We start from the raw sequence: 72,089 nt of genomic DNA, 5'->3' as shown, positions 1-72,089 counted from the left end.
CACCCAACCAAGCTTTATCCCACCAAGTGAGCTCATCCACTACCACTTCCCGGCCTCCCGAAGGGCTGCCCAAGTTTGACCAAAGTGCCAAAATCCGGCCGAACCTCCGGCGAATTTTTCCGGAGAACTTTTTCGACCGTTTTTCAAAAGTGGTTAATTTTAGATTCTTATTTGAGTTCTTTGTATTTAAGCTTTGTACTTAACTTCTCTACTTCATCTTAAGCTCTAATACAAGCTCTCTTATAAAGGAAGTTTTCCCCGAGAACTTAGATTTGAACTCGGAATTCGAATAAGTACTTGATCTTCACATAAATCATTCCAACGAGAAGATCTAAAAAGAAAAGTACTTTATCTCCAAGGGGAGATTATATTTGACAAAAGTACGAGTTAGCCAATTATTTCTTGCACTTAAATTGGATCTTAGCTAACATTCATCCGTGCTCATAAAATAATTATGAAGTTTAAGTGTAATCCTTTCTAGCATCTTTAGTGCTCTCCGGGGGATTATTACTTGTCTCATATAAACACTTCGTATTAGACAATTACTTAACGCTCTTTAATTGGATCTTTTCTAACTAATAACGTACATATAAAATATTACGAAGTAAAAGTGTAATCCCTTCTAACATCTTTAGTGTTCTGGGGGATTATAGCTTGTTCCATATAAACTACTTCGTAATCATCCGTTAAAATTAAGGATGAATCAAATCCACGAGTTAGCCAATTAATTTACGCTATTTAATTGGATCTTGGCTAACACATATCGTGTATATAAACAATTACGAGTCATATCGTATAAGCCCTTCTAACATCTCTCAGTGTTCCGTGGGGTTATACTACGATATCTATAAAATACTCGTAATTATTCGTCCAAACTTCGAAAGTACAATTTTAAGCCAATTACTTGCACTTATTTAATTGGATCTTGGCTAAGACTTGTGATGGCCTCAACCCCGGGGTCAGGAGTTGACATCACTATACACCATTACCAAAAATATAAACAACAAAATTATTATTAAAATATACTAACTTGACCCCAAACCAAGTTCTGATCCAGGTTCAAGTATAATTCAGGTTCTCACTGATACAAATTCTTTAATCAACATCTAACACACACTAACTTTTATTCAGCAACTCATCAGACCTCATGGCCTGATACAAACTACCTCAGAGGATCCGGGTCCATTAAGGGCGGGAACATGGGTCGGTCTGACTGATCTTCTAGGCATCTGCGCAATATACATAACAGTTTGCAATGGTGAGCATAATCGCTCAGCAGTACCAAAATATGAATAACAGAATAAAACAGTAATGTAACAATAGTAGGAATAGAGCCGTAATCATGATATCAACATTTCATAATGAAATTCATAGATAACTGGATATCACTAACTAGCATGCTTTATTAAAACAACATAGTAGTGTGCTGTATAAATTCCAGAGTCCAATTTTAGCATGCTAATCATTTTTATAAAACCGCTGTATCAACTATTTATGCTCTTATATAAATCACAAATCCCAATCAGATACATAGCGGATATGTGAAGACAGCTGATCAGGCTATCAACACCAGACGGCTCTAACTACCATCCCATTTACCTGTTCCGGAACTCAGAGACTAGCTAGGTCTCTGACCTGCTGGATTAATCGGTTATACAGTGCGGGCAACCGAATTAGCCTCTTACGCCACCTCAATAGGCCTACTCTGGCCCCAACGTATCCCATATCTGATCGTTTTAATCCAGCTTTCAAAATCATCACTTTTACCTATCTCTTTTCAAAATCAATTCCTTCACAGCACACTATTCAAATCCTCTTTTCATTTAAATTACATTTAGAGATAGTTGTTTTCAGAAGTTACTTTTCCCCAAACATAATTTTAAACAACATTTTCAAATACGGGGGACACGTAACTTAAAACGTTTCTGTTCCATTACGAAAGTAAAACATTTAGTTATTCACATATACTGAACCATAAAAAAATGGTCAGGGTACTTGCCTTGCAACGCTTTACAAAACCCTAAGTAGCTTTCACGCTGACTTTAATCTGGGAAAAACTCGCTCAGAATCTACAAATACAGAATACCCTAATCAGTTACACCGACATGCTTGATATCCTCAAATTCTAACAACTCAATCCGATAATCTGACTCGTATTATTATTATACACATAATAACATAGTCACGTAGTCGGAATATTGTTAGGGGTAACAAGTATAATATAAATACGTACATTTTTGAATATATTTTTAGAAAAATTTTGGCAGCATCTTATTTATTTATAAGACTACCCGTCGATTACAATCGACGTCATCAATCACACAATCCACAATATTATTTCATCATTGTATATAACTTACATCCCAACACCAATCACAATTAATTATCTAAGTCTGAAAATATTTTACGTAATCCTTTTATTTATTTATAAAATTTAGGACTCAGAACATCGTCATCACCGTCCACCGTCCGCTCGTAACGAGTCATCGCGGTACGGCGACAAAATTTATTGGTGCTCGAAAATATTCGGGTATCAAAATAAATTCTACCGATTATTCGAAAATATTTCCTGCACGAATTATTAATAATATCACGGATATTAATCAAACAATTCCTGCATAAAAAGGGATTAAAATTAATTAGTAAAATAAACAGAATTTCACACAGACTGCGCACAAACACACCCAACCGCGCGTGTAAATCACGCGCCACCAGAACCACCAGAACAGAACAGAGCAACACAACAGGAAACAAAGTAACCACTACACACAACTCAAACATACACATACAACTTTGCATGTCTATATATAAGCATCCACAGAGTTGAAACTAGAAAACTCGCCGGAATAACCGGCTAAAAGCTTACCAGAAAGCGGTGGAAAATGGAATAACAGGGGCGGCGAAAGAACAGGAGGGAGGAGAGAAGAGAGACTGTGAGTGGAAAAGAGAGGAAGAGAGACGAAGATGAGAGATAGAGAGAGTGACAATTGAGATATGGTGGAGTGAAGCCGGGGAGAAACAGGGGGGTGGGGGTGGGTGTTTTTTTTTTTTTCCTCCTTTACTATAATTGCAACACGTAGTACTAATTTACTGAAATGCTGACACATAGAGTTTGGGATAAATATGAAGGTTTGATAGTCTGTTTTTCCCCGAAACTCAAAATTAAACGAATCAAGTCGCGTTTAAAACAAATTTAGAAAATCACCGAAATAGTCTTAAAATGTTATAAATATCCCGAAGTTAATTAAAACGTAAATTTCATAATTTTTAAACAATTTTTAAGGTCCGCTTTAAACCCGCTTTTTAACGAATAACGAAACAATGCGCGGGTAAAACGATTTCCGAAAATTTCCAAAATAATTTTAAAATTCTCAGAATAATACGAACTTAATAAAATATAAGTTTCATAATTTTTGAAGATTTCAATAATTAAATATGGATTTTATCATTAAACACACTCAGAAAATCATTTATAAATGAATAATTAACGAAATATTGATTTCTCAATTTTATAAAGTCCTAAAAATAACTATTGAAATTTTAAAATTAGAAAACAAATTTTAAAGACAATTCAAATATTTTTGGAATTAAAACTACAATAAAATCACTTTTACAAGCGACATAAAATCATATAACTCACCAATAAATCACACAATTCCAATCCCACATATCAACAAATCATAAATAATTAAATAAAAATCCATAACTGCTGCCAAAACCAATACACACATTTTATTTATTTACTTAAACCTTTATTACACTTCCAAATATTAGAAATAAACTAAAAATACACGAGTCGTTATAAGACTCATAAATCTTATAAACGTGCTTGAAGTTAAAAGAGTATACGTTGACCTTATAATCGTCAATATACAAGTATACCTTAAAACCTTAAGTTGATATACTTAAAAGTAAAATTACAACTCCGAGGTTGTAATTAAAGTATTCTTCGATCTATAAATATATAATCAAAAGAAGAAGAATACTAAAGAAATCACAAGCCATAAGTGCTTAATATAAAAAGACTTCTCATATTACTCCACCTATCTATTTAATCTATAAAGGAGTAATCATAAAAATACTTGGACTACTATTTATTATCTTAAGTCAAGTATTCTTATTTTGTTTAATATTCTTATTTGAATATTATACTATTTGTGGGCTAGTACAGTAACATACTTGTTCAAAACAAATCTTTTCTTACTTGTTTTGTTTCGTGGATTGTCTTATTAGTTTTGTAGTGAGGTGAAGTGACGTGAGGTGATTCTCGTTCTAAGACCCAAGTCCTAGACGTACTAACGGGGACTTAGTAGTCTTCGCACCATGAAGAAGAGGAAAGACCCAAGACCGGATCATTAAGATCCAAGACCGGCAAAAGCTAAGGAAGCCAAGTCCACACAAAGGCTCTACAACAACTTTGAAGAAATAGCGGGGAGTTATTGTCTAAGATAAGTTGTGTAGGTATTACATTTATTTTGAGGTGGTGACCCTTGTGTTACGCACCAAGACAAATACTTGTAAAGGGTGTAAAGGCTTCTCCGCCTACTAAAGGAGCTCGGGGACTGGAGTAGGGGTGAGCGAATCTATTAGAGGCTGCGCCATCGCGAACCAGGATAAAATCACCGTGTGGTATTTTCTTTCCTTGCACTTTATTTTCCGCACATATGAACTGCATAACCACTCGGTAAAGTTTTAAAAAGGGATAAAATAGTTTTAAAATGCCACAACAATTTTTAAATTGGTAATTAAGCTATTCAACCCCCCTTCTAGCTTAAAATAGCCCTCTTACGGGACCTTACAGATACGTCTATCGACTTGCCTTTTATTTGGAACAGTTTGGGGAATCGCCTATTGTTGATAGATAATTCGTGTACATGTACTTACCACTCTAGCATACAAAAAATAGTCGCTGATAGTTCTTACGAAGGATAACGTGGAGGAATGACGGACGTCATTATTAGAGCTGATAGAAGACAAAGAAGATCGTACAATAAAAGCCACTAGTGGCAGGTACCAATAAACGCGAATACGTCTAAGGCGCTAGCGAGAATAACAAGTACGACCCAGAAGGTATCGTAGTACTATAGATATTATACGGGGAATGACTAAAGAAGTCCGACCGATAACGGAAGCTGAGCGTTCCACGACTCTAAAAGCGTATCAATCAATTGCATATGAAATGGTGCTTCCTTCAAGATGGCAACAGGACCCGACGTGCCTTACGTTACTACGGGAAGAAATGTTAAATATAGTGTTAAGCGTGTAGCAGGAGACGAGCGTGTAGAAATGCAACGAGAACTTCTTACATGACTTAATCGACAGAGAGGATGCGCTAAAATGGGTAAACGTTAAGGAATGAGACTCTAGCACTAGTAGGAATGATGTAGGGGAAACGATTAAGTTGAAGGATGATTCCAAATACGAGAAGATGCGCTAATCATCCATATTATCGATTTTTAAGGGAAATAAAGTGACCAGTTGACGTTAATCCAATTATCGACAATAACGAGTTATCATACGGGCATTGGAACGGCTACCAAGTTTTGCACGGAAGAATGAAGTGTTCTCCCTTAGATTGGGAAGAAGTTGGTAAGCGGAGGATACTCGGACCATAGTTAAGTCAATAGACCAAAGGAATTCCTTGAACTTATCAGAACCCGGCTAATGGCAGCCCATGATGAACATTAGAGATATGCGGACCCGAACTATAAGGACAGAGAGTATGACGTAACAGACCAAGTATTGTTGAGAGTGCCTCCCGGGGAGGGAGTGATGAAATTCAAAAGGTAAAGAAATATTGAACCCAAGGTTTATTGGACCAGTTGAAATCTTCAAAGGACTAAGAAGGCTGGCTTATAAATTAGCACCATCGTCGAACACTCACCAAGTTTATAATGAGTACCACGAATCGAAGTTAGGAAATTTAACCGTCAACGCCAAACATGTAATAACCCCAATTTTTGGAAATTTTTGAAACCCTTATGAATAGTGATTTTGCAGATTATGCTGAATGAGAAAACTTTTCATGCCACACTATGTAGGGGTTCTGTTATTGATCTTCTGGGATATTATTAGTACTCTATGTGGTATATAAGTGTATGTAAAGATCGTCAGAATCCAATTCCGAACACTTTGATTTTTCCCGGAAATCCACTAGATACGGAAAGAATTGAGTATAAGGTAACAGGATAAAAAGGATTTAAATAAAAGGATTATAAGAGAGGATCATAAAAGGATTAGAATGTATTGAGAAAGGTTAAGGAAACCCAAGTAATAAGATCCCGGGTATGATCCCTCAAACGATAAACAAAAACGAAAGTTAAGCGAACCGTATAACAGATCAGCGGTCATTAGGCAAACAATTAGGAAGTTAATCAAGGAGGTTAGGGATGATGAGGTCATTCAACCAATAAGGAGAGGACAAGTAAGGGATGATGACACAATAAGGTGATGTAAGCATGACATAGGAGGGAAGGAGGTGTGGATGAATGATAACCACACAAAGTTCAAGGTTATTAAGGTAATTAACCAAAATCTAAACAAAAACAACCAACCAAAAAACAAATCAAAGCAAAAAAAAACACAAAAATCTCTCTTTCTTCCAAGCTTGCTCTCGGCTTTTCTTCTTTTTCAAAGAAGAAATTTCTAAAATTCAAGATCCAAGGCTTGTTAATTAGTGAGGTAATTATCTAAGGTTCCTTGTACATAGATATGGATGTCCTATAAGTTTAAGCTTCTAATTCCTTCACAATCTCTTCCAATAAATCATGGAAGAAGATGGTGAATAGTGTTTTTCAAGAACTAAAATTTTTGTTCTTGAAGTTTTGTTTAGTTTAAGCTTGGATAAGGACTTTAAGGGTGATTCCAAGTCATTCTCTTGATTCTCCACTCTCCAAGGAAGGTATAAACTCCAAACCCTAGCTTTAGTTTTGAGTAATTAGGAATGAATATGATTGATATAGTATATGTGAAGCATGATGCTTGTTTGTTTAAAGTTTGGTTGAGTTTGTAGAGATTAGTTGGTTTTGTGGTGTTTTTGGAGTTGTAAATCTTGATAATTAGTTAAAGAACTTAAGTAAAGCTTTTAGTTCATGTGGGGAATAAGTATAAATTGTTAATGTGGAGTTGTTGGGGCTGTTATGATGTAGTATGGATGGAGTTTTGATTTGGTTGTGATTATGGATTGATTGGTGGATGAATTGGTTTGGTGAAATTTTGGGAAATCGCGTAAACATAGCCGTCATAATGCCCGATTTATCGTAGACTGTTTTTGTTCTTAACATCAGAACCTTTGAACTCACTGTTAGGTTTTTAACATTGCCATGTTTAGATAGTTCATGTTACGAGCTTCGTTTTGATATGTAGTTCGTTTGATTCCGATGTACGGTTTAGGAGAAACGACCGTTTTAAGTAACGGCGTTTCGCGAACGAATCATTACCCCTCGCCTTACTTTGAAACATTGGTTAAGGACTTTAATTGACTAATTGGGGTATGAAACATTTATTTAAAGTGGACTAGGCAGTTGGTAAGGCACTCGCGAAAGAATCGCCTTAAAACCCTTAATGGTTAATTTATTAAAAATGGTGGAGCCGAGGGTACTCGAGCGACTTAAGTGAATCGTTAAGCGCGAAAGCGAACATTAGGACTCTAAATGGTTAAAGTCTAGTTTCTTAAGCGACCGGGGTCTAATTCCGACTTATGTTGTTATTCATAGGTTATCGGACCCACTCTAAGCTTAAGTCTATCCGGGAGCACTCAGGCAAGTTTTCTACCCGTTATATTGTTGTTGTGATGTATATGTGTATATGCATGATCTTGCGATAAATGCATATTTGTTATTAGCAAATTCTTGCGATATATTGTAGCATGTGATATGGTATATATGCATGCCTATTTCATATTCTTGATTTATATATCTGTTGGTTCAATGCTTATAGTTGCATAATACCTATGCTAGAGATAAGCGGTATTTGAGTTTACCCTTAGTATAGGGGATCAAAAGGTGAACATATTTCTAAACCGGGAGTCGATGTTCCCGAGTATATATATATATATATATATATATATATATATATATATATGGATATAGTTTTCAAAACTATTGATCGAATAAGGTTTATTCGATAACTTTATATTAATTAATAAATATTATTTGAATATTCATTCGAGGACTTATGACTCTGTTTATTATATTTATTGATTATTACTTGAATATTCATTCGAGGACTTATGACTCACTTTATATTATTTATTGAATATTATTTGAATATTCATTTGAGGACCTATGACTCCGATTATTTACTGAAATATATTCTTTATTTTATTAAAGAATAAGGTGTCGATAATCAAACGTATTTTTGATTATTCAAATAAAGATAGTACTTTCGTATAAGTATATCTTTGGTTATTTAATACTCATTTCAAGTATAAGTTTTACAACTTCTACTTCGAATATTTTTATAAGGATTATCTTTATGAGAATATTATTTAAATAATAATATTCAGATATTTTCTAATATATCGGGACTGATTTACTTTATTAAATCAGCATTACTCCAAACACTCTTTAAAGTGTTTTCGAGTCTTCAAAATGATTTTTAAAGGTTAGAGCGGATCCCAAAACTTGTTTTCAAATTTAAGATCTTCCTTTTTGAAGGGGACTTGAATACTCGCTCAAAAATCTAAGGGATCCGGCTCTGTGGTGTATTTTATATTCGCAACAAGGTTGCTGTTTTGATAAATGAATTGATTACTTACCCAACACTCGGGAAGTAAAATTCTTGGAACAAGTTAATCCATTAACAGGCATCGCCTGGGAAATATCGGTGAGTTCTCCTTTCCAACTAGATACGACTTCTTGGTGGAGCCGTATCAACAAGTTTCTACTTGGGGAAAGGGGGAACGAGCTTTACGTTTCAGAGTCATGGATTTCATCTGAACTAGGAGTGGCGTAAGTGGTCGAGTGGCGCCGGCCCAGCCTTGTTATATTGGCCCAAAATGGTCTGGAAGTTCCTCTAAGACGGTCCGTTCCTTAGGAGTCCAGTGTTCGGTTGACAAGTAAATCCGACAGGTTCTCCTCTATATGTAGAAAATGGTGGGGTTGCACTACTACGACTGATCATCGTAAGTGGTCTTCCTGGCGCGGCAAACTCCCGTAATGAGTTCATCATCCAATTGGATATTTCTACAACACTACCCAGAGCACTTCGATAGAAAGGCTACGGTTGGGCGATTGTTGAGTGTTGGCAGGGTCGAGTTTTCAAAATGATGTTTGCATCAAATGAAGTATCTCGTAACTTCATTTTATTTTGATGATATTTTAACGATTGATTCCATACAAGTTTTGTCTTGTAGCTTAATCTATGGGATGAACTAATTATAACTTGAACGGTGGTAGTTCAAGTAGTATTCGGAAAAGATATAAGTATATTGGAGTATCTTGTAACTTCATCTTTTAAACTTATATCTAGTAAATGATTATCTTATGCATGATAAAGATTTTCAGAAAAATGTTGAGACAAGGTTAGATATATAAGATCACCTTACAACGATATTTTTTTTATACAGTTATAAACTGGAACTCTGTGTATATTATGCATGGAAGAGGACTTCCAAGATTTTGAAAAGTATATATGTATATATACTGAATATTTTGCGACTTCATCGCATTAAGATATCAAACTTGGTTCATTTCTTTTGACCAAGACTTTCATGAGTACTATGAGAAGGCTCATATACTGTAAATCATTATACATATTATTTTGGTGGGCTTGCTGCTCACCCTTCCATTCTTCTTTCATCACACAACAACAGATAGAAAAGATGAACAGGACCAAGCTCCCAATTCGCGAGCGGATAGGAAACGTTCCGCAGTTTCCTATAGGCATTGAGGTCGCTGTAGCTGAGGTAGGAACTACCAATAGGCTAGGCTTCAACTTTTGATGTACCAGATTTATGTATATTTATGAATTGTAATAATGGCAAAGAAATGTAAATTTATTCAGAAACCCTTTTAAGGTGTATTGGCATATAATTGTGGAATAAAATGACTTGTGATTATTTTTGGATATTCATCTCTGAGACTATAACTTGTGGTGTGTGTGTTTATTGTGGGGTCACAGTACAGAGTAGTTGATTGTTTATTAAGATTGGGTGTTATTAAGGGAAATGGAACTCGTGACAACCTGGATCCCCGACCCCGGATTTGGGGGTGTTACAGAAATGGTATCAGAGCTAAGCGTTATAAACCTCAGAGATGATGTGACGTTAAGATAATAAGTTCACTAAGATAATAAGAACTCTTGCCAAGTTCATAGTCGGACTACCTAACGTAGTACTGACAGTTAAAACCCTTATGGGAACCCTTTTAAATGTAGCGATGGAAGCGTAGTTTGTTATCGTATATGGTAGCGGGACTCCGAACCCTGGGGCAGGGGAGTAACAGCGCGATGATGTTTTATTACTAATTGGAGATCGGATTGTGGATCCGATAGAGCGTCCTAACGCAGTACCGGATGATGTTGATATTGAGGATGTAGCGGTTGAGGATGTTGTCCTAGAAGGGATTGTTGCTGAGGAGGATCCCGGGAAGGATCCTGACAAGAATGAATAAAGGACCACTGAGGATTTGATGACCATGGTTAGGGGAATTATCAGAGGTAGGATTGGCCGGTCACTACCAGAGGTTCGTTCAAGTTTGTAAAGATAGTAGCCCCTTTAACGCGGCTTACTCGTAAGACTGAGAAGTTCGAATGGACAGAGAAATGCGAGAACAACTTTTAAGAACCAAAGCAAAGGTTGGTGACGTTCCCTATGTTGGCGTTGCTGGATGGAAAATGAGATTTTGTGAAGTGTAGTGACGCTTCGCATAAGGAATTAGGGTGCTTCTCATACAGCATAGCAAGGTAATCGCGTATGCGTCAAGATAATTAAGGGAATATAAAATTCGATATCCCCACCCATGAGCTTGGGCTCGTGGTAATAGTTTTACCCTAAATATTGGAGGCACTACTTGTATGGAGAGAAGTGCGAGATTTACACAAGCCATAAGTGCTCTAGTGCATTTTCACGCAGAAAGAGCTCAACATACGCCAGAAAAGGCGGTTAGAGCTAATCAAGAATTATGATTGGGAGATTCTTTATCATTCGGGGAAAGCCAATGTGGTGGCTGATGCCCTTAGTAAAAAGGAGAGACTCAAGATAATAATGTCTTTGGGAGAGTTTATAAGAGATTTTGAGAAAATGGAAATAGAGGTAAAGGTAACCGGAGCCGGTACCGAAAAGCTGTTTGAGATTGCAATACAGTCTGAATTATCGGAAAAGAACATATTGTGCCAGAAAAAGTGATGAATGAAGGCAGAGAGCCAACAATTAGATAAAAGATTAATATCGAGAAAGATGATAAGGGAATAATGAGGTATTTCTACAGAATTTGGGTTCCAAATGTTCAAGAGCTTAAAGATGAGATCTTAGATGAAAGCTAGTTTGAGGAATAAGATTTAGAGCAAACCCTGAACGTGATAGTCAGGGAGGTCGCCATCAAGATAGAAAGAACCCATAACATAATGAAGTGGAAAATGAGGATTTAAAACATGAAGGATGACCCCGATTACGGGGAGTAGGAGGAAACATTCAGACTAAGGAAACAGAAGTCGAGTAAGGAAAGGAGAACCGAGACGGTACTCCTATACAACAATTTATGGACCTTTCTAGACAGAACTTAGACTATTATCCCCAACCACCACCCTGAGGAAACAATGTGGTGAGAAATTCTTTCAGGGCCTTTAAGTCGCTATGCTCTCAGAGTTCCAAGGAACAAGCTGACCAGTCGAGGCAAGAGCCTGGCTAGAGGAAATATAGAAATCATTTGAGATTCTAAATGATTGACGAATCACAAATGACTGTTTTTGTCACTTACCCTCCTAAAAGAGAGGCCACCCGCTGGTGAAAGACCAAGAAAGGCACGGAGCCAGAGGTTAAAATAAACTGATTTAAGTTCAGTCAATTATTTTCGGGAAAGTAATTCCCAAGGTTATGGAGATAGTGTAAAAGCTTTAGAGTCAGAACAAAGGCAGATGAGTATGATAAATTATGAATCTAAGTTGTAAAAGTTATCAAGATTTGTTCTGAGGACACGAATCCAGAATGACGGGAAGTTTGAAATCAATGCTATGTTGTGTTGGTTCATGAAATAATGATAAGAGAAAGGAAAATAAAAAGAAACTGAAGTGGAAAGGAATATAAAGGCAATAGAGTTTGAGGAATGATAAGGAAGTTGGGTATGAGGAAACCCTAAAGACTCGTAGCAATAGAAATAGAAAAGTATGTAATCGTCAGGATGAGGGTGATTCACCATAAGTTAAATTGATGGTTGAAGGCATAAGAGATACATATATTTTATCCCCTGTAAGTTGGGAGGATTCGAGGAAACCCTGAGTTAGTTCGAAGGATAAATAAGGAGACACGGATAGACTGAGGAGACAAGGAAGTAAGAAATTAGGAAAATTGGATGAAGGAAGTGACCTTCAAGAATGTGAAGTGTAAGACCGGTGGCTTGATACCGAGAAAGGAAGATGCCAGGTATGAAAGATATCCCAATATTGAGATGACTGTTGAGATAAACAACATAGGTAAATAAGGAATGTTAAGAAGAAGTTCACGTTGAACACGGCCAATATCTTCCAGAACATCCTTGTTATCGTTACCAAATTAGGCAAGAAAAGCGGATAACCGTTGTTATCTTTTGGAGGCCATATTGATTGACCTCATTTTGAATATAGATGTTATTGTGAAATTAGGCATATACTATCGAGGTGGGAATGATTGAATAAGACCCCCTTATCAGGGATATTATCAGGGATATATGACTTGATTTATCCGACGTATAAGTTATCTTTGATAGAAAAACTAGGTCGATTATTTACCTATTGAATATCCATTCCTTCTTATCAATAGAGAGTCGTATTACTATACGAGGAAGGTTGCGATGCAAGCATAGAATTCTAGTAACGATGATGTTTAGAATGAGATCCCAGATTCGATTTTCGATATCGAGGGAGTTTCAAAGGTGATTGTGTATAAGCTCGAGGAAGAGCATGGGTCCATAGAATGATGGACGGAATAGCGAAAATATTTAGGCATGTGAAATACGATGCTATAATACTTGATGTTGATATAAATACATATATGTTTTGTTCTCCTATGACAAACCTCTATAGTTCAGAGGTAGGTTCCAAGCCAGATATTTTGTGGCAGTATATTTTTTCTTATATATACAATTCTCTTCAATTCGTTCTTTTCTCTCATTTTCATTTCATGTAAGTTGAGAAGAACAACCCTTCCAGAAGGGGAGGTATTGCCGAATGACTATCTATCTGTGTGATAGAAGCCTAGTAGGATACCACCTGTTGTTTAATTGCTTGTCAAGTACTAAAGGCTGACCACCTCCTGTACTAACTATGCGATATAACAAGTGTTCATGATCATAGTGATCTCTCAATAAATTCTTTTACTTCTATATGAAGGATTAAGCTTTCGAAGATAAAAGCAGCTGAAAAAGGAGTAGTAAAGTTGTGGTGGTATTCGGAATGGAAACACATTCGTGATACTAAGGTTGACGAGGTTGTTAAAAAGTTATAGAACGCTAACGAGCAAAAGTATAACCAATATAATATTAGGAACGGAAGGTAGTAGCGATTACGAACTGGAAAAGAATGGGTATTGAGGCCAAAGCTATAGTGCTAGAAGCTATGATGAAATTCCATGCAATAGACTTGAAAGAATTTGGAATGATCACTTAACGCGGATTAAGTTTTCTCACGATAATCGATCGTATGTCAGTATCGAGGTATCGCCTTATGAGATCCTTGAGGGAAGACAATGTCGATCTCCCTTATATTAGGATGAAGATTGCAGAGCGCAAGATGCTCGAACCAGCAGTGGTCCAAAGGACCAAGGATATAATAGATCTAATCAAAGGACGACTGGTAGTGGCCCAAGATGGACATAAAAAGTATGTTGATTTGACACGAAAGGACAAAGAATAGGAAATAGGGGACCTAGTAATGTTAAAGGTATCCCTTGGAAAGGATTGATGAGGTTCAAAAAGAAAGGAAAGCTAAGCCTACGAATTATTGGACCCTTTGAGGTATTAAGACGTATTGGGAAGTTAGCATATGAGCTAGCCCTACCCCCGAACATGTAGTAAGTTCATAACGTGTTCCACGTATCAATGTTAAGGAAGTGTAATTCGGATGCCAGACAAATAGGGGCATATGAGCGCATAGACATGCAACCAGACGTAACCTACATGGAGCAACCAGGAAGGGTTATAGATCAAAAATGGACAAATGCTTAGGAGAAGAGTTATCAAACTAGTCAGAGTTTGTTGGTAAAACCACAATGTGGGAAAATTACGTAAGAGCTAGAAAGTGCAATGCTAAGAAAGTATCCCTCCTCATTTTCTATCTGATTCCGGGACGGAATCCTTTTAAGGAGGGGAGACTGTAATAACCCCAATTTTTGGAAATTTTTGAAACCCTTATGAATAGTGATTTTGCAGATTATGATGAATGAGAAAACTTTTCATGCCACACTATGTAGGGGTTCTGTTATTGATATTCTGGGATATTATTAGTACTCTATGTGGTATATAAGTGTATGTAAAGATCGTCAGAATCCAATTCCGAACACTTTAATTTTTCCCGGAAATCCACTAGATACGGAAAGAATTGAGTATAAGGTAACAGGATAAAAAGGATTTAAATAAAAGGATTATAAGAGAGGATCATAAAAGGATTAGAATGTATTGAGAAAGGTTAAGGAAACCCAAGTAATAAGATCCCGGGTATGATCCCTCAAACGATAAACAAAAATGAAAGTTAAGCGAACCGTATAACAGATCAGCGGTCATTAGGCAAACAATTAGGAAGTTAATCAAGGAGGTTAGGGATGATGAGGTCATCCAACCAATAAGGAGAGGACAAGTAAGGGATGATGACACAATAAGGTGATGTAAGCATGACATAGGAGGGAAAGAGGTGTGGATGAATGATAACCACACAAAGTTCAAGGTTATTAAGGTAATTAACCAAAATCTAAACAAAAACAACCAACCAAAAAACAAATCAAAGCAAAAAAAACACAAAAATCTCTCTTTCTTCCAAGCTTGCTCTCGGCTTTTCTTCTTTTTCAAAGAAGAAATTTCCAAAATTCAAGATCCAAGGCTTGTTAATTAGTGAGGTAATTATCTAAGGTTCCTTGTACATAGATATGGATGTCCTATAAGTTTAAGCATCTAATTCCTTCACAATCTCTTCCAATAAATCATGGAAGAAGATGGTGAATAGTGTTTTTCAAGAACTAAAATTTTTGTTCTTGAAGTTTTGTTTAGTTTAAGCTTGGATAAGGACTTTAAGGGTGATTCCAAGCCATTCTCTTGATTCTCCACTCTCCAAGGAAGGTATAAACTCCAAACCCTAGCTTTAGTTTTGAGTAATTCGGAATGAATATGATTGATATAGTATATGTGAAGCATGATGCTTGTTTGTTTAAAGTTTGGTTGAGTTTGTAGAGATTAGTTGGTTTTGTGGTGTTTTTGGAGTTGTAAATCTTGATAATTAGTTAAAGAACTTAAGTAAAGCTTTTAGTTCATGTGGGGAATAAGTATAAATTGTTAATGTGGAGTTTTTGGGGCTGTTATGATGTAGTATGGATGGAGTTTTGATTTGGTTGTGATTATGGATTGATTGGTGGATGAATTGGTTTGGTAAAATTTTGGGAAATCGCGTAAACATAGCCGTCGTAATGCCCGATTTACCGTAGACTGTTTTTGTTCTTAACATCAGAACCTTTGAACTCACTGTTAGGTTTTTTCCATTGCCATGTTTAGATAGTTCATGTTACGAGCTTCGTTTTGATATGTAGTTCGTTTGATTCCGATGTACGGTTTAGGAGAAACGACCGTTTTAAGTAACGGCGTTTCGCGAACGAATCATTACCCCTCGCCTTACTTTGAAACATTGGTTAAGGACCTTAAATGACTAATTGGGGTATGAAACATTTATTTAAAGTGGACTAGGCAGTTGGTAAGGTACTCGCGAAAGAATCTCCTTAAAACCCTTAATGGTTAATTTATTAAAAATGGTGGAGCCGAGGGTACTCGAGCGACTTAAGTGAATCGTTAAGCGCGAAAGCGAACATTAGGACTCTAAATGGTTAAAGTCTAGTTTCTTAAGCGACCGGGGTCTAATTCCAACTTATGTTGTTATTCATAGGTTATCGGACCCACTCTAAGCTTAAGTCTATCCGGGAGCTCTCAGGCAAGTTTTCTACCCGTTATACTGTTGTTGTGATGTATATGTGTATATGCATGATCTTGCGATAAATGCATATTTGTTATTAGCAAATTCTTGCGATATATTGTAGCATGTGATATGGTATATTTGCATGCCTGTTTCATATTCTTGATTTATATATCTGTTGGTTCAATGCTTATAGTTGCATAATACCTATGCTAGAGATAAGCGGTATTTGAGTTTACCCTTAGTATAGGGGATCAAAAGGTGAACATATTTCTAAACCGGGAGTCGATGTTCCCGAGTATATATATATATTTATATATATATGGATATAGTTTTCAAAACTATTGATCGAATAAGGTTTATTCGATAACTTTATATTAATTAATAAATATTATTTGAATATTCATTCGAGGACTTATGACTCTGTTTATTATATTTATTGATTATTACTTGAATATTCATTCGAGGACTTATGACTCACTTTATATTATTTATTAAATATTATTTGAATATTCATTTGAGGACCTATGACTCCGATTATTTACTGAAATATATTCTTTATTTTATTAAAGAATAAGGTGTCGATAATCAAACGTATTTTTGATTATTCAAATAAAGATAGTACTTTCGTATAAGTATATCTTTGGTTATTTAATACTCATTTCAAGTATAAGTTTTACAACTTCTACTTCGAATATTTTTATAAGGATTATCTTTATGAGAATATTATTTAAATAATAATATTCAGATATTTTCTAATATATCGGGACTGATTTACTTTATTAAATCAGCATTACTCCAAACACTCTTTAAAGTGTTTTCGAGTCTTCAAAATGATTTTTAAAGGTTAGAGCGGATTCCAAAACTTGTTTTCAAATTTAAGATCTTCCTTTTTGAAGGGGACTTGAATACTCGCTCAAAAATCTAAGGGATCCAGCTCTGTGGTGTATTTTATATTCGCAACAAGGTTGCTGTTTTGATAAATGAATTGATTACTTACCCAACACTCGGGAAGTAAAATTCTTGGAACAAGTTAATCCATTAACAGGCATCGCCTGGAAAATATCGGTGAGTTCTCCTTTCCAACTAGATACGACTTCTTGGTGGAGCCGTATTAACAAGTTTCTACTTGGGGAAAGGGGGAACGAGCTTTACGTTTCAGAGTCATGGATTTCATCTGAACTAGGAGTGGCGTAAGTGGTCGAGTGGCGCCGGCCCAGCCTTGTTATATTGGCCCAAAATGGTCTGGAAGTTCCGCTAAGACGGTCCATTCCTTAGGAGTCCAGTGTTCGGTTGACAAGTAAATCTGACAGGTTCTCCTCTACATGTAGAAAATGGTGGGGTTGCACTACTACGACTGATCATCGTAAGTGGTCTTCCTGGTGCGGCAAACTCCCGTAATGAGTTCATCATCCAATTGGATATTTCTGCAAGACTACCCAGAGCACTTCGATAGAAAGGCTACGGTTGGGCGATTGTTGAGTGTTGGCAGGGTCGAGTTTTCAAAATGATGTTTGCATCAAATGAAGTATCTCGTAACTTCATTTTATTTTGATGATATTTTAACGATTGATTCCATACAAGTTTTGTCTTGTAGCTTAATCTATGGGATGAACTAATTATAACTTAAACGGTGGTAGTTCAAGTAGTATTCGGAAAAGATATAAGTATATTGGAGTATCTTGTAACTTCATCTTTTAAACTTATATCTAGTAAATAATTATCTTATGCATTACAAAGATTTTCAGAAAAACGTTGAGACAAGGTTAGATATATGAGATCACCTTACAACGATATTTTTTTTATACAGTTATAAACTGGAACTCTGTGTATATTATGCATGGAAGAGGACTTCCAAGATTTTGAAAAGTATATATGTATATATACTGAATATTTTGCGACTTCATCGCATTAAGATATCAAACTTGGTTCATTTCTTTTGACCAAGACTTTCATGAGTACTATGAGAAGGCTCATATACTGTAAATCATTATACATATTATTTTGGTGGGCTTGCTGCTCTCCCTTCCATTCTTCTTTCATCACACAACAACAGATAGAAAAGATGAACAGGACCAAGCTCCCAATTCGCGAGCGGATAGGAAACGTTCCGCAGTTTCCTATAGGCATTGAGGTCGCTGTAGCTGAGGTAGGAACTACAATAGGCTAGGCTTCAACTTTTGATGTACCAGATTTATGTATATTTATGAATTGTAATAATGGAAAAGAAATGTAAATTTATTCAGAAACCCTTTTAAGGTGTATTGGCATATAATTGTGGAATAAAACGACTTGTGATTATTTTTGGATATTCATCTCTGAGACTATAACTTGTGGTGTGTGTGTTTATTGTGGGGTCACAGTACAGAGTAGTTGATTGTTTATTAAGATTGGGTGTTATTAAGGGAAATGGAACTCGTGACAACCCGGATCCCCGACCCCGGATTTGGGGGTGTTACACAACATATGATTGAAAACGAGCTAATAAACTTGTAGCCAGATTTAGCGTATGTGGAGTAACGTGTAGAGGTCATAGGTCTACAAGAACGAATACCTGAAAATATATTTGACGGATGACTGGAAATTTTATGAAGAGATCCAATACTGCAAAGTCAACGTGAGAACTCGAGGTGGTCATGTGAGAAGCGTATCCCCGCCTATTTCTAAACTGATTCCGGGACGGAATCCTTTTAAGGGGGGAAGAAATAAGAACCCATATTTTTGACATCGATAAAAGACCTTTATGAATAGTAACCTTGCGGTCTAATAAAAAACTTATGCGACCACACCATATACGAGTTTTTAATTTAAGATTCCGAGTTGATATTGTGAATATACGTACCAAATGAGTGTATGTAAACGCTATTAGTTTTCGAAGAAAACGAACTTTGAAAAAAATGACCATATTTACGAATCATCGAGGATTACGGGAATCACAATATAATTACGAATTTAAAACCCTACGGATTTATGTTCAAGCATGATAATTCAAAACATAAGGAATAAATACAAAAGGAATTACGTCGCGAACCATTTACGAGGAAGTATTACGAGAACGTTTAAGCGACCGATCGAACGCGTAAACGATTAAATAAACGTAACACACTAACTAACCATGGTAAGAAAGTAACCATGGTTACTTTATCAAATAGTGAGCTAGAGATTGGATGATCAACCAAGGCTAAGCAAATAGTGAGCTAAAGGGGCTAAGCAAGTGGCTTATCTTGTAATCTACCACAAGCTAGCTAGATTTGTGTGACGGCCTCAACCCCGGGGTCAGGAGTTGACGTCACCAACAACAATACTAACAATCATAATTCAATCCAAAACATTAATAATACATAATTACGACCCCTTTACCAAGACCTTTTCCAGGTTTCAGTATGACTTAGGTTACAACTATTACAACCCAACTAATTACAAATAATCCGGACATAACTAACCTAATACAGCAACTCAACAGACCATCTTTGGTCCTGCACAACTACCTTAGAAGAGCCTGACATAGAAGGCACTAAAATTATGCCCTGACTATCGTGGAAGAATCTCCTAAGCATCTGCAATATATATATAAAACATTCTGCAAGGGTGAGCAATCAATTGCTCAGCAATACCACTATATGAATAACAAGTCAAACAGTTTATGATAAAGCAGTGATAGGAACATAATTGATAACTCGTTAGAAAATAAGTAAACATTCATAAACTGGATATTCAAAACTAGCATGCTCCGAGAAATAACAATATCCCGAAGTTAATTAAAACATAAATTTCGTAATTTTTAAACAATTTTTAAGGTACGCTTTATACCCGCTTTTTAACGAATAACAAAACCATGCGCGGGTAAAACGATTTCCGAAAATTTCCAAAATAATTTTAAAATTCTCAGAATAATACGAACTTAATAAAATATAAGTTTCATAATTTTTGAAGATTTCAATAATTAAATATGGATTTTACCATTAAACACACTCAGAAAATCATTTATAAATGAATAATTAACGAAATATTGATTTCTCAATTTTATAAAGTCCTAAAAATAACTATTAAAATTAGAAAATTAGAAAACAAATTTTAAAGACAATTTAAATATTTTTGAAATTAAAACTACAATAAAATCACTTTTACAAGTGACATAAAATCATATAACTCACCAATAAATCACACAATTCCAATCCCACATATCAACAAATCATAAATAATTAAATAAAAATCCATAATTGCTGCCAAAACCAATACACACATTTTATTTATTTACTTAAACCTTTATTACACTTCCAAATATTAGAAATAAACTAAAAATACACGAGTCGTTATAAGACTCATAAATCTTATAAACGTGCTTGAAGTTAAAAGAGTTTGCGTTGACCTTATAATCGTCAATATACAAGTATACCTTAAAACCTTAAGTTGATATACTTAAAAGTAAAATTACAACTCCGAGGTTGTAATTAAAGTATTCTTCGATCTATAAATATATAATCGAAAGAAGAAGAATACTAAAGAAATCACAAGCCATATGTGCTTAATATAAAAAGACTTCTCATATTACTCCACCTATCTATTTAATCTATAAAGGAGTAATCATAAAAAATACTTGGACTACTATTTATTATCTTAAGTCAAGTATTTTAATTTTGTTTAATATTCTTATTTGAATATTATACTATTTGTGGGCTAGTACAGTAACATACTTGTTCAAAACAAATCTTTTCCTACTTGTTTTGTTTCGTAGATTGTCTTATTAGTTTTGTAGTGAGGTGAAGTGACGTGAGGCGATTCTCGTTCTAAGACCCAAGTCCTAGACGTACTAACAGGGACTTAGTAGTCTTCGCACCATGAAGAAGAGGAAAGACCCAAGACCGGATCACTAAGATCCAAGACCGGCAAAAGCTAAGGAAGCCAAGTCCACACAAAGGCTCTACAACAACTTTGAAGAAATAGCGGGGAGTTATTGTCTAAGATAAGTTGTATAGGTATTACATTTATTTTGAGGTGGTGACCCTTGTGTTACGCACCAAGACAAATACTTGTAAAGGGTGTAAAGGCTTCTCCGCCTACAAAATGAGTGAGTTTATTATAAGGGACAATCCTGAGTTTGGGAGAGGAGCTCGGGGACTGGAGTAGGGGTGAGCGAATCTATTAGAGGTTGCGCCATCGCGAACCAGGATAAAATCACCGTGTGGTATTTTCTTTCCTTGCACTTTATTTTCCGCACATATGATCTGCATAACCACTCGGTAAAGTTTTAAAAAGGGATAAAATAGTTTTAAAATGCCACAACAATTTTTAAATTGGTAATTAAGCTATTCAACCCCCCTTCTAGCTTAAAATAGCCCTCTTACGGGACCTTACAGATACGTCTATTGGCTTGCCTTTTATTTGGAACAGTTTGGGGAATCGCCTATTGTTGATAGATAATTCGTGTAGATGTACTTACCACTCTCGCATACAAAAAATCGCTGATAGTTTTACGAAGGACAACGTGGAGGAATGACGGACGTCATTATCGGAGCTGATAGAAGACAAAGAAGATCGTACAATAAAAGCAACTAGTGGCAGGTACCAATAAACGCGAATACGTCTAAGGCGCTAGCGAGAATAACAAGTACGACCCATAAGGTATCGTAGTACTATAGATATTATACGGGGAATGACTAAAGAAGTCCGACCGATAACGGAAGCTGAGCGTTCCACGACTCTAAAAGCGTATCAATCAATTGCATATGAAATGGTGCTTCCTTCAAGATGGCAACAGGACCCGACGTGCCTTACGTTACTACGGGAAGAAATGTTAAATATAGTGCTAAGCGTGTAGCAAGAGACGAGCGTGTATAAATTCAACGAAAACTTCTTACATGACTTAATCGACAGAGAGGATGCGCTAAAATGGGAAAACGTTAAGGAATGAGACTCTAGCACTAGTAGGAACGATGTAGGGGAAACGATTAAGTTGAAGGATGATTCCAAATATGAGAAGATGCGCTAATCGTCCATATTATCGATTTTTAAGGGAAATAAAGTGACAAGATGACGTTAATCCAATTATCGACAATAACGAGTTATCATACGGGCATTGGAACGGCTACCAAGTTTTGTACGGAAGAATGAAGTGTTCTCCCTTAGATTGGGAAGAAGTTGGTAAGCGGAGGATACTCGGACCATAGTTAAGTCAACAGACCAAAGGAATTCCTTGAACTTATCAGAACCCGGCTAATGGCAGCCCATGATGAACATTAGAGATATGCGGACCCGAACTATAAGGACAGAGAGTATGACGTAACAGACCAAGTATTGTTGAGAGTGCCTCCCGGGGAGGGAGTGATGAAATTCAAAATGTAAAGAAATATTGAACCCAAGGTTTATTGGACCAGTTGAAATCTTCAAAGGACTAAGAAGGCTGGCTTATAAATTAGCACCATCGTCGAACACTCACCAAGTTTATAATGAGTACCACGAATTGAAGTTAGGAAATTTAACCGTCAACGCCAAACATATGATTGAAAACGAACTAATAAACTTGTAGCCAGACTTAGCGTATGTGGAGTAACGTGTAGAGGTCGTAGGTCTACAAGAACGAATACCCGGAAATATATTTGACGGATGACTGGAAATTTTATGAAGAGATCCAATACTGCAAAGTCAACGTGAGAACTCGAGGTGGTCATGTGAGAAGCGTATCCCCGCTTATTTCTAAACTGATTCCGGGACGGAATCCTTTTAAGGGGGGAAGAAATAAGAACCCAAATTTTTGACATCGATAAAAGACCTTTATGAATAGTAACCTTGCGGTCTAATAAAAAAAACTTATGCGACCACACCATATATGAGTTTTTAATTTAAGATTCCGAGTTGATATTGTGAATATACATATCAAATGAGTGTATGTAAACGCTATTAGTTTTCGAAAAAAACGAACTTTGAAAAAAACGACCATATTTACGAATCATCGAGGATTACGGGAATCATAATATAATTACAAATTTAAAACCCTACGGATTTATGTTCAAGCATGATAATTCAAAACATAAGGAATAAATACAAAAAGAATTACGTCGCGAACCATTTACGAGGAAGTATTACGAGAACGTTTAAGCGGCCGATCGAACGCGTAAACGATTAAATAAACCTAACACACTAACTAACCATGGTAAGAAAGTAACCATGGTTACTTTATCAAATAGTGAGCTAGAGATAGGATGATCAACCAAGGCTAAGCAAATAGTGAGCTAAAGAGGCTAAGTAAGTGGCTTATCTTGTAATCTACCACAAGCTAGCTAGATTTGTGTGACGGCCTCAACCCCGGGGTCAGGAGTTGACGTCACCAACACCAATACTAACAATCATAATTCAATCCAAAACATTAATAATACATAATTACGACCCCTTTACCAAGACCTTTTCCAGGTTTCAGTATGACTTAGGTTACAACTATTACAACCCAACTAATTACAAACAATCCGGACATAACTAACCTAATGCAGCAACTCAACAGACCATCTTTGGTCCTGCACAACTACCTCAGAGGAGCCTGACATAGAAGGCACTGAAATTATGCCCTGACTATCGTGGAAGAATCTCCTAAGCATCTGCAATATATATATATATAAAACATTCTGCAAGGGTGAGCAATCAATTGCTCAGCAATACCACAATATGAATAACAAGTAAAATAGTTTATGATAAAGCAGTGATAGGAACATAATTGATAACTCGTTAGAAAATAAGTAAACATTCATAAACTGGATATTCAAAACTAGCATGCTCCGAGAAATAACAATATCAGTCGTGTGCTGTGTATAATTACTAGAATCAAAGCTTAGCATGCTATTTCATTTTCACATCATATGTCTCAATAAGTTAAGTTGTTAATCAATTTCAAAACTGAATCAATCAAATCTATTGGACGTTTAATGGGTGAAGATAGTTGATCAGTCTACCCTCACCGGACAACGACTAACGGCCATCCAGAATAATAATGTGTTCTGGAACTTGGGAAAAGACTAGCTAGGTCTTTTCCCCAACGCTGGACAAATCGGTTAAACAGATTTCCCAACCCTATTAGCCACTTACGCAACCACATGCTGGGCCGTTACCGAATAACCGGCCTCTTACGCAACTCCAATAGATTAATCGAATTCCCTTTTTGCCTCTTTCCAAAATTCCAGGACATAGGTGGATCAAAACCTTCCATGACATAGTTGGATCAAAACATTCTTTCTTTATCCAGTTTCCAAAATCACTATCATCTATCTCTTTTTAAAAATCATTCTATCACAACACACTATTCAAAACTCTTTTCATTTAAATCACACTTCGAGATAGGTGCTTTCAGAAGTTACTTTTCCCCAAAAACATTTTTAAACATCATTTTCAAATACAGGGGATACGTAACTTAAAACATTTTTGTTCTATTACGATATTAAAACATTAGCTATTCACATATACTGAACCATAAAAGAATGGTCAGGGGTACTTGCCTTGCAGAGCTTTTCAATTATCACTGATTGATTTTGGATTGACTCGGACGTTCGGCTTATGACCTAATTAACAGACTATCCTGGATCCGACTTCAACGCTTAGGTCCTTCGCTTCGAACCTTGTTGCGCTTGTCGACTGATCACTAGGTTATCTTTAGTCCAACGTCAACTCTCGGACCTTCCGACTAAAACCGGAGGACAGGCCGTAAAACCAGGCGGCGGCACCAGGGAAACGACAGAAACAACCAAAAGATGGAAGGGGAGATCGATGGATTGTAAGAAATAACAAGAATCACGCGAAATTAAGTAAGAGAGAGATCGACTGAAACATTACAGGGGTGGGGAGGGTGAACTGAAAATGGGAGAACAGGAAAATAAAAGATAAGGATGAATATGCTTATCTGTTTTGTTTTTTTTGTTTTTAATATCTAGATTTAATACCGCAATCTGATTTTAACGATACCACTTGCAATTGCGAACACCTCGAAAGACCTCCAATTAATCTTATACTTTCTGAAATATCCAATAACCATAAATATAAAACTTCCGTAATATTATTTTTTTAAAGTATTTACTACTCGCACAATGTACCCGCATTTCACAATTAACGAACCGAGATGCGCTTAAAACAAATTCAGAAAATCAAGGAAATAGTTTTAAAATTTTATAAATATCCCAAAACTAATAAAAACATAAATTCTTAATTTTAGAATAATTTCTTAAACGCAATTTATACCCGCTTTTAGCAAATAAACGAATCAACGCGCGGGTAAAAGTTAATTCTAAAAATTCCAAAATAATTTTAAAATTCCCAAAATATTTCAAACTTAAATAAATATGAGTTTCAAAATTTTTAAAGAATCCCGGAATTAAATACGGATTTTACAAATAAATGCAATCAGAAAATCATACAGGACTAAATAATTGATGAAATATTGATTTCTAAGCTTTATAAAATCCCAAAAATAATTATTGCAATTATAAAACCATAAAAAGAATTTTAGACACATTCAAATTATTTATGCAAATAAATTTGCATTAAATCCACTTTTAAAAATGAAACAATTCTACACACCTCCATAAGTAAGTACGAGGACAACCCGACACACTATAAATCACACATACATAATAAATAAACAACACCGAGCTGACAAATACTATACACATAATTCATTTATTTAATAATTCCATAATTACACATAATATAAAAAAAAATACACGAGTCATTATATCCTTCCCCCCTTAAAAAGATTATGTCCTCAGAATCTGATCTAACTAAATAAGTCAGGATATTTGTCAAGCATATCTAATTCTAACTCTTAAGTAGATCCTTCTACTCGGGCATTCTTCCAAAATTACTCACGATAGGAATACACTTATTTCTGAGGTCTCGTTTTCTATGAACTAGTATCTAGATTGGGTCATACATCTTGCTCTAATTAAAAAAAATACATTACTTTGACATAAAGACCCAAGACATACTAGGAGTGTGCTGCCGCTATGGCAACAACGCCAATCATATAAAACTTATTTACTTTTCTTAATATCTCAAACAATCCTGAATTTTTAGGGTTTAGCTTACTTTTATGCTCAAATCTTACTATTCCTTTCCAAGACAAAACTTCCAGCGATGTTAATGTTCCAACTTTTATCTCTATATCCTTCCGACATGAATCCACATTCACCCTTTGTATATCATGAGTTACTTCTAACCTTTCCCCAAATCAATATCCCGTGCTCATAATCTAATGAACTGATTTAGGATCTAACAATTCTTGTAACTTTTTAATCAATTTAAACTGAGAATGAATTTTATACCGAGGTTTCTTTTTATCTTCGATTGTTCGAACTTCAACCCTCACTCTTTCCGATTCTTTTGTTAACTCCTCAGGGATCTCAATTACATTTACTGGTCTTGCTAGAGTGATCGTTAATAGGAACCCATAATTCATACCTCAGAATCTTAACATATAGCTGCTCCCTTTTCAACTTTCTTAGGGAAATTATTGGGCATTCTATATGGATTCCCTTTTAACTGTCGATAGCCTGATCTTAGATCTTCCTCCAAGACCCAGCACATTCTTTCAATTGAATCATATAGATAATCAATCATATGCAGGGATTACTTATTTCTTTTCATCAACTTCTCTAACTTCTGATAATCAGCACGTAACATCATACATCCATTCTTCTTTTCTATAAACCACATTAGTTCATAACACAGATTACACCTTGTCTCGTTAGTCCTTCATCTCACAATCCTGAAGTTTCCCTTAATCAATTACTTGATTCCCATTGGGTCATCAGACATGGGCTTTTGACACCAGTTCGACTATCTTATACTCCAAGATTATTCTGGTAAGTCATTCAATAAAACCGTTGGGACTTCACTTATTATCTGAATTTCTTCCAACTTAGGTGCTTCCTTCTGAATATCTCTTATATACGCTAGTAAAACCTTATCTTCTTGCTTATGCCCTTAAATACTTATCCTAATATTAGCTTCCGTAGATATTATTATTTGTTTCTTCTGGTAATCAATTATTGCCCTGGTTCCTTATCAGGGTCTTGAGCAGCTGAACTTTTAATCACATTATAAGTCTTAGCCTTGGCTGTAATGGACGTCAAACCTTTTGATGCACTACCTCCAATGCTATATCGGGAAGTACTTCTACAATTCTTGGCAACATGCCCTACCTTGCCACAGTTGTAACAGACGACTCCTGGATTTTCCACCTTACATTCTGACACATAATGTCCCTTCTGACTACACCTAAAACATTCAGTATTTGCCTTACACCTTCCACCATGCCTCTTACCGCATTGCTTACACTCTGATATAGGCGACTTGACCGATTTGGCTTGATTAGAGCTGGCTGATGTGTTACTAATCCTCTTTAAAGAAATACTTTTCCTTCGAAATTCTTTATTCTTACTCCTTCCACCCTTCTTATGAGATTTCTGGCTAGATCCTTCTTGATTTGTTACTTCTTCCATATCATCTATCTTTCGCTTCTTATCTTCTTTTTCTCTAGCGGCTAACTTCTGAACAAATTCAATTACTAAGGTGGCCTGAACTACAGAAGGATACGTCTTGAGTTGCAATTCCACCACTCCACTACAAATTTCAGGCTTCAATCCTTGTTGAAACCTCCTTGCCTTCTGAGCTTCAGAGCACACATAATCTGGTACAAACCTAGCCAACTCTGTGAACTTAGTCTCATACTCAGCTACACTTCTGTCACCTTGCTTCAGTTCTAGAAACTCAATCTCCATTTGATTCCTCACACAGTCAGGAAAATACTTTTCCAAAAATAACTCAGTAAACCTAGCCCATGGAATAGGGTCTTCTCCTTCTAACGCCCTGGTTGACTCCCACCAGTAATTCACTTCATTTTTTAAGAAATAGCTTGCATAATCAGTCTTAAGATTCTCACTTACTTGAACAAGTTTGAAAGTTTTCTCCATCTCTTTTAACCATGCTCCAGCAACTATTGGATTAGGTTCACCTTTAAACTCGGGAGGTTTAACACTCTGGAAAGATTTAAAACTAGCACTTTGGTTCACTCCTTGTTGTTGCTGCTGCAACAGTAGTTGTTGTTGTTGAACCTGTTGGATTAACTGCAACTGTTGTTGCTACTGCTGGCGCAACAAGTCTAGAATTTCATTTATAGCTGGACCCTCCACACAACTACTACTATTTTCTTTAGACTGGGTAGCTTGCTTGGGTGGCATCTTCCTGAAATATATAAATGAGTTTATTCAAAGCATAACAAAATATTTGACAGAAGGTATCACCGTTTAAATGGTGCACCTGTATCAGGAAAATGCTACCCAATCACAGTACCCATGTCCTAAATATCAGAGTCCATTTACAAAGAAATCTAGATTAACAGGACTAGCAATCATAGCAATAATGACAGTGACAGAATCAACAATAGTTCAGGAAATCTAAAATACAAAGAAACCAAACACCGTAGCACGGCTCCTCCATATAACAACAACTGACCCACTTCCCATCATTACTCAAGTACAACAGCTAAACTGATCTGATATACAACAAAAACTGGCTGGCTATATCAGCCATACACTGTGTAGAACAAACCGGTAAATCAAGCCAAGCTTAAGGAACAGTGACTCTACTAAGCACCATCGTTCATGTTTCAACCAACCCTTCTTCTAAGGATGATTTCTTATCACCCGCAATTAACTCATGAACCATTGATTGACTTATCCTGAGGCTATAATTCCATCATTAGGTCCTGAACTCTCGCGGTTACCATTATTCTTAAATGATATCCTGATATAGGACTCTCGTTCTTCTCAACAGTCGCTCTTACTTGCTTTCAATCACGAGGACCATCTAATCGCAGAAATTCCTTACCATAGAATATCCAATGAAATTTCCGGCTCAAGGGAATCGAATAAGAAGAAACAGTGAAGAAGATGTAGGTATGACTGAGAGTAACCATACAAGTACATAAGATGGCCAGTCTTAGTAGCGCATAGCTCACAACACATACATTGGTGGCATCCCACCATACTCGTTTGTCACACAGACAAATGGTCAACTCATATGCATTGTTTTCCCCAATCAACCGATAGAGTCTCCGAGAAAAGAAACAATGTTTAAATAGAGATTTACAAATAAGGAGGGAGAAAAGATGATTTATAACTAAACCAGCAGAACCCTAAGTGGTTTACTCCGAGTTCTCAACTTTCTCACAAGAAAAGTAAGCAACTTATAGGATAAGAAATAATGACTCTGGAAACAAAATTCATTTCAAGGAAGAAGTATAAGGGTTCAAAGATACCACCTCCCGTTCTGATCCACATTCACCATAAAACTTGGTCGTCATAGTGGCCACTGACTGCTATCATACTATCCAAACTCACCAAGGTCACACAATTGGGTCAATAACATTCCTTGACATAAAAAAATGATATTTAGAAATAACGTTGGCGCATTCTCAACTGACACAACAGGGGCCCGCTCAACGCTGAATCCTCGCAATCAGACTCGTTTTCTCGAGGGAAAAACTAGAAATCTCTATTGAACATTACTAATAATACATATACGAAGGAAACGTACTCTAGCTTAGGGCAGTTCCAGTAATAAATGTCAGGGTTACGCTTCCGAAACCCTTGACTAAACTCATAGACTCGCTCCTCTGACTGAGTTGTTGACTCACATCTATATATATAACCTTCTACACTCTTTCGGCCCTACTCCTAACCTAAATCAGGAACTCAAACCTGTAGCTCTGATACCAACTGTGACGGCCTCAACCCCGGGGTCAGGAGTTGATGTCACCAACAACAATACTAACAGTCATAATTCAATCCCAAACATTAATAATACATAATTACGACCCCTTTACCAAGACCTTTTCCAGGTTTAAGCATGACTTAGGTTACAACTATTACAACCCAACTAATTACAAACAATCCGGACATAACTAACCTAATACAACAACTCAACAAACCATCTTTGGTCCTGCACAACTACCTCAGAGGAGCCTGACATGGAAGGCACTGAAATTATGCCCTGACTACCGCGGAAGAATCTCCTAAGCATCTGCAATATATATATATATATATATAATTCTACAAGGGTGAGCAATCAATTGCTCAGCAATACCACTATATGAATAACAAGTAAAATATTTTATGATAAAGCAGTGATAGGAACAGAATTCATAACTCATTAGAAAACAAGTAAACATTCATAAACTGGATATTCAAAACTAGCATGCTCCGAGAAACAACAATATCAGTCGTGTGTTGTGTATAATTACCAGAATCAAAGCTTAGCATGCTATTTCATTTTCACATCATATGTCTCAATAAGTTGAGTTGTTAATCAATTTCAAAACTGAATCAATCAAATCTATTAGACGTTTAATGGGTGAAGATAGTTGATCAGGCTACCCTCACCAGACAGCGACTAACGGCCATCCAGAATAAGAATGTGTTCCGTAACTTGGGAAAAGACTAGCTAGGTCTTTTCCCCAACGCTGGACTAATCGGTTAAACAGAATGCACAACCCAATTAGCCACTTACGCAACCATATGCTGGGCCGTTACCGAATAACGGGCCTCTTATGCAACTCACATAGATTAATTGAATTCCCTTTTTGCCTCTTTCCAAAATTCCACGACATAGGTGGATCAAAACCTTCCACGACATAGGTGGATCAAAACATTCTTTCTTTATCCAGTTTCCAAAATCACTATCACCTATCTCTTTTTAAAAATCATTCTGTCACAGCACACTATTCAAAACTCTTTTCATTTAAATCACGCTTAGAGATAGGTGCTTTCGGAAGTTACTTTTCCCCAAAAACATTTTTAAACATCATTTTCAAATATAGGGGATACGTAACTTAAAACATTTATGTTCCATTACGAGATTAAAATATTACATATTCACGTATACTGAACCATAAAAGAATTGTCAGGGGTACTTGCCTTACAGAGCTTTTCAATTATCACTGACTGATTTTGGATTGACTCGGACGTTCGGCTTATGACCTAATTAGCAGACTATTCTGGATCCGACTTCAACGCTTAGGTCTTTCGCTTCGAACCTCGTTGCGCTTGTCGACTGATCACTAGGTTATCTTTAGTCCAACGTCAACTCTCGGACCTTCCGACTAAAACCGGAGGACAGGCCGGAAAACCAGGCGGCGGCACAAGGGAAACTCCAGAAATAACCAGAAGATGGAAGGGGAGATGGATGGATTGTAAGAAATAACAAGAATCAGGCGAAATTAAGCAAGAGAGAGATCAACTGGAACATTACAGGGGTGGGGAGGGTGAACTGAAAATGGGAGAACAGGGAAATAAAAGATAAGGATGAATATGCTTATCTGTTTTGTTTTTTTTCTTTTTAATATCTAGATTTAACACCGCAATCTGATTTTAACGATACCATTTGCAATTGCGAACACCTCGAAAGACCTCCAATTAATCTTATACTTTTCGAAATATCCAATAACCACAAATATAAAACTTCCGTAATATTATTTTTTTAAAGCATTTATTACTCGCACAATATACCCGCATTTCACAATTAACGAACCGAGATGCGCTTAAAACAAATTCAGAAAATCAAGAAAATAGTTTTAAAATGTTATAAATATCCTGAAACTAATAAAAACATAAATTTCATAATTTTAGAATAATTTATACCCACTTTTAGCAAATAAACGAATCAACGAGCGGGTAAAACTTAATCCTAAAAATTCCAATATAATTTTAAAATTCCCAAAATATTCCAAACTTAAATAAATATGAGTTTCAAAATTTTTAAAGAATCCCGGAATTAAATACGGATTTTACAAATAAATGCAATCAGAAAATCATACATGACTAAATAATTGATGAAGTATTGATTTCTAAGCTTTATAAAATCCCAAAAATAATTATTGCAATTATAAAACCATAAAAACAATTTTAGAGACATTCAAATTATTTATGCAAATAAATTTGCATTAAATCCACTTTTAAAAATGAAACAACACCGAGCTGACAAATTTATTTATGCAAATAAATTTTACACACCTCCATAAGTAAGAAAGAGGATAACCTGACACACTAAAAATCACACATACATAATAAATAAACAAAACCGAGTTGACAAATACTATACACATAATTCATTTATTTAATAATTCCAGAATTATACATAATATAAAAAAATACACGAGTCGTTATAATTTGTCTCCAAGATTGGCAACATAAATCAAATACTAGGATATAACTAGAGAATAAAAATTAATATAAGATATCACAAGCTATCACTTGCATCATTCCAAGAAGCATCACCAAAAACTCTCTCTTTCTCTCCCACTTCTCTCCATTCGGCCCTTCATAAAAAACCAAGGAAATCAAAATCAAAACCTCAAGCTCTAGCCATGGATAAATCCTCCCATAAATTCTCAAGCTTCCTAACAACCAAACTAAGGTAAGATAAATCTTTGAGCTCTTTTTATCAAGGTTTGATGGGTGAAATAAAATCAAAAAAGTTGAGAATGAATAGTATGAATAGCAACTCTTCTATGGTTTCTTGATTTCAATGGTTGTTTTAGGTTCCAAAAACCCTACTAAGCACTCCCAAGACTTCACCATCATCAAGAACACATCTCAAGCTCTCAAGAAAGGTAAAAATCTTTGACCCAACTTTATTTAAGATTTAAGTTCAAGATCCTTTTAATATGTAGTTGCAAACCTAGTTTTAGTAGTGGTATTGTTGAAATCTTGATGTTTAGCTAAGTAGATTTAAGGTTGATTGTTGTTGCCTCAAGAACATGATGTTCCTGAGAGGAGTTAGTGTGTTGATGATGATATGTTGATTGTTTGTGGTAGTATAAAGATCTAAGGTGTAAACGAAACTCCGATCGTAAACGTAATCTCACTAAAACGAAAAAAAAACTTATATTTAAGTTTCTGCAGAAAGTCCCGAGGATGTAAACTGTAGTTTCTTTAAAATTTGGCCATTTTACTAAAGGTGATTTACGCGACAAAAACTGCTACGAATTACGAATTTTGAAAATATAAAGGATCGACTTAAGAATATTCATAAATCATGAAAATTTTACAGAGAGTATTATATTGCGTTTCCTAACTGCCATTAAAAATTCAAGTGGAAATAATAATTTTTCAATTTTATAAAAATATCGGAGCTGAGGTCGCGCGGAGTACGAATGTCGAAAACAACCCCTGTTAGGAAACTGCCACTTCGGGATTTTCACCCCTGTTACCAGAAAACTAATTTCAAATGATGTGTTCTAAATTTTGTCTAAATCACGTACGCAAAAACAGTGCATCAATTGAGTTAACGGTTTGAGAGATATCAACGTTTTAGTGAAAGCGGTTTGAATAGTAAAACTCTGTAGTTGACCGAACTTTTAAAATGCTTTTCACCTAATTAAATTCATTTTATCAAAATGAAACTTTTAGTATGAATATTAAAAACACTCAAGAAGCTCCTCGAGGTGGTTTCGTATTAAAATACTAATTTTACGATTTATTAAAAATGATAGAATGCGAGTCGCATAATAGTAACACTCGGTAAAGTCAACTCTAGAAGACTACTTTGACCGTCCATTTCGACCAAGGATTGATACTTATTTCGAGTCGGTCGAATATTGAAAATTATGAAGTATTAAACTTATTAGAATATAAGTTGATGATGAGAGTAGGAATGCTGATTAAGATTATGATATTTGTTGAATAGAAAACCCGGAACGAGAGAAAGTCGGAAAACGTATCTTGGATTCCAGGCAAGTTTTCAAACCCTACCTTTTTAGAACTGTTGTGTTGTGATTGCTTTTAAATACTGCAATATCTGCATGATAATTGTTTTACGGAGATTTATAAATTGTTATATATTGAATCATAAGATATGATGATTTTGGTATAATAAAAGTACGGATTTGAAACGATATATATTTAGACCGAGGATTGGTCGGTGTAAGTTTATAAAAACCCGAAAGTATTCCAGAGTTGTTATATTTGAGAAATGTTAATTCTAGAGAATAGCGTAACATGTATACTATAGACCAAGAGTTGGTCGATATGTATATTTAAGATGAAAACCCGGGAATCATTTCGGTGATATTATAGGGCGATTACAAGTCCATAGTAGTACGTTTTAAAGGGACTCAACGTCCACTAACGAAACATTAAAATACCTCAAACTTTTATTAAAACGATTTCCCAAGATCATATTCCCTCAACTATATTTTATTGTTCGAATAATAAATATTATATACATATTCATTTATTATGGGAGAAGTATACTCCAATGATTATTTATTTCAAACTCGATTAAACATTAAAGATTATTAAATTGCGTAGACATAAATTAGTTGAGGAATATTATATAAATATTCTTTTCAAAGTAAACTCATTCGAGGTTTAATTATTTATCGATTATCATTTAATTAATTATTATTTATTGAAGAGTTTATATATGATTTAAAAATTGTAGAACCTGATTTAAAATACTTTCTAATTTTCAGAAAATCATTCGAATAATTTCAGATCGTCGGAGAATATTATCTCGACTTATTTCGAATATTTTGAATATAATTTCAAAGAGAAACTCCCCCTTATTTAATTATCTGTTGACAACGATCAACTCACATCCTTAGTACATCCTCCGAAAACTTTCGGAAGTACATATATATATATGAAGTAAAGTTGTGCATATCAACAAGCAAAACGCTTGGGGGAACTTCGATGTGGTTCGAGTTCTCGAGATATGATAGGATCTCCTAAAGGACAAGGGAGGGGGTAGGATCCAAGTACTTCGTGTATTGGATAGACTACTGGTACCGTAGGAGATGGTATAATATTTACCTAAGGACCTGCGAAGTGTGTGTATACCCGAAATGACGACACATAGCCCGTATGCGGCAAGGGTGATAACCGGGATACAAAGGTGTCGTCCTTCTACTAGTAGAAAAGGTTACTTTTATCGTAGTACGACTGATCATCGTATGCAGTGGCTCCAATGAATGTCCTATATTCTTCCAATTGGAATTGAGATGCAATACCGTAACCCAAGCCTAGGTGCTGGGTTTACCATTAAGGTATTTGCAGACTAATAAGTTAATCAAAGAATTGTTTTGAAAAGAGGTGTGTATCACCAAGAAAACTACTTTGAATAAATACGTTTCCTTGTATGGAGTAATATAATTTCTTTTAACAGTCTTTTCATACTGTTGATTATTATGGCTGAGCATTATTGCTCACCTTTGCTTTCTTTTAAATGTCACAACACAACAGATTACCAGTATGACGACATGGGACTTAGTCACTTGAAATCCAGGGGAGAATCCCTTAGAGCTTTATCTCAGGTGGACAAGAGTATCCAGATAGGTATAAGATGTTAGTAGTAATTATTGTAACTTCATGCAGAGGTTATGAATAATTGTTAAAGATCCTGTAAAGTACATTTGAGTGTAATAAAAGAAGATTACATTTTATACATTGTTTCTAAGGCTATAACATGTGTGTGTGTGCATGAGATTGGGGTCTATTGGATTATTGAATCAATATAGGTTACATATGAGTGAAGGGCGTGACGACCCAGATTCCTAACCCCGGATTTTAGGGCGTTACAAAATTTATGGTGACAAGTGTCTCTTATAGGGTGAAAAATGACTTCAATATGGTGCAAATGACTTTAATGGTTAATTATAGCAAAAATATGGCTCAAAATTGACTCGTAAGAAAGGGGGTACCAAGAGGTGGTTAAAGGATGTCAAATTGCATGTACATGATGTTAACTTGTTAATTGTACCAATATATGGTGGCAAGTGACTCTTATAGGAGGCAAAGTGACTCTAATATGATGAGAAGTGGCTTACATGGTTGATTTGAGCCCAAACTTGGAAAAAAATTGACTCGTATGAAAGTGACACCAAGAGGTGCTAAAAGAATGTCAAATTCGATGTATATGATGTTAACTTGTTAATTGTTCAAAGATCTGGTGACAAGTGACTCTAATAGGGTGAAATAACTTCAACATGGTGCAAACTAACTTACATGGTTGATTAGAGCCAAAATGTGGCCCAAAATTAACTTATAGGAAGGAGTACCAAGATGTGGTTAAAGGATCTCAAATTGCATGTACATGATGTTAACATGGTAAGTGTACAAATATATGCTTGAGATTGACTATTATAGGGTGCAAAGTGACTATAATATGCTAAAAAGTGACTTACATGATTGATTAGAGCCAAAATATGGAACAAAATTGACTCCTATGAAAGTAGCACCAAGAGGTGGTAAAAGGATGTCAAATTCGAAGTATGTGATGTTAACTTGTTAATTTTTCAAATATATGGTGAAAAATGACTCTTATAGCATAGAAAATGCCTTCAATATGGTGCAAAGTGACTTACATGGTTGATTAGAGCCAAAGTGGCCCAAAATTGACTCGTAGGAGCTGGAGTACCAAGAGGTGGTTAAAGGATGTCAAATTGCATGCACATGATGTTAACATCTCAATTGTACCAATATATGGTGGCAAGTGACTCTTATAGGCTGAAAAGTGACTCTAATATGGTGAAAAATGGCTTACAAAGTTGATTAGAGCCAAAATGTGGAACAAAATTGACTTGTATGAAAGCCGCACCAAGAGATGGTCAAAGGATGTCAAATTCGATGTATATGATGTTAACGTGTTAATTGTTCAAATATATCATGATAAGTGACTCTTATAGGGTGGAAAATGACTTCAATATGGTGCAAAGTAACTTACATGGTTGATTAGAGCAAAAATATGGCCCAAAATTGACTCGTCAAAAAGGGAGTACCGAGAGGTGGTTAAAGGATGTCAAATTGCATGTACATGATGTTAACATATTAAGTGTAACAATATATTATGGCAAGTGACTCTTATAGGCTGCAAAGTGACTCTAATACGGTGAAAAGTGGCTTACAAGGTTGATTAGAGCCAAAATGTGGAACAAAATTGAGTTGTATGAAAGTGGCAGCAAAAGGTGGTAAATGGATGTCAAATTTGATGTATATGAAGTTAACTTGTTAATTTTTCAAATATATGGTGACAAGTGACTCTTATAGGGTGCTAAATGTCTTCAATATGGTGCAATGTGACTTAAATAGTTGATGGGAGCCAAAACGTGGAACAAAATTGACTCGTAGGAAAGGGAGTACCGATAGGTGGTTAAAAGATGTCAAATTGCATGTCCACGATGTTAACATATTAAGTGTACCAATATATTGTGGCAAGTGACTCTAATATAGTGAAAAGTAACTTATATGGTTGATTAGAGCCAAAACATGGAACAAAATTGACTAGTATGGAAGTGGCACCAAGAGGTGGTAAAAGGATGTCAAATTCAATATATATGATGTTAACTTGTTAATTTTTCAAATATATGGTAAAAAGTGACTCTTATAGGGTGGAAAATAACTTCAATATGGTGCAAAGTGACTTAAATGGTTGATGGGAGCTAAAACGTGGAACAAAGTTGATTCGTATGAAAGTGGCATCAAGAGGTGGTAAAGGATGCTAAACTAGATCTTCATGATGTAAAAATGTGAATTATTCAAATTTATGGTGACAAGTGTCTCTTATATGGTGAAAAATGACTTCAATATGGTGTAGAGTGACTTAAATGGTTAATTATTGCCAAAATATGTCTCAAAATTGACTCGTAGGAAAGGGGGTACCAAGAGGTGGTTAAAGGATGTAAAATTGCATGTACATGATGTTAACTTGTTAACTATACCAAAATATGGTGGCAAGTGACTCTTATAGGGTGCAAAGTGACTCTAATATAGTGAAAAGTGACTTACATGGTTAATTTGAGCCTAAACGTGGAAAAAATTGACTCGTATGAAAATGGCACCAAGAGGTGGTAAAAGGATGTCAAATTCGAAGTATATGATGTTAACTTGTTAATTGTTCAAATATATGGTGAAAAGTGATTCTTATAGCGTGAAAAATGACTTCAATATGGTGCAAAGTGACTTATATGGTTGATTAGTGCAAAAATGTGGCCTAAAATTGACTCGTAGGAAAGGGAGTACCGAGAGGTGGTTAAAGGATGTTAAATTGCATGAATATGATGTTAACATGTTAATAGTACCAATATATGGTGGCAAGTGACTCTTATAGGCTGCAAAGTGACTCTAATACAGTGAAAAGTGGCTTACAAGGTTGATTAGAGCCAAAATGTGGAACAAAATTGAGTTGTATGAAAGTGGCATTAAAAGGTGGTAAATGGATGTCAAATTTGATGTATATGATGTTAACTTGTTAATTTTTCAAATATATGGTGACAAGTGACTCTTATAGGGTGTAAAATGTCTTCAATATGGTGCAATGTGACTTAAATTGTTGATGGGAGCCAAAACGTGGAACAAAATTGACTAGTAGGAAAGGGAGTACCGAGAGGTGGTTAAAGGATGTCAAATTGCATTTCCATGATGTTGACATATTAAGTGTACCAATATATTGTGGCAAGTGACTCTAATATAGTGAAAAGTGACTTACATGGTTGATTAGAGCCAAAATATGGAACAAAATTGACTAGTATGAAAGTGGCACCAAGAGGTGGTAAAAGGATGTCAAATTCAATATATATGATGTTAACTTGTTAATTTTTCAAATATATGGTGACAAGTGACTCTTATAGGGTGGAAAATGACTTCAATATGGTGCAAAGTGACTTAAATGGTTAATGGGAGCTAAAACGTGGAATAAAGTTGATTCATATGAAAGTGGCATCAAGAGGTGGTAAAGGATGCTAAACTAGATCTTCATGATGTTAACATGTTAATTATTTAAATTTATGGTGACAAGTGTCTCTTATATGGTGAAAAATGACTTCAATATGGTGTAGAGTGACTTAAATGGTTAATTATAGCCAAAATATGGCTCAAAATTGACTCGTAGGAAAGGGGGTACCAAGAGGTGGTTAAAGGATGTCAAATTGCATGTACGTGATGTTAACTTGTTAACTATACCAATATATGGTGGCAAGTGACTCTTATAGGGTGCAAAGTGACTCTAATATAGTGACTTACATGGTTGATTTGAGCCTAAACGTGGAAAAACATTGACTCGTATGAAAGTGGCACCAAGAGCTGGTAAAAGGAAGTCAAATTCAATGTATATAATGTTAATTTGTTAATTGTTCAAATATCTGGTGACAAGTGACTCTTATAGGGTGGAAAATAACTTCAATATGGTGCAAATTGACATATATGGTTGATTAGAGCCAAAATGTGGCCCAAAATTGATTTGTAGAAAAGGTAGTACCAAGATGTGGTTAAAGGATGTCAAATTGCATGTACATGATGTTAACATGTTAAGTGTACAAATATATACTGGCGAGTGACTCCTATATGGTGCAAAGTTACTATAATATGGTGAAAAGTGACATATGATTGATGAGAGACAAAACATGGAACAAAATTGACTCGTATGAAAGTAGCATCAAGAGGTGGTAAAAGGATGTCAAATTCGATGTTTATGATGTTAACTTGTTAATTGTTCAAATATATGGTGAAAAGTGACTCTTACAGCATAGAAAATGATTTCAATATGGTGCAAAGTGACTTACATGGTTGATTAGAGCTAAAATGTAGCCCAAAATTGACTCGTAGGGAAGAGAGTACCAAGAGGTGGTTAAAGGATGTCAAATTACATGAACATGATGTTAACATGTTAATTATACCAATATATGGTGGCAAGTGACTCTTATAGGCTGCAAAGTGACTCTAATATGGTGAAAAGTGGCTTATAAGGTTGATTAGAGCCAAAATATGGAATAAAATTGACTCGTATGAAAGTGGCACAAGAGGTGGTAAAAGGATGTGAAATTTGATGTATATGATGTTAACATATTAATTGTTCAAATATATCCTGACAAGTGACTCTTATAGGGTGGAAAATGACTTTAATATGGTGCAAAGTTGTAATGCTCCCAAATCCGGGGTCAGAGGAATTGGTCGTCACTATAAAACCTCAATCTAAATTAGCTTGTTTATTCAATATACAACTGCCAGACGAAGATATTTAGCATCTATGACCCCAAACTATTCCAAGATCTTTTAAGGTTACAGTTCTAGAAACAAGAAATCCAAGTTCGACCGATAAATTTTTCACTTTCTTTTAAAACACCTTTTCAACAAATCTGAACCTTGAAACTAACCTGCTAGTATAACTTCGAAAGGAAGTATACTAGGCCCAAATATAATACACAACTATAATATAATATAATATAAATAACTTTACACAACAGAACTTACACTTGTCCGCAAACCCTGGACCAACCACCTTCCAAAAGTTTCTTCTTTGCTTCCTTGAATTACACGGCTTCATAGCGCAACCTAATCCTCACTGGAGGTTAAATTTAAAAATAGGAAAGTATGAGCGGAAGAAATGCTCAGCAAGTTCATTATATCATATATATGGTTGTTTTGATATAAAGCCGACATCTGTATTAGAGTAGAACATTTAAAAATTATCATGCTGAATCAAAAAAAATAGTTAGGGAACCCCAGAATTGATTCTTCCTCTGTATTCAATTTTTTTTTGATATTTTTGAGCGAAATTCTTCAGCAATACTTTAATTTTTACCAAATTAAAACTCGTAAAAATGTATTTACGGAAATATTGTAAAAAACAATAATATGAAACAATGAATATGGACTGAATCACAAACTTTATTTTAAACCGAACTCTTGATATTAATACTCATTTTGTTTCCATATGAAATTAGATATCAATACGAGCTTTGATGCTCATAACATCCCATACTGAAGTCAACATCAATCATCTATACTAATACCACCTTTGATATTTAACAACAAAGTAAGTATTAGCACAAATCTGAATCTGAATCTAAACTACATTTCACCATTAATACAAAACAGAAACAGATGATAAATTATTTATTTTATGATTATCAAAAACAATATAATAATTTAGATTGGGATCTTTCACCGACGGACGTACTATCACATGATAATCAGCCCGTGTGATAGCACAAGGTCATGATTCATAGAAACATGTCTCCAAATCACGAGTACTCAAATAAAAAGGCAATATATCTGCGTGTGGCAAAAATTATGTCATAATATTTCATATGACACTTAGCAATAGCCCCCCGCTGGACCGTCCGCCCAGGTCACTTACGCATTGATCCAATCTTAAAACCTTTTATTGAAAAGGGGTCTTTATAATTGACACCCAAAATAATTTTATTCCCCCATTTACTTGGGTAGGATTATTCGCAACCAAATCATATTTCTCAAAATCTGACACATTTATAAATCCAGTAATTTGATGAGTAAAAACATTTAACTATTCTGAACATAGAATAGCAGAGAGTTCTTGCATAATAAGCATTGAATGCATCGATATGTAAAATATTTATCTATTCTGAACTGAAAAATAGGGAAATCAATACTTGCATAATAGGATTTAAAAATAAATATCACTTAAACAATAAGTGATGATACTTGCCTTTGGTTTTTAGCAGTTGGTCACACTCGCAAAGACGCATCTATTCTGATATCGCATGGCATCACCGTCTTTCCTTTCGACATTTAACTGATGTGCTACTCCTGCGATTGCTAGAAGCCAGATATCCAATACCATTCCCTTTCATTCTTCCCAATGTCTAGTCCCGATCAACTCAAATCATCCGCATCTATAATTAAAAGATACATCTTTAATCGTTTAAACGATAGTTACTTGACGAATTACGCGTCAAAATCCTTTTGTCTACCCATACGATAGCCCACACATAATTACTATAGTCAACACAAGAATCTTGACCCACGTACACACGTAATTCACATAGCACATAAACACATAACTCACGTATCACATAATTTATATCACACATGCCTCGGTTCGTCAAAACATTCGACGCAGTACATTTAAAACTGAAATCGGGTCAAAATACGTCTTTTTGGTAAATATGCGACTTAGAATTAACTTACAAATCAAGAGAACTTTAGAAACAAAAAGGGTCTGGGTCTCAAAAGTATTTTTTTCGAAAGCGGAATAATTTTCTGAGTCTATACGCGTTCGTTTCGTATTAAACATACGAACAGTTTATTTATTACGATTAAAATAAGAATTAAATGAGAATAAATCAATTAATAATAATATTAATTGATTTTTAAATACCAAAATATAATTTTTCAAAGCTTAAAAACAATTTTAGAAATTATTTGAATTAATTATAAATAATTCACATTTTATTTAACTATTTATAAATAAAACTAATTGAATAAATGAATTAATCAACTAATTAAATTAATAAATAATTAACTAAAATTAATTATAAATAATTAAATCAAATAGGATTTTTGATAATAGTAAAAGATAATAATTTTAGGAATTCAAAATAATTAGGTATATAATTTTTAGAATCTAAAATAATAAGTAAATGATTTTTGAAAATTAAAAATAATTGCTTTTTAGAATTTAGAAATGAATTTAAAAATAAAAATAAATAGGAAATTTCACAAACAGATATGAAATCGGGTTTGGGAAAAAAAGAATCAAAGTCGGGTCTTTTATAAATCGAAACGGGTCAGGAACGGGTCGGTTAGAACAAGGTCTGGGTTGGGAAGAAATCGCCGGAATCCGCCTAGATTCCAGTCGATTTTCCAACTCCGACTAACACTGTTTCCTGGCCAAAATAACATGGTGAAACCCGTTTTTGCAATCCCATATATACTAAATCAACCCATCATTCTAATTATTCACCGAACACTAACAATCGTCGGATCGAACGAAAAATCCGGCCGAATCTGCCATTGAAACCGGCAGAACTTAGAATTTTCCGGCGAACATCTGAATTCCTTCATTTTTTAACCAATTACTACGATTCTGGTACCGAAATAAAGCTGGAAATTCACATGATTTATTTATATCGTCAAAACTAACAACCAAACCATCAAAATCAAGAAAGATAAAAATTAAAATCGAATATGTTATGGAATAAAAACCTGAGTACTTTAGTATTTAATGCTAGGATTGGTGAGCTTCGAGCTTTAATGGTTGCTCTTGCGTTCAGGACTATCGGTCGTAGTAAGATGCTTACGTATCTCTGTGTTATAGAGAATCAAGCCAAAAACGTAGTTCTAGATTGAGGGGTAGAGCCCTTTATATAGTGGTGAGTCTAGGGTTAGACTTCTGTTGGGAAACTTGGTGGACAAGTCTCCAACGATGACCTCCGCTGGTGGGCCTTGGTTGCTTGGGCCGTCGTAGGCTTGTTACGAAGCTTAAACCAGACAGGCCTGCTACGAAGCTTGGACCAGACAGGCCTGTGTTGGACTTTTCATACAAGAAGCCCAAGTGCAATTAATGCGATATTAATGTGTCTTTAGGACGTATTTTTATCCATATCATTTGCCCCCAACTTCCGTGAATACTGCTCAAGTTTTCGCGGAAGTTAAAATGGTCTAATCACTACTCGAGGTACTTTTGGCCCTTTTCGGGTATCGACCCTTCATGGGTATCGACCCTTTATGGGTATCAGCCCTTCATTGGTATCAGCCCTTCATGGGTATCGGCTCTTCATGGGAATCGGCCCTTCATGGGTATCGCCGCATTATCGTAAAGTGTGGAGCGACCTACACATTTACAACGGCTTATTAGCGTGTGAATACACACTTAAGGGCCACGTAGGGGATATTTGGATGATGTTCAACATTAAATGGTCCTAATCGGGACTATAAAGCGAGCGTTTATCACCCCTTAACCTTCACCAAGGTTAATTATAGGGTGAAAGCTACTGGTTGGCCCTAATCGGGGCTAATTGACCCTAATAGGGGTTAATTTCCATGTACAAGTTGCTAAATAGGCTCAAAGAGCCTAATTATAAGCTATAATGCACTGATTGGCCTTAATCGAGGCTAATCAAGACTAATCAGTATATATGAGATACTAATTATCCATAATTCACACTAATTATAAGAGTGAATGGGTTAAACGGCCCTTATCCGGGCTAATTCGATCATATCAATCACTAATTATCCCTAACTTGAGGTAATTATGCTTAATATACACTAATCGGCCCTAACCGGGGCTTAATTTCACTAATCGGCCCTAATCTGAGCTTAATCTCAAAATCCTGAAAATTTAAAAAAATTCAAAAATTTTCTGATTTTTTCTTATTTTTTCGAATTTTCGAAAGGGGGGCTCGGGGTTGAGCAGAACCTCCTAGGGCAGGAGGCTCTGCTCGGCCTCAAGCCCCTAAAATGGGTTGCTCGGCCACTTTGGGGTAGAGGGTTCTGGTCGGCCACCGCCTGGTCGGCCAGTTCTTGGTTGGCCTGGAGGTGGTTGCCCCGGGGTTCCTGCCCCCCACTTTTTTTCTTTTTTTTTTTAACTTCTCACTAGGTTTCTACTAACCTTGCTATGGTCTTATGGTCATTGATAGCCAATGGAATTAATTTCGAAGCTGCCTTTGAGTTCCTCAAGGTTCAGCTACGGCTGTTTTAGCGAACGTTCTGTACTAATCCTGATGGACGTTCTGTACTCGTTCTTGCTAACCTCTCTATGTTCTACTGAACTTTTCCTTTGTAGGAAGTCTTGTGCTTCACTAAATTTTCTTAAACTTATCTTGCAGGATGTTTATGCACTCCAACCAACTCGTTCTCATGGACGTTCTAGTCCTTATGAAACTTGGTTCCACTGGGAGTTATCCTTTACCAAACATCTCCAGAGGACAACTCAGGGAGGCCTCTAGAGAAAGTTTTTTGAGGGTCTCAAGGCTCTTCCATAAGAGCCTTTAGTGAGTAAAAAGACCTTAATTTGTTGGCTGATAGGCCAAGGCCACTACGGAGGTGAGTTGTGGCCGTCAAGTCTCAGCTACAGAGGCTTCTGGTAGGCCAAAAGGCCTTTCATGTTGCATGGTCGGCCGGGGCTTCCCCGCGCATAAGTTATGCCCGTCAAGGCTCTGATACAGAGGCTTCTGGTAGGCCAAAAGGCCTCCAAATGTTTCCTGGTCGGCCGGGGCTTCCCCGAGCATAAGTTGTGGCCGTCAAGGCTCTGATACAAAGGCTTCTGGTAGGCCAAAAGGCCTCCAAATGTTGCCTGGTCGGCCGGGGCTTCCCCGCGCATAAGTTGTGGCCGTCAAGGCTCTGATACAGAGGCTTCTACTAGGCCAAAAGGCCTCCAAATGTTACCTGGTCGGCCGGGGTTCCCCGCGCATAAGTTGTGGCCGTCAAGGCTCTGGTATGGATGTTTATGAGTGATCCTAATCTTTACCAGTTTGGCTAATAATGGTGATTAACCTAATCGTCCGTTAACTAAGGCTAATGACTTGTACTTAGTTTCAGCCAGGAGCTTTTCGGAAGATTGACATACTAGGCGGTGTTCTGCACTGCTTTTACCGTCTATTATATGGTCTTTTATTGCCTTTTGATCGTCTTTCTCACCATTTCCGGTGTACTTTTAACGAGGTACCTGCTAGCACGAACCAGGCCAGCTTTCGACCTGATGTAGCAGGTGACCTTTTTCCTATAAAAGAAGATGAGAAGTGCTTCATTCACGCCTTCATTTCTCAAATTCCTAAGCTATCAAATTCTCTCTAGCTTTCAACTCCTTTCAATTTCTCCAAGAATGTCAGGTGGACAAGGCCCTGTCAAGTCCTCTTTCTCCGAAAAGGAAGGTATGCATAAGAGGGCTACTCTACGCTCACTCCAAGGTATAGCTCTTATTTCCCCCTTCTCAATTAATCGTTGCTCGAATAGTTTGAAGAGTATGTTGGACGAGAGAGCGGACGAGTACCCTAATACCGTCCAGTTTGATGCATTTAATCACCAAAGTGTGCTTCGTGAGAAGGACGTCGAGGAGATTAAGTCGACTTACTCATGGCCCGACTGTTTGAGGGTTCGTAAAGCCAAGCCATGTGAGAGGACATGCAATCTTTGCCACCAGAGGCTGTTTGTGTTCAAGGCGGCCCTTAACTCCGAGCTAAGGTTCCCTCTACACCCCTTCATTCCTAGGCTTCTAGCCGAGCTAAAGATCCATATGTGTCAGCTCTACCCTAACGGGTGGTCTTTCATTATCCTATTCATAGTGCGATGCCATGACTTAGGCATCCCTTTCAGTGTAACAATGTTCCGTAGCATCTTCATGTTGAAGGCGTCTCCTATGGCTAGGCCTGGCTGGGTAGTGATTCAACACCGAGCTCACGTTCCTCAAATGGTGAACATCAGTTCCCTAAATGACTCAAACCATAACTGGAACAAGAAGTTTGTGGTCGTTGAGTGGAAGGACGGAGACTGGGATGTATACTTCAGAAGCAATTTTAGCAGCCCAGAAGATAGCTCCCACTTTATTCTCAACCTTTTGAATGCTGAGCTTCATGCTCGAGATCTTCTTATTGACGATGACGGGAGTACCCCTTACTGGGAGTTCGTTATGGAAGTCAAGCTTGTCGAGGCTGGCCTTAGTTGCCTCTCCATAGGGGGTATTTATCCTTGTTTTCCCTTACTTTGTACAAGTTTATTCTTACATTTGTTTCTTTTCTTCTTATTTCAGTTGCTAAGGCTCTCGACGCCAAAGCTAAGCCGAGTGGTGCTGTTACGGGAAGGATGGCTAGAGACGCCATTAAGAAGGCCAACCATATCCCAAAGGTCCCTGCCTTCCTCAAGGCGTCCGGATCTGGCCTTAAGTGGACCAAGGATTTTGACGGGAGTGCTAGAACTCCTTTCGAGCCCGGTTGGGGTATTTCCTCCAACAACTCCATTTTCGCCAACCCGGCACTTGCTATTGAGTGGTCTAAAAATTGCATTACTCCTCCCAACCTCTTATTCGTCTCCTCTGGTGAGAAACTCTGCGAGGCTGAGATGCTAGGGGCTCATGCCCTCTATCAGGTATGTTTCTACTTATGCAGAAGAAAGCCTAGGAGGCGGAGGGAAAGCTGGACATCATGGAGAAGAAATATGCTAGCTCGGAAGAGAAGAGGAAGAAGGAATGGAAGGACCTCGAGGCTTCTTATCATAGATCCACTAGGTTCACTACCATGATGGATGAGCACGATGACGAGATGCTCCCCATTAACATGGAGATAGGTTGGAATAGGGGAGTCAAAGATGCCCAAGGTGTATGGCCAGATGTAGTTGATCCAAGCCTTCTATCTTGCCCCTGGCAGATGCCTGTTATGGACTTATCTGAGCACCCTTCCGGATCGGTGCCCTCCACTTCTTGTATGAGGTCCAAGTCAAGCTCCAGTTACTCGGGTTCCGGTTCCGGCTCTATGGGCAAAGCCCCCTCGGGCAGCCCCAAGTCCAGGGCAGCCCTTCGAGGGAAGATGAGGGAGCCAATTCCGGCGAGCAGCTGTTCTTCTTCTGAGGAAGGGTCGGACGGAGAGGGGGAGGATTCTTCTGACGAGTGAATGATATGGCCTTGCATGGCCTTGATTTCCGTATGTGGCTTTTATTTTCAGAACCTATTTATTTAAACTTTTATTGGTTTATAACCTATTGGTCTTTCGGGACTTCTAACTTATGAACCTTTGGGATCTTTTATCTATGCACTATGTTTAATTTCATTTCATACTTGTCTTTTATTTTTGGCATTTGGTCCTTCGGGACTCGCATTCTTTGGATGCTCGTACTTAGGTAAATTGGTAGACAAGATGATAGAAATAAACTTGCATAAATAGATAACATGTCTAAGAAATGGGTTCAACCCTTACATAAGATGGTTTCGTCGACCTTATTTATAAAACTAATGCTAACTACTAGGAACATATACTGAACGTCCTAAACATAATAAGCCTTCAGGTTCGAAGCATGCCAAGTACGAGGTACTTCATCACCATTCAGGGTCTCTAACTTGTAGGATCCTCATCCCAATGTCTTTCTGACCTTGTAAGGTCCTTCCCAGTTAGGGGCTAGCTTTCCTCTCTCCCCTACTCTTGATGCCTCAATCTTCCTCAGAACCAAATCTCTTTGTTGAAAAAACCATTCTTTAACCCGTCTATTGTAATAGAGGGAGGCTCTTCGTTGATGCTCTGCATTGCAGGCGTTGGCCTCATCCCTGACCTCGTCAATGAGATCGAGGGTGAGCCTGATGCCTTCTTCGTTTGTCTCTGGCTCGTAAGCTTCGATCCTAGGGGATCCATGAGTGATCTCAAGGGGCACCACTTCCTCGACTCCGTAAGCCAACATGAATGGAGTTGCTTCAGTTGTCACTTTGCAGGTGGTACGATATGCCCAAAGTATAGGCAGCAACTCATCCACCCAAGTGTTTCTCGAGCGTTCCACCCTCTTCTTAAATCCATCAAGGATGATTCTGTTAGCAACTTCCGCTTGCCCGTTTGCCTGAGGGTGTGCAACCGAGGTGAAGCGAAGTTCTATGCTATTATCATCGCAGTACTCTTTGAACTCTGTATTATCAAATTGTTTCCCATTATTCGTGACAAGGATGCGGGGGATTCCATATCGGCATATCATATTTTACCAGAAGAATTGGGCAATTTGCTTGGTGGTTATCTTGGCTAGTGCCTTAGCCTCAATCCACTTCGTGAAGTAGTCTATCGCTACTACAATGAACTTCCTCTGTCCCTATACTACATCAAATGGTCCAAGTATGTCCATTCCCCACATTGCAAAAGGGATGGGTGTGTTGATCGACGTAAGCCTCTCTGGGGGCTGTCGTACTATTGGTGCGTGCCTCTGGCATCTGTCACATTTTTTCACATAAGCCTTTGCATCGGCAAACATAGTTGGCTAGTAGAACCCCAACCGAGTTATCTTGTGAGCGAGGGCCCTGCCCCCCAAGTGCTTTCCACAAATTCCTTCATGGGCTTCTTTTAGTGCCTCCTCTACTTCAAGAGGTCTTAAGCATTTTAAGTACAGAATAACAAAGGACCTTTTGTAAAGAAGGCCTTCAATCAGCGAGTATCTTAATGCTCTAACCGACAACTTACGAGCCTCCTGCGCATCGTCGGGGAGCCACCCAGTTTCCAAGTGAGTTTTGATCGGGTCTATCCAACAGCTAGCCACACCGACCGGTGCTATCATATTTATGACATGAATAGTAGGTGTCTTGAAGACCTGGAATTAAATACTCCTCGGATAATTCTCTATCTCGGACGAGGCGAACTGAGATAAGGCATCCGCCGTAGTGTTCTCCTATCTCGGAATATGTTCTGCGTACCATTCATCAAACTGAGTCAGTATTCCCTTTATGACTCTCAGGTAATTGGCCATTGTATCATCTTTGGCCTCAAACTCCCCATTAACTTGAACAACTACGAGTCTCGAGTCTCCACAGACCTTCAGGTTTTTGGCCCTTACAGCTCTAGCCAAGCCTAAGCCAGCTATCAATGCTTCATATTCTGCTTTGTTGTTTGTAGTCGAAAAATCCAACTTCAGAGCATACTCAATCATAAACCCCTCAGGGCTTTGCAAAACTAGGCCTACACCACTAGATTTTGTTTTGGACGCCCCGTCAAAATGGAGAACCCAATGTTCTTTCGGAGTTGCTTCTTCATCCTTCTCCCCTTCTCCCGGGGTTACTATCTCTTGCCCCCCGACTTCTTGGTCGTCAATAGTATATTTGACCACGAAGTCTGCTAAGGCCTGAGCCTTGACGGTCGTTCGAGGCGTATACTTAATATCTAATTCTCCCAACTCAATTTCCCACTTGATGAGCCTTCCACTGGCCTTTGGGCTATGAAGAATGTTTCTCAATGGCTGGTCCGTCAGGACTTCAATCTTGTGAGCCTGGAAGTATGGTCTCAACTTCCTCGAGGCTGTGATGAGAGCAAGTGTGAACTTCTCCGTAGTGGAGTAATTCAATTCCGCTCAATGGAGCACCTTGCTTATATAGTATACAGGCTTTTGGAGCTTCTGCTCTTCCTTCACGAGAACCGCACTCACAGCTTGCTCAGATACCGTGAGGTACAAATATAGAGTGTCCTATGGACTTGGTATAGCCAATAACGGGGCTTCATTCATGTACTTCTTCAGCTATTCGAAGGCCTCTTGGCTCTCAGCGGTCCATTCGAAGTCCTTCAACTTCTTAAGGGTTTTGAAAAAGGGTAGGCATTTTCTCCAGACTTGGAGATGAACCTCCCTAGAGCTGCAATTCTTCCTGTTAGCTTCTGAACGTCCTTGATGGAGCGTGGTGGCTCCATGTCTAGGATGGCTTTGATCTTGTCGGGATTGGCCTATATCCCCCTCTTAGAGACCATGTGACCCAAAATATTTCCAGACCCAACGCCAAAAGCACACTTGGTTGTGTTTAACATCATCTTGTGGTGCCTCAGCACTTCAAATGCCTCTCTGAGGTGACTAATATGATCGGCCTTGCTTAGGCTTTTGACTAACATGTCATCGACATAGACCTCCATGGTCTTCCCAATTAGATGGGCAAATATCTTGTTTACCAGTCTTTGGTAAGTAGCTCCTGCATTCTTAAGTCCAAAAGCCATAACAAGATAACAGAATACACCAAAGTCGGTTATGAAAGATATCTTGGGGGTGTCATCCTTATGCATTCTAATATGATTGTAACCACTGAAGCCATCCATGAAGCTTAGCATCTCGTGTCCAGCAGTGGCATCAATCAGGGTATCAATCCTTGGTAGGGGGTAACAATCCTTGGGACTAACATTATTCAAGTCAGTGAAGTCAATGCACATCCTCCACTTTCCATTGGCCTTCTTAACCATTACGGGGTTGGCTAACCATTCAGGGAATTGCACTTCCTCTATAAATCCTGCTTCTAAAAGCTTCTCGACTTCCTGCTTAATGGCCTATCAGGGGCATAAGTTCTCTTCTTTTGCTTTACAGCCTTTCGAGTTGGATCAACGTTCAACCTATGAGTTATCAGGTTAGGGTCAATCCCAGGCATATCAGCTGTTGTCCAAGCGAATACATCTCTGTTCTCTTGGAGGAAAGTTGTTATCTGACCCTTCAAAGGCTTATCCAAAGATGCCCCAATGTATGTGACCTTTTCCGGGTCTAAGGGATCTAAGGGAACTGAGATCAAGTCCTTCGCTGGCTTTCCTCATAGCTTGTCATTTTCTCGGACATCCATGTCTTCTATGGGGAGAACCTTCCCCCTAGTTCCATCGGGCCTAAGTGTTGTAACATAGCAACTGCGGGCCTTTTTCTGATCTCCTCTTGCTTCTCCAACACCGTTCCTAGTTGGGAACTTCAGTACCATGTGGTAAGTGGAGGGCACAACCTTAAAAGCGTGGATCCCTGTCCTACCCATGATTGCATTGTAGGTAGAGGCTTCCTTGACAACCTGAAAGTTCAACATTTGTGTGGCCTCACTGGGCTCTTCCCCGATAGTTACAGGAAATTTTATTGCTCCCTCGACTTTACATTCCACATGGTTGAACCCGTAGATGGGTGCGTCAGATGGAGTTAGCTGAGAGTCATTATAGCCCATCCTTATGAATGTATCATGGAACACAATGTCCACGAAAGCTCTATTGTCCACTAGAACCCTCATAACAGGACAATTTCCAATTATCGGAGTGATAACTAGAGGATCATCCTGAGGAAATTTCAAACCTTCAAGGTCTGGGTCACCAAATTCAAGTGTCATCTCAGACTTGGAACGCTTAGATGGTTCCCCAACTATGCTCATTACTTCTTTTGCATATGCTTTTCCGGAGTTCTTATTGTGCCAGCTGCTGTAGGACCCCCTGAGATCATATTAATTACCGGCCCTCGAGGCTGTGGGTTGCGATCTCTGTCGTTACCCCTACGATCATCATCTCTTCGATTATTATCTCTCTTCTGGCCTCCGGCCTCTTCACCCTTGGTGAAACGTCCAAACTTTCCTCTTCGGATCAGATACTCTATCTCATCCTTGAGTTGCCTACAATCGTCGGTATCTCCCCTTAGTGGCTTCGGCCATTTGAAGTCCTTATCCTTCTCAATTTCCATAAGGATTTGGCTCCTTGGGGCAGTCAGCCTTGCATATTCAGCGAACCTTGGTTGCTGATTCTTCTTAGAAGAGGAGGAGTCAGAGTTTTTGCCAATTCGTGGATACTTGTCCTTGGCATCATACTTCTGATCCGTCTTCCGCTTCTTGTTCCCAGTAGGTTCGTTACTCACAGCCATCTTCTTCATACTTTCCTCTACCTTAATATATTTCCCAGCTCTATCCTGGAGTTGCAGCATGCTTTCGGGAGGGCCCTTAGCCAAGGACATCTTAAAGAACTCGTCTCTAGTCCCCTGCTGTAGGGCTATCATAGCTACTTTATCATCAAGATCAGGGACCTTCAAAGCCTCATTCGTAAATCGATTCAGATACTCTCTCAGGGACTCCTTTGCTCCTTGGACTATGCCCATGAGAGATGTTGAGCTCTTCTCGTGCACTCTGCCACTTATGAACTGCTTGATAAAATCTTGACTCAAGTCCTTAAAAGATCTAATAGAGTTTGGGGGAAGACGACTGTACCACCTTTGAGCCATGCCCGATAGGGTTTGAGGGAAGGCCCGACACTTGATAGTGTCATTAACGGGCTGTAACAACATGGCGTTAGAGAACGTCCTAACATGATTAGCGGGGTCGCCAGTACCATCATATGCTTTGATGGGGCATCTTGAACTTTTTTGAGATACGAGCATTCATTATCTCATCAATGAATGGTGGGTTTGGATCATCGGGATCACCTTGGGGTATAAGATCACTTGGATTAGCCCTTGGGACAGCTTCCCTTCTTGGTATTGGACCATCTAGGTCTATGATTGGAGGAGGATTTCTCCGCCTTGGAACAAGTGGGGGTCTTGGGGCTAGATGTGTCTCCAGGTCTCGCTTCAACCTTTCGATCTCTGCTTCATGAGCCCTGATCTATTCTTGAACATCTTGGGGATTCATCCCTTGAGTGCTCCTAGAGCATTGTTCAGAGTCAGCCATCGGCTCCTTGCCAGCACGCCTTCTTCTTGGAGCAACATCGTCATCCGATGACTCAGAGTCTCTTTCAGTATAAGGCCCAGAGAATTCTTGATCCTCCATAAGAGGAGCTAAGCCACGTATGTATTAAGGCGTCCGCCCTTGTGCTTCACCCCTATCAAAGTGTTCACTCCCTCCTACTTCAGGGTATAGAGGCATCCTGTAAGGTGGGTTAGTGGTCACGATCATCGAGTACTCATACCCAGTGGGTCGAGAGCTCACAGGTGCATGCACCTATTGCAATTGGGGATTCGTCCCTTGAGGAGCCGGGGGATTCGACCCTTGTGGCTGAGCCTCAGTTGCCCCTACCAGGGTTCCTCCTTGGGGGGAGGCCTAAGTTGAGTGTGGTGGTACCTCCATCGTTGATGCTATTGTTCGTGATGGGACAGGAGTGTCTGTCCCACTAGTGTTTATGCTCTGTGTGTTCACCATGGTTGTTGTAAGTTTCCCATAAAAGGCGCCAAATGTTGTGGAATAAAAACCTGAGTACTTTAGTATTTAATGATAGGGTTGATGAGCTTTGAGCTTTAATGGCTGCTCTTGCGTTCGGGACTATCGGTCCTAGAAAGATGCCTACGTATCTCTGTGTTGTAGAGAATTAAGCCAAAAACATAGTTCTAGATTGAGGGGTAGAGCCCTTTATATAGTGGTAAGTCTAGGGTTAGACTTCTGTTGGGAGACTTGGTGGACAAGTCTCCAACTTAGATGGTGAATAGGAGTCCTCTTGGGGAAGGGGATCCAGAACCTTCTATGTAGGACTTTGAGTCCGTTTAAAACACATGTCTCTGCTCTTCCAGCCGTATTGGGCCTAGTCCGTGAACAGCTCGTGTTCGTGGACTTGGATGACCTCCGTCGGTGGGCCTTGGTTGCTTGGGCCATCGTAGGCCTGTTACGAAGCTAGAACCAGACAGGCCTGTGTTGGACTTTTCGGACAAGAAGCCCAAGTGCAATTAATTCGATATTAATGTGTCTTTAGGACGTATTTTTATCCATATCAGAATAAAACCTTAAAATCGGTTTAATCATTCCAGAAATCAAATATTATGATTCTATACATGTACGGACTCTATAGATCATGGCAAAAACGTTACAACATCAAAACATTCGAACAACCAACAGAAATCAACAACCCAAATCAACTAATATCACGAAAAAACAATTTTACAAAACCTCCCACCCTATTCGAAGATATGGGTATCAAATTGTAAAGCTTGAAATAAGCTTTAGATTGGTATATAGAGCATCACAAACGGTCCATTCAATCTCTGGAAATCATGAAATAAAGATTGAGAATTGGATTTCATCCCCAAAATTGTTCTTGATCTTTTATTTTAATAATAAATAAAAATGAAATAAAAGGATAATAAGCTATTTATATTTTCTGAAATATTAATACCCCAAAATCAATTAAGGGTGTTTTTATCCCCTGATTAAAATAATTAGACCCAAAATAATAATTATGGGGAATAATTTTAAAATTAATAAAATACAAAATTTATATCAAAATTCCCCGAAAATTGTGAATAATTCAAAAATATAAAAATACTGGGTATTTGAAATACGAATGATTCTATAAAAATAAAAATGTAAATTTTGTGGGGTTTGACGTCCCGGTGGGGTCCCGATCCGTTTATTTTGAAAAACAGAAATGATTCCTAAATTAACAGACTACCCCGAAAACACATAAAATACATTCAATACACATAAAATGAGATAAAACGAGTACCTCGATAAAACACACTTTAACACACGTCCAGGTTATGTATAATTTCATATAAACGCATTTTAAACACGTAAAGAGTATCCTGTTGAATCATATCTGATCATAAAATAAATTACTTAGCCGCTAAGTAATTACAAAAACGATATAACTTGATACCAGTTTTGGATAATCGTCAAAACCAGACTTCTTATAAAACACCCTACGAGAAAATAATATAAAAATATCCCGTCTCTCGAGAATACGGGTTTTATTGATTTATCTAAATGATTATTGTATCGAAAATTATACGCCAGGACGCGTACGGGTCAAACTGTAACCCGGATCGAAAAAGTTAAAACACGAAAAATGTCTGAAATTATCAGATTGGTTTAGGAAGAAGTTTTCGGAATAGTTTCGAGTTATAAAAACGCAAAAACGGTTGAAGTTGGACGATTCCCGGCTTTATAAAATAGTTTTGTAATTATTCAGAAAATAACTAATAACTCCATAAATTATTATATATCATATAATAGTCCAAAAATTACGAGAAGAATATCATAATTATCTATATTTTATTCTGGACGTGTAAAATTTTGAATACACAAAGTATATCACATATAAACATTCAAATATCAACTCCAATTACCAGATAATTCACTAAAATTCACATAAACAACTTCAAATAATAACAGTATCTGAAAATATGAAATATTACAAAAGTGACTTACATAGTTGATTAGAGCAAAAATGTGGCCCAAAATTGACTCGTAGGAAAGGGAGTACCGAGATGTGGTTAAAGTATGTCAAATTGCATGTACATGATGTTAAAATATTAAGTGTACCAACATATTGTGGCAAGTGACTCTTATAGGTTGCAAAGTGACTCTAATATAGGGAAAAGTGACTTACATGGTTGATTAGAGCCAAAACATGGAACAAAATGGACTCGTATGAAAGTGGCACCAAGAGGTGGTAAAAAGATGTCAAATTCGATGTATATGATGTTAACTTGTAAATTTTTCAAATATATGGTGACAAGTGACACTTATAGGGTGGAAAATGACTTCAATATATGCAAAGTGACTTAAATGGTTGATGGGAGCCAAAATGTGGAACAAAACTGACTCCTATGAAAGTCGCACCAAGAGGTGGTAAAAGGATGCTAAACTAGATGTTCATGATGTTAACATGTTAATTATTAATTTATGGTGACAAGTGTCTCTTACAGGCAGAAAATTGACTTCTATATGGTGCAAAGTGACTTAATTGGTTAATTATAACCAAAATATGGCTCAAAATTGACTCGTAGGAAAGGGGGTACCAAGAGGTGGTTAAAGGATGTCAAATTGCATGTACATGATATTAACTTGTTAATTGTACCAATATATGGTGGAAAGTGACTCTTATAGGGTGCAAAGTGACTCTAATATAGTGAAAAGTGACTTACATGGTTGATTTGAGCCCAAACGTGGAAAAAAATGACTCGCATAAAAGTGGCACCAAGAGGTGGTAAAAGGATGTCAAATTCGATGTATATGATGTTAACTTGTTAGTTGTTCAAATATCTGGTGACAAGTGACTCTTATAGGGTGGAAAATAACTTCAATACATTGCAAACTGACTTACATTGTCGATTAGAGCCAAAATGTAGCCCAAAATTGACTTATAGGAAAGGGAGTACCAAGATGTGATTAAAGGATGTCAAATTGCATGTACATGATGTTAAAATGTTAAATGTACGAATATATGGTGGCAAGTGACTCTTATAGGGAGCAAAGGTACTATAATATGGTGAAAAGTTCCTTGATTGATTAGAGCCAAAACATGGAACAAAATTGACTCGTATGAAAGTAGCACCAAGAGGTAGTAAAAGGATGTCAAATTCGATGTATATGATGTTAACTTGTTAAGTGTTCAAATATATGGTGAAAACTGGCTCTTATAGCGTATAAAATGACTTCAATATGGTGAAAAGTGACTTACATGGTTGATTAATGCCAAAATGTGGCCCAAAATTGACTCGTAGGGAAGGAAGTACCAAGAGATGGTTAAAGGATGTCAAATTGCATGAACATGATGTTAACATGTTAATTGTACCAATATATGGTGGCAAGTGACTCTTATAGGCTGCAAAGTTACTCTAATATGGAGAAAAATGGCTTACAAGGTTGATTAGAGCCAAAATGTGGAACAAAATTGACCCGTATGAAAGTGGCACCAAGAGGTGGTAAAAGGATGTCAAATCTGATCTATATGATGTTAACATGTTAATTGTTCAAATATATCATGGCAAGTGACTCTCATCGGGTGGAAAATGACTTCAATATGGTGCAAAGTGACTTACATGGTTGATTATAGCAAAAATATGGCCCAAAATTGACTCGTAGGAAAGGGAGTGCCGAGAGGTGGTTAAAGGATGTCAAATTGCATGTACATGATGTTAACATATTAAGTGTACCAATATATTATGGAAAATGTCTCTTATAGGTTGCAAAGTGACTCTAATATAGTGAAAAATGACTTATATGGTTGATTAGAGACAAAACATGGAACAAAATTGACTCGTATGAAAGTGGCACCAAGAGGTGGTAAAAAGATGTCAAATTCGATGTATATGATGTTAAATTGTTAATTTTTTAAATATATGGTGACAAGTGACTCTTATAGGGTGGAAAATGACTTCAATATGGTGCAAAGTGACTTAAATGGTTGATTAGAGCCAAAACGTGTAACAAAGTTGACTCGTATGAAAGTGGCACCAAGAGGTGGTAAAAGGATGCTAAAATAGATGTTCATGATGTTAACATGTTAATTATTCAAATTTATGGTGACAAGTGTCTCTTATAGGCTGAAAATTGACTTCAATATGGTGCAAAGTGACTTAAATGGTTAATTATAGCCAAAATATAGCTCAAATTGACTCGTAGGAAAGGGGGTACCAAGAGGTGGTTAAAGGATGTCAAATTGCATGTACATGATATTAACTTGTTAATTGTACCAATATATGGTGGCAAGTGACTCTTATAGGATGCAAAGTGACTCTAATAAGGTGAAAAGTGACTTACATGGTTGATTTCAGCCCAAAAGTGGGAAAAAAATGACTCGTATAAAAGTGGCACCAAGAGGTGGTAAAAGGATGTCAAATTCGATGTATATGATGTTAACTTGTTAGTTGTTGAAATATCTGGTGACAAGTGACTCTTATAGGGTGGAAAATAACTTCAATATGGTGCAAACTGACTTATATGGTTGATTAGAGCCAAAATGTGGCCCAAAATTGACTTGTAGGAAAGGGAGTACCAAGATGTGGTTAAAGGATGTCAATTTGCATGTACATGATGTTAACATGTTAAATGTACAAATATATGGTGGCGAGTGACTCTTATAGGGTGCAAAGTGACTATAATATGTGAAAAGTGACTTACATGATTGATTAGAGCCAAAACATGGAACAAAATTGACTCATATGAAAGTAGAACCAAGAGGAGGTAAAAGGATGTCAAATTCGATGTATATGATGTTAACTTGTTAATTGTTCAAATATATGGTGAAAACTGACTCTTATAGCGTAGAAAATAACTTCAATATGGTGTGTAAGGCCCCGTAAGAGGGCTATTTTAAGCTAGAAGGGGGGTTGAATAGCTTAATTACCAATTTAAAAATTGTTGTGGCGTTTTAAAAATATTTTATCCCTTTTAAAACTTTACATACTGGTTATGCAGTTTATATGTACGGAAAATAAAGTGCAAGAAAAGAAAATACCATACGGTGATTTTATCCTGGTTCGCCATGGCGCAACCTCTAATAGATTCGTGCACCCCTACTCCAGTCCTCGAGCTCCTCTCCCGGACTCGGGATTTTCCCTTATAATGAACTTGCTCCTTTAGTAGGCAGAGAAGCCTTTACACCCTTTACAAGTATTTGTCTTGGTGCGTAACACAAGGGTCACCACCTCAAAATAAATGTATTACCTACCCAACTTATCTTAGACAATAACTCCCCGTTATTTTTTCAAAGTTGTTGTAGAGCCTTTGTGTGGACTTGGCTTCCTTAGCTTTTGTCGGTCTTGGATCTTAGTGATCCGATCTTGGATCTTTCCTTTTCTTCACGGTGCGAAGACTACTAACTCCCCGTTAGTACGTCTAGGATTTGGGTCTGAGAATGAGAATCACCTCACGTCACTTCACCTCACTACAAAATTAATAAGACAATCCACGATACAAAACAAGTAGAAAAAGATTTGTTTTGAACTAGTATGTTACTGTACTATCCCACAAGTAGTATAATATCCAAATAAGAATATTAAAACTGATTAGTTATAGTTGACTTAGAATAATACAAGATGGTCAAGTATATTTATAATTACTCCTTTATAGATTTAATAAAGTTGTGGAGTAATATGAGAAGTCCCTTTTTATATCAAGCACTTATGGCTTATGACTTCTTTAGTATTCTTCTTCTTTCGATTAAGTATTTATAGATCGAAGAATACTTTAATTACAACCTTGGAGTTGTAATTTTACCTTTAAGTATATCAACTTAAGGTTTTAAGGTATACTTGTATATTGACGATTATAAGGTCAAAGTATACTCTTTTAACTTCAAGTACATTTCTAAGATTTATGAGTTTTAGCCAAGATCCAATTAAATAAGTGCAAGTAATTGGCTTAAGATTGTGCTTTCGAAGTTTGGATGAATAATTACGAGTATTTTATAGATTTTGTAGTATAACCCCACGGAACACTAAAAGATGTTAGAAGGGGCTTATACGATATGCCTCGTAATTGTTTATATACACGATATGTGTTAGCCAAGATCCAATTAAATAGCGTGAAATTAATTGGCTAACTCGTGGATTTAATTCGTCCTTAATTTTAACGGATGATTACGAAGCGTTTATAGATTGAGTTATAATCCCCCGGAACACTAAAGATGTTAGAAGGGATTAAAACTTTGCTTCTTAATAATTTATGTGCATGAAATGGTTAGCCAAGATCCAATTAAATAAAGTGCAAGTAATTGCCTAACTCGTGAACTTAATCCGTTTTGATATTTGACAAATTACGAAGTGTTTATAGATCGAGTTATAATCCCCCAGAACACTAGAGATGTTAGAAGAGATTAAAACTTTACTTCGTAATATTTTATGTGCACAAATAATGTTAGCCAAGATCCAATAATAAAAATAATTGGCTAACTCGTGAACTTGGGTCAAATATAATCTCCCCTTTGGAGATAAAGTACTTTATAGATGATTTATGTGAAGATCAAGTACTTATTCGAATTCCAAGTTCGAATCTTAGTTCTATTGAGAACTTTGTTTATAAGAGATCTTGTATTAGAGCTTAAGATGAAGTAGAGAAATTAAGTACAAAGCTCAAATAAAAAAAACTCAAATAAGAAGCTAAAAGTTACCACTTTTGAAGAACGGTCGGAAAAGTTCGCCGGAAAACTTCGCCAGAGATTCGGCCGGATTTTGGCACTTTGGTCGAACTAGGGCAGCCCTTTGGGAGGCCGAAAAGTGGTAGTGGATGAGCTCACTTGGTGGGATAAAGCTTGGTTGGGTGAAGCTAAGCTTGGGTTTTAAAAACCTTGTATATATGTAAGTATATAGAAGAGAGAGGAGGTTTTTGATAAGAAGTGTGTGTATAGAATTTGAAAGAGATGAAGAGAAGCACTTCTTGAAAAACTCCTAGCAACTTTGTGGCTCATTAGCTTCAAGAAAATGGGTTGGGGTGGGGTTTATTTATAGTAGAAATTGGGTGGATTTAATGGTGGAGATTTGAGGAAAATGGATGGTGGATGGTGTATGTCACTTGGATTGATGACATGGAAAGTAGGTTGTGTTTCTTTGACATAGCCATATAAGACAAACAACTTTATGGGTTCAAAAACCTAGCTGATATATTTGAATATATATGTATTTTCCTTTTCTTTTAATCATTGTTTAATCACTTTAATTAAGGATTAAACACCATTAATTATGACCACCTTAAAAACTCCTAAATTAATACCATAAAAAATATGATAATTATTTAAATAATATAAAATGATGTCCTGCAAGTTTTGACCAACTTTAGTCAAAGGTAACTAGGTCATACGTGGTCAACTGTGGGACCAACTGCCTCGATTTTTGTGCCGGATAAAAATTCTCTGAATACTATGAAATTTTTACCATACTTAGAAAATACCAGTTAAATGATCCATACCAAATTTCAAGTCATTCTAGAATGTGTAAGTATTTTATCTAAAAATAAAACTGTAATGTCATCCTTTCTTCCTAATAAAAATATCATTGGTCTTGAAATAAAGGAGATGGATCTTTTGACAAAAGTTTTGACTTGTATAAATAATTAACATATATTTCCTAATTTATAAAATAAATTTGGATGATAGGAAATGTGTTTGAGTATTTTTTGAATAATTTTCTCCGAGAAATGGATTTTACGAACTGGATATTAATATTTCAATCATGAATATTAATAATATTTGAATAAAAACTCTTTTGATAATGTAGATATATATTTTGGAGCGAAGAGTTAAATAGTTTTGATATAGCACGAGACTTCCAAAGAATATTTCTGATATATTCCTTATTCGAGCTTGTTGCTATATTCCTGTTGCAACATTGATCTAAGAAATATCATATCTTGATGTTTCTTCTTTGATTATATTGCCTTAGAGATATATTCCATAAAGATATAGTTTTGATATTTTTCAAGAATGGAATATCTCTTTTATCTGTTTAAAAGACATGATTTTGCTATTTTGACTTTTTGACTTTGATTTGGATCAATTAAATTCATGTCCTAATAGAGAGGATTTACGTGTTCTTTATTTTATGTTTAATCATACAAATACCAAAATAAATTATATATCGAAGATATCCTTTCAATCTTCCCCTTTTTGGTATTTGCCAAACAAACATAAAATTATCAGTTTGTGCTTCCCCTTGGTGTATGCATGAATTTTTGAAAACTATTTTGCACATAAAGCATTTGCTTACTTAGAGATTAAAATATCTTTCTTGAGATCCTGCAAAATACTTTGTTAGATGTATCATACAATAATAGAAGCACATATAGATCCTTGTATATCAAAAAAATGGCAATTTTCTAAATATTGAAAATGAGGGGTCTAATTCTCTTATACTTGTTAAAATTGATCATAATTTGATCATAATTTATCTTCCCCTTTTGTTTGGTACATGCCAAAAAGAGTATATAGTTATGAGGAAGAGTTGTATCTAAAAGTAGTGACTAGGAAAGCATGGAAATTTGATCATAGATATAGTCAAGTACATGTATTTTGATCAAGTAGGAATTATATGCATGATATTGTTGATCTGTTTTTGCATGTGCTGAAAGAAAATAGTTGATGTAATACTGTTGAGATATAGTCAGTTTAGCAAATCAAAAAGAAGAAATGTTTTCAAGCATGCATGGTTTGATTTAAAAGATAGGATGTAATTTTTAAGAGACAATACCAATTATATCTATTAGTAGTTGATCCCTTTTCAATTTGATTACCAAAGATTGTAGTCAAAACATTTTTTATAAGTATAATTTCATGATGGTGTGATTTAGCCGCCTATTTGAACTCATATTTAAAGATCAGTCATTTTAGTTTTAGCAAATTTATTTCAGTTTGACAGATTGCATGTAACTTTAGAGAAATTTTATTAAGCCAATTTTATTCTTTTTCAGTCTGTAACATAATACGATTCATGCAAACACGACCTTAGTGATTTACAGTCTGGCATACATAATTTTAAATCACAATTGACAAAGACTGTCACTAATACAACCAATGTTAATGTTACAAAGTTTGAGATCTAATACATACTATTTGGTCAAATTGACTTTGATGGCTATTGTTATGTTACAAATTCTAACACTAATACAATCTATGTCTATTCTAGGTCTGAGTAACAGACTACACAGTTTGGAGATCTAATACATTCTAAGGAAAATTATTTTCTAAAATAACCAAAAACAATACATATAAAACCACACTATTGTTACTCAATAATTTTACATAGTCAATTCCACAGTTGGATTAGTTAAAGACTGAAACACCATACATTAATTTAGTGTGTGTATGTGAAGTAAAAAGAGCAGAAGTTGAGAATATATATATACCTGTTTTACATTGTGGACTTTGACATGTTGCTTGGGAAGTCAAGTGGTGTCCCTTGTATGCTTCTGAAAAGTTCTTGCTGGCTTCAAAGGACTTAACCTTGCCATTCTTTGCTTCTGGATTTCACTCAGGGACATTTGAGTTTTCATGCATGTTAATTAGATACAGTACAAGGACCACCCTTTGGTAATCTGTCAGTTTTAATACAACAGATTTATATATCAATTTAAATTAATCATGAAAGTTCTGCATAATGGTTAAAAATTGATTTCTGACTTTATAAATATTTCTGTTAAGTATAAATCAGAACTTGCTAAGTACCACAGAATACTAGATATGACAGAGTATAATAAGACTGAATCTGAAAAACATTACTGACTCTTATACTAAAAGTTTTATCAAAATAGAGAACCACGATAATATAAACATTTTTCTTGCATAAGATTGATAAAGACATATTTGTAACAAAACAAGCCATGATATATTACCAAAAGTGTTCTTAATAATCAGTGTGGTTCACTGATTATTTAGAACAAAATCCTGAACCTGTTTTAAGTCATTACAAACCAAAGAAGTGCATACACTTCTAAAATTCAAAGATCAACAGAGTTTGAATATTACATAGCAACAAATACATCAGAAAACAACAAAAATGGTACATAACAGCAAGTACCAATACAACATCACATATCAGACTTCATCAAACAGCAGAATCAAGCAAGTTTAACCAATCACATTTCCATCAGCATCACAGATATGAACCAAATCAGGCAAATTATCAATCAGTTAACCTTTAGCACCCACATTAACCTCTTCTAACTCATGAATCATATCAGTTTTATCATGCATAGGGACTTGAAAGGAAGAGACAATGTCATGATCATTCATGCAAGGAGTTCCTAGAGTAGATGCAACCAAATGCTCTAAATATGCAATCCTATGTTTGCAAGGGGCAGTGAGACTCTCTAATTCTCCTACTTTTTCTTTAATCTCATTATTTTCTTCCTTAACCCTCTTAAGTTCAAGTTTTAATTCATGAAACATGATTTTGACAGACTCAAACTTAGACAGAAACACATCGTCCTCTCTAATGAATTGAGGAATAACTGTGGGAGTTGCCTCTTGAGGCTCACAGTGCATCAGGGGCACTTGTGGCCTTATGTATTCATTAGTGATTTGAGAATCAACAAGATTAGAAAATGCTAAAGGCATGTTAATGTTGCAAAGTGCAAAGAAAGATGAGATTAGCATACCATAAGGCATAAAATCTACAAGATGTGCATTGATCATGTTTAGAAGAATAACATAAGATATACTAAAGTGGATTTTGTTTGTACATAAAAGATACATGATTTTCATATCAAAGAAATCAAAGTACTTACTTTGATTTGGTTTTGGCATAACATTTGCCCAAATGATTAGAGCAAGATGCTGAAAAGTGCCAGTGAAGTGTTTGAAATGAATACCACTGTTAACATCACATAGACCATCAGGAATGTCAGATTTACAAAAAGTGCCAAGCATTAGTTCAAATTCAGATTTATTAAAAACAAACAGAGAGAATATATCCTCACAAGGGAACTCACATAAATGCAAAGGTAAATGCAGTGCCCTATTAATGCTTTTGTTATCAACATAAATGACCTTTTTGTTGACTGATGTAGTGAAATGCAGTATGCCATCTACCCCTTTTATGATATTCATGTTACAGTAGAACTCTCCCATGAGGTGTGTGCAGTAATGCTTACCTAAGTTATACATGAGACCATCCCACCTAGCCCTTCTAAATAATAATTCTACTTCACCCTTCACATCAACACAAGTACCGGGTTGGACATTTTTTATAAGTTCAAGAAACTTTTTGGTGTTTGAAGGGTTTGGCAGTTTTGGTTGAGGGGGTTTTGGTGTGTTCATAGAGGTGTTTGTGTTTTGTCTTAGGTTACCTTTCTGGTGTACACTTTGGCTTGCAAGGGTTTAGGAGGTCTACGGTTAGGGAATTTAGGGTTTTGATATTTTCTGCTTTGATAGAAAGGGATGGTATGGTTTTTATATCCCTTTCTGAATTGTCTTGGTGGGAGGTGTCTTTTGTGATAGTGTTTAGGTTGTGAGGTTTGAACAGGTTTGAAGGCAGAGGTCTTATGGTGATGAAACTAATTTTTCTCCATATCTTCAAGAAGATATGGGTTTTCAATCAGTGGTCTTAGTTTAGGGTAAAAAGGGTTAGCATTTGGGTTCATGTTGCAAGTGAAGTGGAGTTTATGCAACTAGTGTGTGTGTGCGAATGCAACATACAAGATACGTATATATATAACCAGTTAACACAGATGCATAGAGAAAAGAGTTTAAAAATTAAGATTTTTAGAAATTGTTTACTGTTCATGAACAGTGAAACACATTTAATGCATGCATGGCTGTGTTACACAAAAATGCAAGTCTTTTATGAGTAGATACCGGGATGATGCATATGAGAGAATGATGTAATGCAGCACATATACACAGATTCATAAACTATTACAGCAGAGAATAAAGAATGTATTAATTCTTTGTCTTTGTGTCTACTTTAGAAAACAGCACAGTACATAAGTACAAGTTTTAGTTTTGGAAACTGTATGACATAAAGTTGATATCATAGCTTACTCTATTACAAAGGGACTTTACTTTCAATGCAGGAGCAGTTAAGGATGCGCTGTGTGTGAAGTGAGTTTGAAAGAAGAACTAATTTTTAATGCAAATTTAATAAAATATGTTACATTTATTTCTCAAGAAACTATGTTATTAATGAGATGCAACCAAGGGAATGTCATGCACATTAAACACAGAACAGGGCATACACAATCAGTTTTCATTTAATTTAACTAGCATTCAAGGCAATACAACATTCAGATCATTTATATCAGATATAACACTTTAAATGCAGTAAGTTAAAAAATAAAATGACACCTAATTATTCTAAGTGGCCATTAATCACAACAGTGATCCAGATAGAGGGATTCTTAAGGCTCCCTTGCCAGGTCTTACTGTGGGGGCTGGTGTGGCGTCCTCTAAAACTCGGGTCAGAAGTTTGGGGTCCACAACATATAATCAATATATAAACCTGTATATATAAAATATTATTTGTAATGACCCTACTTTACATAACCACGGATCGCAACAGGTTAAAGTATGAAAATAAGCCACCACCTTAACTTTTATTACAACGTACCATATCCCAACTAATTTAATTTACAACTGATAAAAAAAAATTATTCTTCAACCTTGCTATCTCACTACTGCCATAAGCTTTTGCTAGCTCGATCAATCATAATCTGGAATCCTAGCTCGAACATTGAACTGGGAAACCTCGCTATCAACCGTATTCTTCTTAACTGTAGAATACATAAAAAGATTCGCAAGAGTGAGCTAACTAGCTCAGCAAGTCATATTATCAATAACTGTAGTTAGGTGATTCAAAAGAATCAAGTTTCCTGTTAAACAGTCAATAGAATTGGATATTCATTTTAAGTTTTTAAAACCAAGGTTAGGCTGCTGATCAGTCACGCACTAACCCCGAGCAAAGCACACAGCACTGCTCTAACTACTGGATCCAAGGCACACATTGGCCTAACTTGACCATCGATATGGTCTGACCACGAATCTGGTCCACACAAAGAAAACTATCCAATTCTAAAGCATTTCAATATGATAAACAATAGAGTTCAATAAAACCAGATCATAATCAATAACCATAAAACATTTGTAAAAGAGCATGGTAAAAGTTCATAGTTATCAAAAAGGGTATGTCAAAATACATAAAAGAAATGGCCTCCAGCCGGTAGGATAATCGGATATTAGATGAATAGTGTTTTTACAAGGTTTTAGTACTTTGATATCACAAGGTATGGTTGAGTATAAAAGTTTCTGTATGTGTAAACAATTCTGTTCCAGTGTTTGGTATATATGATGGATATATATTTGTGGAGTAGTATCTTATTTGTGTGGTTTAGTATCTGGTAAATCAATAAAAATGGTTTACAAAGAATAAGGCTTACGGCTCAAAGATCAAATGCTGTGGCTCAGGTTCAAGGCTGAAGGATTCAAAATGTGTACAGTATAAAACAGAACTATTTTGGGTATTAATAATATGTCACAAGAGAATTTAGAAATATTTGCATTGTATTTTGAGAAAGGTTTAGAAATACTGGCCTTATCATAATCGATTTCAACTTCACTTGTACTTGTCTAATGACCCTATTCAACAATCACTCGTCTGTTTCTCTTATGCCTCGCTTCTATCCTCTGATCACTTGCGGTATTTTCTACATGTCAATTCTATTTTCTGATCACCTGCTTCTCTTTCTTACGCCTTGCTTACTCTGCTAGGCATCATAAGTATCTATTAATATTTAACTCATACCATTCGATTCGACATACACTTCTACCTACCCTTCGTTTTACTCAAATCCGATTAACGGATTGAAACTTACGCTATAAATAAGTAATCACCGAACATATAGACCGACAGTCAACCGACAAGTCACATATAACACATAACACGTTAAATAATCAATGCCATCCCATTTATAAAGAAGTCTCGGGTCATAAACAGGCTTTCGGTTACTTAAAATGATTTTTAAAACATTTTTCGAAATTAAAACAGGTCGTTGGATCAATTTTGGAGTAATAAACAGGGTTCGGTTGGCCAATTCTGGCTCCGAAATAATTTTAGAATAATTATCGAGCCTTGAAAATAATTTAGAATAATATTTTAAAGCTCGAAACTATTTTCAGAATTTTTAAATCATTTCTAAATAATTAAATCTAATTAAATAAGTAATTAAAATCAATTAATAAGTAATTAAATCGATTAATCATTTAATTTTCGAATTAATTGACCAATTAATCAATTAAAAATTAACTGAAATTAATTAACTAATTAATTTAGATTTATTTTTGAATTAAAAATAATTTTCGGAATTAAAATACTAATTTTTAGAATTTTCAGAAATTAAAAATGAATTTTTATAATAAAAATAAATAGGAAATATGATTTTTAAACATTTTTAAAACAGGAATCCAACTTTTGCAAACTCTGGAAAGTTCAGGGACTGAATTTCATCGTTTTCAAAAGTTGGGGTACTAAACTGCAATTTTCCAGCCCTTCGCTGGAAAACAGTCGGGTTCACCGGAGAACTCAACTCCGGTCTCCTCCCACCACCACAAACTCCAGATTTAATCTATACTTCATAAGGAACACAACCATGCCATCAATTCATTCTAATCATCCCGGAATTAGCCGGAAAATGATCAAGAATCTCGCCAGTTTCCGGTGAGTTTGACGAAAACTTTAAAACCTAACTCCCTCTTTTACAGACCTCGTTGATTCATGAAACTTATACGACTAGATTGCAAATTTCACAGAGAACACAACCCACTATAACACAACATCAATCTATCACAGAATAAGAAACCCCCAAATTTCAATTAAGAACATTCATACGGGTTATAAACCCTAATTTTAAAATTCGAAAATCAAACTCAAATTTGAACATGTTATTGAACTCCAAATCAGACGTATGACATATGAAAATCATCTGGAAAACAAGCTCTACAACATGCAATCATCAAATCATACAAACAATCATCCGAACAAAAATTCATATTTTTAATAATTTTAATTCGAAAATAAATAAATTTTCAGAAAATAAACCTTTGGTTCTGCAGTGAAACAAAGCTCAGAATCTGATAAAACACTTCAAATCCTTCGTTTTGGTTACTCAAGCTTTGAAAACAGAGATCGGTAACGCCTTCGTTTTGCTGTTTGATTCTTAGAACAGTTTATGTAATTAGGGTTTTGCTCTGAAAATTATAGAATTAACTATCTGCAAATGATTTTGATACGAAATAAAATACGGTAAAAGGCTATTTATAATTACGAAAAATTAGTATCCCGTTGGATCATTTCGGATATAAAATGGTACGTTTATTTGTAAAAACTGATCCAAACGTTATCGGTTTTCGAGATAATTATCCAAATCAGTATAATTTGTACTGCGGTCTTGGTCTCAGCGCCTGGTTACACGTATTACGAGGTGATAATTGTGATAGTTTAATAAAAAGCTCCCGTTTCTCGAAAATACGAGTTTTATTGATTTACCGAAACGAATATTGTATCGAAAATGTTGCGCCGGGACCCGCGCAGGACAAACCGTACGCCGGATCGAAAAAGTCGAAACATGGAATATGCTCGGAATATTACAATTAGGTTAGGAAGGAGTTCTCGGAAAAGTTTCGGGTTCTAAAAGCGTAACAACGGATGACGTCGGTTGGTTCCCGTTTTTATAAAATAGATTTTAAATACTCGGAAAAAGATTTTAGAAATTTCAGATGATTCTTATAAATCTATAAACCAACATAAAAATAATTAGCAAGATATGACAATTATCTATATTTTATTTTGAACATATAAAAATTAAAATACTCAATTAATATTATTTTTGAATATCCAAGTACAGATAACATTTAACAATTAACTCACAGAATAGATACTGTACACACATAATAATTGTATAATAGCAAAAATAATTACACGATATATCCCGGATATTACATCCTTCCCCCCTTAAAAGGATTCTGTCCTCAGAATCTCCTAAGAAAACAAATGAGGGTACTTTTCTCTCATATCACTTTCTAACTCCCAGGTTGACTCTTCAACCTTTGGGTTTCTCCACAATACTCTTACTAACTTTACCACTTTATTTCTCAATATTTTCTCTCTATTCTCTAGAATCTCTACCGGATTCTCTACATATGACAAATCTGCCTGAAGCTCTATTGGCTCATATTCTATTACATGCCTGGAGTCTGTATTATATTTCTTAAGCATTGATATGTGAAAAATATTATGAATGTGCTCCATGTGCGGAGGTAACGTTAACTCGAAAGCTATTTTGCCAACGTGCTTTAAGATTTTAGAAGGTCCGACATATCTTAGGCTCGGTTTTTCTTTCTTTCCAAACCTCGTTAATCCCTTCCACGGCGCTACTTTCAGTAGTACTAAGCTTCTTTCTTCGAATTCCATGTCTTTCCTTGATTGATCTGTTTATTTCCTTTGACGGTCGGGTACGGCTATCAATCTCTTCTGGATAACTTCAATAACTTCCTTTGTCTGTTGTACTAATTCAGATCCAAGTATTTTACGCTCTACTGCTCCGTATTAATACACTAGAGATCTGTATTTGCGTCCATAAAGGGCTTCTTAGGGTGACATCCCGATACTAGCGTGATAACTGTTGTTACAAGCAAATTCTATCAGAGGTAAATGCTCGCCCCAATTTCCTTTCAAATCAATAGCACAAATACGTAATAAGTCTTTTATTGTCTGGATTATTCTTTCACTTTAGCCATCCGTCTCTGGGTGATAATCTGTACTCATATTCAATCTTGTTCCTAAACATTCTTGAAAACTCTTCCAAAATCTCGAATTAAATCTTGGATCTCGATCAGATACGATAGACACAAGAATTTCATGACGAACTACAATTTCCTTCAGGCACCTATGGATCAACTTATCGAGCAAAAATCTTTCGTTTATAAGCAGAAAATGAGCTGGCTTGGTAAATCTATCCACTATAAGCCAAATGGCATCATGATTAGTTTTTTTTGTGCTTGGTAACCCCAACTATGAAATCCATGGTGCTATGCTCCCACTTCCACTCTGGAACTTCCAATGACTGTAACAATCCACTTGATCTTTGATGCTCTACTTTAACTCTGTTGACATATATAACATCTGCTAATTCATTCTGCAATTCCCTGCTTCATATCTAACCACCTATAATTTCCTTTAAATCTCTATACATCTTGGTACTCCCTGAATGGATTGAATACCTCGAATTATGAGCTGCCTGTAAAAATTTCATCCTTCAATTCCATCACTGGTGGAATCCAAGTTCTAGAAGAAAACCTAAGAATACCTTGATCGTCCTTTTTGCGTGCACTATTCCTCCCATACTAAATGATTTATATCCTGATTCATTACCTCTTCCTGACACTTCTTTATCTTTTCTAACAATTCTGATTGAAAAGTTATACTTATACATTCTTACTCCTTTTTGGATTATGCACTCTGACTTCCAATTCCAACTTCTAGAATTCCATAGATAATTCTTCTCGTATAGTCTCTATATTCATTCTCTCTCCTTCTTGCTCATCTCTTGCCACTACATTTACTTTTCCTCGAGAGTTCATACTTCAACTCTTGTGGTCCGTATATATCTCACATCTTTCTCTATACTTATAATATTTCCCAATCTTTCAAAACGAATATTATTGTTGCTTTTAATCCCCAGTTATGAGTAGGGTACTTCTGCTCATAAGGTTTCGGTTGTCTGGATGCATATGCAATAACTTTATTGTTTTGCGTCAACACACATCCTATTCCCTTACGAGAAGTATCACTATAAACTACCAAATCTCCCTGATGCTTTCAAAGTGATAAAATAGGTGTTATAACCATTCTTTCATTTAACTCCGCAAAACTTTCTTCACCCTTCTCCATTTCATATAACCTTCTTGCTTTTCCTGGTTAACTTCATCTCGAATATTACAACTTTTAAGAAATCTTGCACAAATTTCCAATAATAACCGGCCCATGATAAAACTTCTTACTTTTGTTGGTGCTTCTGGTCTTTCTTTATTCATACTATCTTTAAATTTTCTGCTGAATCCCCTTTTGTCTCCTCCTTACTGACTGTCTATACTAAGAATTATACCTCTTGCCATTAAAGTTTTCACCTGGTAAACTCTTTTTATACCGCTTCTTTCTTCTTTGACTCCTCAGCTATCATTGTATAGGTTGCATGGTTCTTCTTAATTAACACAAATATATCTTATCCAAATTCTTCCTTCAAAATTCTACTCATCAAATTTAAATATCACTGGTATATCAGTTCATCTCACTAACATTTCTAGAATTTTATAACAACAGTAATGAGTTCTGAAAATTATCTTTGATACGTCCATAAGTTAAATTTTCACTTGGTAA

At 36.3% G+C, this 72,089-nt stretch overlaps 4 protein-coding genes across 4 annotated transcripts; all 4 read right to left on the bottom strand.

The window, feature by feature from the left end:
• Nucleotides 1-48,149: 48,149 nt before the first annotated feature.
• On the bottom strand, nucleotides 48,150-48,758 carry LOC141695452 (uncharacterized). The gene has a single exon (XM_074499696.1). The coding sequence runs from the start codon at nucleotides 48,756-48,758 to the stop codon at nucleotides 48,150-48,152; it is 609 nt and encodes a 202-aa protein (XP_074355797.1).
• Nucleotides 48,759-48,869: 111 nt separating this feature from the next.
• LOC141695451 (uncharacterized) lies at nucleotides 48,870-49,328 on the bottom strand. The gene is made up of 2 exons (XM_074499695.1): nucleotides 49,051-49,328; nucleotides 48,870-48,987 (listed from the first exon to the last, which is right to left on the bottom strand). The coding sequence occupies exons 1-2, from the start codon at nucleotides 49,326-49,328 to the stop codon at nucleotides 48,870-48,872; spliced, it is 396 nt and encodes a 131-aa protein (XP_074355796.1).
• A 111-nt stretch (nucleotides 49,329-49,439) lies between these two features.
• On the bottom strand, nucleotides 49,440-50,446 carry LOC141695450 (uncharacterized). The gene is made up of 2 exons (XM_074499694.1): nucleotides 50,329-50,446; nucleotides 49,440-50,062 (listed from the first exon to the last, which is right to left on the bottom strand). Exons 1-2 carry the CDS (start codon nucleotides 50,444-50,446, stop codon nucleotides 49,440-49,442), a joined length of 741 nt encoding a protein of 246 aa, XP_074355795.1.
• Nucleotides 50,447-51,321: 875 nt separating this feature from the next.
• LOC141695449 (uncharacterized) lies at nucleotides 51,322-51,912 on the bottom strand. Its single transcript, XM_074499693.1, has one exon. The coding sequence runs from the start codon at nucleotides 51,910-51,912 to the stop codon at nucleotides 51,322-51,324; it is 591 nt and encodes a 196-aa protein (XP_074355794.1).
• Between the last annotated feature and the right edge of the window lie 20,177 nt (nucleotides 51,913-72,089).

Source organism: Apium graveolens, chromosome 11, assembly GCF_009905375.1.
Source record: "Apium graveolens cultivar Ventura chromosome 11, ASM990537v1, whole genome shotgun sequence".
NCBI lineage: Eukaryota > Viridiplantae > Streptophyta > Magnoliopsida > Apiales > Apiaceae > Apium > Apium graveolens.
Note: the sequence above shows the minus strand (reverse complement) of the source record. Positions and strands in the feature narration are given on the sequence as shown.

Excerpts from the sequence above, each read along its gene's own strand:
- LOC141695450 (XM_074499694.1), bottom strand. The coding sequence starts at position 50,446 with ATGGAGCCACCACGCTCCATCAAGGACGTTCAGAAGCTAACAGGAAGA. Across the intron at positions 50,063-50,328 it reads TTTTTCAAAACCCTTAAGAA|CCTCGAGGAAGTTGAGACCA; the intron begins GTTGAAGGACTT and ends CTCTCATCACAG.
- LOC141695449 (XM_074499693.1), bottom strand. The coding sequence starts at position 51,912 with ATGAGCATAGTTGGGGAACCATCTAAGCGTTCCAAGTCTGAGATGACA.
- LOC141695451 (XM_074499695.1), bottom strand. The coding sequence starts at position 49,328 with ATGATAGCACCGGTCGGTGTGGCTAGCTGTTGGATAGACCCGATCAAA. Across the intron at positions 48,988-49,050 it reads CTCGCTCACAAGATAACTCG|ATGCCAGAGGCACGCACCAA; the intron begins GTTGGGGTTCTA and ends AAAATGTGACAG.
- LOC141695452 (XM_074499696.1), bottom strand. The coding sequence starts at position 48,758 with ATGATATGCCGATATGGAATCCCCCGCATCCTTGTCACGAATAATGGG.